Below are 72,089 nucleotides of genomic sequence, written 5' to 3' on the forward strand. Positions count from 1 at the left end.
TTCGCGTGTTCGCGTAATGGAAACACGGCGTTTGATTACAAATGTGCTGACGTTTCCGGATTTTCTTATAAGGTATCGTTATTTTGACTGTCGTATTTGAATACTTATTTGTAGTGGCAGAAGGACTAGGAAGTAGTGTTACTGGTATATCGACGGTCGAAAAGCTATTTGACTCAAGCGACATCTTGTTTTCGAAAAATTTAACTCAGTTAAAAAAATATAGAAGAAAGGGCTGATTTTGAATATGTATGAAACTTAGTTTTGCAAAAAAATGTCGTTTAAGTCAATTAGCCTTTCAACCGCCGATATAATTTTCTTCAATAAAGAGGAATTGTTCTATAGAAGAATTATTTGCTTGGATAGTAAACCTCATTAGAAGAGGGATGAAATTAATAAACTTAAAATAGATAAATTGACTTCGAATTAAGAAGTGGATGTGAAAAATGTTATGAATCTCGTAGGGTACTTGATATTAAGACAGTGTAATCGCAAAAAAGATCAACTTGCAAAAGAGCTTTAGGAATGGAATCCATAAAATTATATTGAAATGACTGAGCGAATTTATATAATAAGTTTCCAGACATTTTTTATTTAACTATAAAAAGAAAATTTCAATTTGCTTTGAGTGGGTATCCAAAGTGATGAACATAAAGAAATTTAAATATTTTTGATTAGCAAATATCTGAATGTTTCGTTTTGGCTCTAAATTTTTGGACTTGGAAAGTAAGTGACCAAAGGCGAATTAAAAAGTTATTATTTTAATAATTATTACGGTAATATATTTTAAATTTAAACGGGAGAGATTAATAAGGCTACACACAACTCAGTATTGAAATCAGTGAGTAAACAATCATTCCCTATATTTCCACTCTTAGGGTTGTTTTCTCAAAATTATTAATATGAGACCAACTACTAGATATGACAGGTGAACACTGTACATAACTCAGTGAAATCTACGAGTGAATACGCAATCATCTCCTATATTTCTACCCTAAGGGTTAGAACTTTGTTAAAAATTTATGGAACCAACTTCGGAGTATACCCTATCCATTAAAAAAATAATTAAAAATAGGTCTTCTCTGTAAAAATTATGCGTGGTCTTACATAAAAATATACGTATCGATTTGACAACCTTCTCCGATTTTTCGTCGATTAATAATAAGATGTTTTTAGTTAAAACTGTTCTACAATGCTAGATAAGTCAAAACTGAATTTTGAACACTAAAATAGATGCGACCGTACCTGCGGACCGTTCGTTCCGTCCCTCCGAGGGATCTGTTATTTACATAAACATACCTCCCTCGTTTTCCCATGAGCGTGTCGGCTGTGATGGCTGTTTAGTGTCAGCGTGTTTTTACATGCTTTTACCGGTTGTTATGAATAACGTCTGGTAGCGGAAACAAGGGAACAAAGACCTTTTTTGATTAAAATTAGTTTCAGTTTAGTCTAGCACACTAGGTCTAGATAAAGACTGTCAATCACACCTAAGAACTACTGGCAACTAATAACCTAGCTAGAGTGGTCATATGGACACGGTAATTGAGTTAAGAACTATAATTGCCAATGTTTTTGGAAAATTACTACGATTACTTATGACAAAACTTAGTTATGGTAAATAACTACAACTCGGATACAGTCTATAATTCCGAAATAGGTTGAAAGAAAAATAAAACTCATATAGTACTAATGAACAACGCAATAAATATGCATGCATTTTAATATCACCAAATGTATGAAAATATGGTTTACAAACGCGCCTTTTATTACGAGCCGCGGAGTTAATTTGGTAGGTATATTTTCTGCCAAAAATTTCCCTGTTGTACGTAATAATTGAGCAATAACTCATGGATTTTTGGTAAAATGTGGAATCATATATATTTAGTACCTTTTACCCAGCACCGTGTTTTTAAACAGGATATTTCGACTTATACTTGAGCCGGTGAAGTTTGGTAAATATAAAAAAATGCTTTTATATTTGCTTTTATATATAATTTGAGGGTAAGTAACATTTATATTTATCTTGAAGATAAAATACGTGAAAAACATGGTAGGTACATTTTTAACTAAAAATATGCAATTTACTCAATACTTAATAATTATTTATAAAAAAAAGGAGAAGCTGTGAGCAAGCAAATCAAAGGCGTTTTTGAAAGCGCAGATCATTAAGATAAAATTTTCATTGTAAGACTTAAAAATGAAAATGGAAAGAACGAAACACAACTAAACGATATAAAAATACATGTATTTATCACAGCATCACTTAGAAGCGGAGACAGGTCAAACCATATCACGCATTAAAATGCACAAAGGGAGGAATCAGAATATCAGACTTCTATCAGCTACGCTTCGCACATGCGTACAACGCGCGTCAGTATCGAGCGTGGGTTCCGCGCAGACTCCGGCCAACCCTCCAATGTAAATAATACAATAAAAATAATACAATCCCTCTCGATTTGAATGTCTTCTACGTTCGGTAGGGTTGGAGTCAGCTTGATGGAGTGTTAGAATTGCTCTCTCGATACAACGCGATTTTGTTTCATTTGTACGATATTTTTACGACGACGGTATAATTGATGAGTTGACCTCATGTTGATATTGACACAACTTTAGATAAAACATGAAATGGATTGACAGGAATTTGAATGTATGCTTTTAAATGGACCTCGTGTTCATTTGCGGCCATTATGTGTTTTTAGCTTAATGGTGTCCATTTTTCAGTTATTATTGACCTGTCAGGAAAGTCCAATTTATATAAAACATACAGGGTTCATTTCATATAGCGTCATTAACTGAAACCATATATGTACCAATCTTCTTCAAAAGAACACTTCATAATTAGTAACTCAAACTGAAGGTATAAAATAACAAAAAGTGTAGTTTGGAACAAAATTACTATTAATGAAAAGTAATTTTAATTTTATACATCCTAATGCCACTACTACTACCTAAGAGAATTCGTCACAGCGGCAACATCACATTTTGATGCAGAAATACACTCAAGCAGACGCCATATTCGCACTAACCAACAAAATTATCAAATAATAGTAAAAATAAAACTTGAATTATTGGTGATAATCGTTTTTCATGGATGATTTTTGGCACAATGTTAGCAGAGGTAAAGACGAGTATGTGTTTTATTTATTAACGGAATCTCAAAATAACCCTGTATAGTATTGAAATGAAGTATTTGATATGTAAACACTTATCTACTGATTTAATGATATCGTATTTCGATGTAAATACAGCGAGAAGCGAAACGATTGAATTGAAAATACATCCCAGTATGGAAAATATTGGCGAACACATCAGCAGTTATACATTACAAAATCAGAATTAGTTACCTATAGAAACGTGGAAAATGAATTGTATTGCCTAATACAAAAATACTTTTAATTAAATCAACTTTGCGTTCCAAATCTTCAGAAAGAAATAAAGGAATTATTGGAAAATTAATAATTTTACTAAAGCATATATTTAGTTAAGATTATTATTCAATATTATTTAAATTGAGTCAAATAATATCATCGTGATGAATAATGAAACTATTATAAGATTATGAACGAACTATCCACGTATTGATTATAAAATGTCTACGAATAAAAGTACCTATAAAAACTTTATACATATATGAAGCATAAAGATTGCAAAATAATTTAAAATGCCAAAATTATTTACGATATACCAGTAAATATACAACAAAATAATATAAAGTAAAGCCGTCAACTAAAAATATATTTAAAATTAAAGTATTTTTTCTTAACTGAACATGAAATAATATAAAGTGTAAAATACAAGCGTTGTTAGTGCAACTCACCGGTTCAGAGGGCGAGGTCGCTCGGGTCTCAGTGGCGGAATGAGACGCGTTCCCTCCCACAACTCGCCGCCCCTCCACCCTCCGAGGGTACGTTTCCACCATAATTTATTTAGACCATCCGATTAATTAACGGTTGCGATTTAATTAGGTGTTAATATTGTATATGAGTTGGAAATAATTCATACAATTTGCACAAAACAGACGTAATTGTAGCAACTGGGTTGGGTTTTCTAATTTGTGTTCATATTTTTTTGAAATTTGAATAGCGAACACTTGAAAATATTGTATTTTCCTTTAAACAGTTCGTTTTAAATATTTAACGGATGAATGATGTAGGTATGTTAATTATAATGCGATTTGGTATAGTTATTATGAATAAAATGTTATCCTGCAATATAATTTTTTGATATAAATATGTACGTACTTACAAAAAAAAAAAAATCTTATGCATATTTTCAGCAGGGGCTAAAATTTAGTTTTATAAGGTTATACTTATCTTTCTACAGAAACGTTATTTTCCATTCTGTAATGAAAGGCTATTAGAGGCTTTAATATAATATAAACAAGGATTAAGGTCAATAACATGATTAGGTTTACTATACAAGTTTTTTGTTGTAAACGCCAAACGGAGTAAAATTCCGGTCTTTGCTTTTAATACAGCTTTGATTTATAAACTAAAAAAGAATAGTTTTTCTATGAAATCTACAAATCGATTTAATAATTGTGTTGAAGGACGCCTAGTCAGATTTAAATGTAAAACATGTTTCCGATGTTTTGATGACGAATTCCTCACCCAAATGCACCCTGCACTAACACAAACAAAAATAAAACAAATAAACTAATGTAAAAAAATATGGACGAGTAAAAGCATGGGAAAATAAACACATGCGTACGGAATTACGCAACAAAGGCGTAGTGCGTATGCGCAATATAAATAAAAGTAAAATACGTGCTCACCTATTGACAGTGAAACCGTTAAGATAGAACTCGCCCGTGGTGACGCAACCGTCTGCCGGTTCCGGGGCGTGTTCACACTGAATGTCAGGATGTATGCGATTTCGAAAACTGACCCTTATGACATGGTTTGCGAAAGTCGTGTAAAAATGTGTATGACACTTGTTTCTACTTAGGTTATATGGGATTTCGAAAAAGACGACTCTTATTTTACGTTGCCTAGGGTGAAAGTTGTACGAAAAATAATGTATCGTACAGCACATGATTCTGCTTAAGTTCAGTGCGGTATTGTAGCTAACTGACTAAACAGAAACTGGTAGATACGATTACTAGTCTACGAATTGATACTTACTTGATATAGTGAAACTTTTGTTTTTAGTTTGTGAACGATATAGCGAAAAAAATGTGAAAAAAAGTAGAAAAATATAGTCTCTAAACGTATTTTCAATGTGTACTTTATAAAATTAAAAAAATAAATAGTTGTAAAATTAGTTTCATTGAAAGATCTTTTTTTAAATATTTTTTTTTATATGTAGTGTATTTATTGAGTTAATGAGGAAAAATAAATTCACCTTTACGGTTAGGATATATAAAGAAAATCACTATAGACCATTGACTGTGTGTAGTTTTACGGATAACCGAAATTTTGATCGCCGTATGGGTTGGACGGATGGAATGTAATCCATTTTTAAGATGATAAAATTCCATATTAATTACATAACGTATGCAGGAATTATATTATGCCATATACCTATTACTTGGCGTTACAATATAAGACAAAAAAGTTATAATTATTCCTTTAAAAACGTATCCACACATTATCAGTTTTACTTATAAACTTAAATAGCTAACAAATACATCACCGGTTCCTAGTTTAAACTTAATTAAGAGGCAAGAAGGCGGATTTTGTCTTACAGCTGATTGAGTAAACTTATGTTTTAACTAAGCATAGCTTTGCGATTTTTTTATAAGTAAGGCTGTATATGTCATAGAACAATTGCTTGATAACTGGCGCTACAATATAGAATTACAAAAAGTCGTAATAAAATCGTGTCTAGTATGATTAGAGCCTTATAAACGAGCACGTCCGTCCGGTGCGTGTGTCCGAATAACAAGACGACATATGGCGGTATATTCACGGACCGGTGACTTAATGTATTCGTTTATTCTTATTGTAGAGTCTAGTAATGCGTAACATATGAACTCGTCTTTAGGAAGTAAGGCTATTTTATATTGTACTAGGTTTTGTTCACGGCTTTTTCCACCTAGATGACTGTTTTCGGGATAAAAATGCCAGTGTATCTTCTACTGCTTTTAGAGTAGATTATGTATTAATCCATATGGTCTTTGTGTCACGGTTGCTATTTTAATTTTTAAGATGTAACATATAATATTAGTTACTTTAGAGAGCATTTTTGCGTAACAAGATTATTTTTTGTTTAAATCATGTATTGAAAATAATGTTTTATACAATTTTACGAATTTCTAGTACCTATAATCTTGATAATTTAAAAATCCCTGCATAAATTGTAACATTTTAGTGTTTTCATTGAAAAACAAGAATATTTCGCTAACCGATTTTAACAAAATAAATGCACTAGAGTTCGACTAGTGGATGCCCCACGTCAATCAGGCGAAGGATTATTTTGCTCGGACGCGCGGAGCCAATCCCGTGTAACCCCTCCGCTTATTGGTGAATTTAAAAAGGAATTTCAATTTAATCCGCTCCCCTCGGATATAGCTGACAGCCGGCTCTTTACCGTGTGCCGTTTTCGAACGAATTGAGTATTTCGTTTTTATAACTTGTTGAAAATACATTTCTACAATGCCAGTATTTCGTTCTAATTGTATTGCAGTGCGAAGTGTAGATCCAATTTTGGTGAAACGTTCGATTTTTGAATTTATATTCCTTACCACAATACTTTTCTAGATATAAATAAACGGCCATCAATGATGTCTCCATGGAAATGTTGCGTAAAAAGCGAAATTTACACCCACAAGATAATTACATGCGCGGAATTACACCAGTAGGCGGAAAAAAACTATGATTGATCGATCGGTAACTGCCGTTAGAAAGATCTAAATATTGACGATGGCGATAGACATTTTTATTTGGAAGATGACTCATCACAGACGGTAGTTTGTCGCGTCTGGATTCTTTGAGAAACATCTGTTCGCTTAATTTGTTTATTGTTAACTGGTTTTAGTTTTTATATCCAGTACATAATGTTATTATGATTTATAGCGTCGGTTGCTATGGTATTACATTCTCACGTATTTTATAATTGGCTTGTTCTTTAATTGGTGCATGTTTTACACCGAAATTGTAGAGTCGGAAGACTTGTGATCTTTCGGGATGTAAATAAAATTTCAAATATATTTTTTGAGTTAGTGTTGTACGAATTAACCTTGTACTTAAATAAAAAAAAAATACTCTCCAATCCTTGTCTTAACTTTGGATTTAATACATTTAAAAAGTATGTAGATAATTTAAAAAGTACCTAGATGTAAATGGGTTTCTATTTGTACAGTATACACGTAACTCTCTTTACGTTTGGATTGAAATTATTTGTGTCTGGTTTAAAAAACTTGTAATCTATAGTAATATTCAATAATATATAAAGTATCTACATTCTACATTTTATCTAGTATTTATACCTATCAATAAACTTTTTGCTCTAAATTCAAAATTTTAATCAAAATAAGGTCTCAGATACGTTGATAACTCGCGTGCCTGTCGGCTGATTTCCATTTTAATAAAAAGTTAAATAATACCTACTTATTAAATAAAATTATTCATGACGAGGTACTGGGGCCGCCATCGCTGCTTCCTTCGCTTGGTGGATACTACTACGAACAAACTCGATTTAAATGGAACGTCGTTCACGTTCGAGTTTAGGATAAAATATCTCTAATAATTGTGTATATAATGTTTCTCCGTTCTGCTTGATTTTACGTAATATTATCTGAATTTTAAAGATTTTGTTCTTAATTAAAATTAGAATGGCTTAATTTTTTCTTGATGTTTTAGTGACCTCAGAAACATAATAAAATAGAAATTATTTCTCTGATCCATATAAAGATTTAAATTATCATATAAAAATTATAAAAATGTAGCAGATGTTGCCACTAGTAAAAATAGTTATCATTTCTAAAAGTGTTAAACGATAAATATGAATATCATGATTTGTACCCCATTATAATTTGTTCCGCTGAACCTAAGCACGGTTTTTACAACAGAGGCGCTTATGCTATTTAAGATTCTTAAAACCGCATGTGGAAATTCGAACTACATTCGAGATTCAGTAGTACGGGAAATATCCCCCGTTCCATTTTGTAAATGCGCAAGCCCACGGCGCAGGCGCAACAGAGGTGCCCTTGCGGCGGCCATATTTTATTGCCCTTTTTTCGGCAGACCTTTAAACAAAAATAACGCCATTCATAGAAGTCAGGTATAAATTTCGCCCTAACAGAGTTTTATTTTTTCAAACGCAACGCGCCGCTACCTTGTTTGTGGGATTACTGATTTAATCCCTTAATTTAATTGCTTACACTGTAAGTAAGCCTTACAGGATTAAAATTTAAGTTGCATTTGCAAATACTACCATTATTGCCATAGTATCAAGACTTTAGTTCGCATGAATCGATAATTATTCATGTTTATTAGGTTGGCGGCAAAACGGGAATAAATAGATAATGTTCTATTGATGTTTTAAATTTGAAAAGATCAATCAATCAAAACTCAAGTTCCGCTACAGTGTCAAATAATAAACAAGTAATAAATTATCAAACCGAAATAAAGCATTTCTAAGCGTAAAACCATAAAAACTATTTACCAACGTTACTGTGTTTTTTCTCATATATTAGTCATATCAGATTGCGATTAAACGTTTAAGTACCTATTAAAATGAACTCACGCAAACAAATTATTTCCCCTCATTACAATGTATTTGAAATATTTTTAAACGTTTTGTACGGAACATATTTTGTAATATATTTCGCTGTTACACGACCTTATATCCGTTCCGCGCGCCTCACGCTCGTAAATTAAATGTATTGACATTACAATACTAATGAAATAAATAACAAACGCAAAATTTATCGCGTTCTCGCGTGTCATAATCTATAAATAATTTATATTCTATACTTTACATGGAAATTAATCAAACCACTTACCTGCATGCTGGTAGCGCCAATCGTGAGCTATAATCGTTACATTAAATTACTGGATATATTACAAAACGCGTCTTCCTCGTTGGGTCGATGTGGGAGCTTTTCGAAAAGCTCTGTGTGGCTTTTAAATTGCTGCTGGGACTGTTTTAACAACATGCATCTTTTTGCAGTACAGCGCCATCTAGCGGGGAATAGTGGCAACAAAATTCTAATTAGCTTATTAGACACAGGCGAATCATTGATTAAATTTTGGCACGCTTATAAGAGTGACTTATACCAAATTACACCATAAGCAAGCAGATACATGCGGTTTTAAGCAAAATAGAGTATACTTACCTGTGACAATGCTGCTTGTACTCGAAGCTGGATCGATTTTGCAGGGCGTAACATTTGGAGTCAGCATATTTTTATTAAAACGGCAATATTAATAGAAAACAACGGATAACGCTCAGAACAGCTTAAGCTGGCCAAAATTGCACAAATATCTATGATTGGATAACTTAAACCGCCTCAAAATAATTTTATTGAACAGCGGAGAAGACACCGCACTCAGCAAATAATATTCTAATCAGATTCCGTAGTGTCAGACCACTATCGACGTCGACGGAAAAATGGTGAAACTAATTGGAAACTTTAAAATCCTTGAAACAACCTCTCTCAGTAATTCGTTAATAGATGGCGGTAGTGTAGTGTTACTTGTTCCAAGGGAGTTATTCAGATGTTTCGACAATATACGACAAGAGGACGCTTTAAATAAAATGTCACAACTCATAAGCAACTTTGTAAACCTATAAAAATAGCTTAACATTTTAATAAAAAAAGCAATGTAAATCGTCCTATCTTACGTTGTCAAACATTAGGAACTATTCCAAGCACTAATGACAAATTGGTTTTAGTGACAGACTTCTCGATGGAAGATTTACTTCTTCACTTTTTATTGTTAGTACTTATGAGGATTTGTTACATTGCTAGACAGATGTTTGTAATATTTTAATTTTATTATATTTGAGTGTTGCATTCTATGTAGATCAAGCATATAATAATATTTGAAATGTAATTTTTTGGGATGAAGCAAATTTTAATATTAATGAGATATTCGATGGTTATTATAAATATAAGCTATATGTAACAATATTATTCGGCTTGAATTCTTTATATTATAACTTTTAATATTGACTCTCCTTTCTTATGTGAATACTGTGGTATGCATGCTCACAGGTTGTGACCTGTGAGCATGAATCATGTGGTTTGCTAAACAGATCATGGTAAATTATATACACTTAAAATGATCATAGTTATTTAGTTCTCCAACAGTATTGAAGATATACACACATCTTAAAATCTGGAGGAATTATGGATGGATTGCTGGCTTTAAAGAAAATAACAGAGGTATTAAGGATAGGATATTATTTCAATCATCACAGCTTCTGGTTTAACATTAAGGATTAGCTTGCTTAATATTTTAGCAGCTTTGGAGACTGCTTGAATAATCTTGACGAACTGCGAGAGATACAACTTCTGTTATGTTGATATTGTAAAGAAGTCTAGTTCAATATACAGACTCATATCGATATTGCGTCAATAAATGAAATCACATACTTATCCTTACTTCTGGTAACAGTGTGCCAAAAATTATCCATGAATAATGAACATTTTCACCAAAATTACCGTTTTTACTTCTCTGAATGACGGATAATTTTGTATTTTAGTGCGAATGTAATATGCGTTAGTATATTTTTAACTAAACCTGCGATGAATTCTCTTGGAGTAGTAGTAGTGGCATTAGGGCGTGTAAAATGAAAATTACTTTTTATTGATTTTTTTTTCCTTTATGTTGTTAGTGGTCGAGTTACTTATTATAAATTGTTATTTTCAAGAAGATAAGAATGTGGTTTAATTGAGAAAGGCAATGTCAAAATGATCCTATATATTCCAGAGTTCAATTTATAGACTTCTGGTCATCTCCTAATGATACCTCCGGATAGATAAAATAAAAACAATTCCACCAATACATCAATTCTCATAATTACCATTTCTTTAGCCAATATTGTCTTTAACTATACATTTACCAAACTTAGTCGTACTTGTATCTACAAGAAAAAACTAGTGTAACAACTATAGTTTTTGAAATTAAGATCGCTAACGTGACCTATACGGGTATAGAGATATGACGCTAGTCCATTTATAACCAAGCTCAATAGTAATGAAGTCGTGTGATTGATGAACGTCCTCGCCAAACGATTGTATTCAATTCACCTTTCATATAATATTTTCTCGGTTGGCGATGGAATTTGTACTGTGGGAAGTTTCGCACATCGACTGTTTTCAATGAGATCGATATGCATAGTTGTAGTGGAAATCTGACTAATATAATAAATCAAGTGTTGGCTTGTTTGCTTCGAACGTGTTCAATATGTTCCAATGTTTGGTGCACTTAGGATTATTTGGGTGTTTTGGAAGGTTTGGTTTAAGTGTTTAGGATTTGCCTCTTGAGTTGGCTGCGTCACTCTTCAATGTTGTTTGTCGAAGTGTCAAAGGTCATGTCTGATGTAGGCTTTTCAAATAATTAGTAAAATTTTAAAACCTATTTTACTATAAATATAAAACTGTATACTCATTTTCAGGTCCGATAGACACTTTGAAATGCATTTTAAGATCTCTACCAACTGGTAGAGTCGAAATAATTTGTGACTTGCAATAGTGAAAGTTACCATTGCTGTCTTAATATAATGAACTTTGATTACGTCATATTAAAGTTATTTCTCACAAATCCAGCTGAACATTCCCATTCCACTATACACAATAACTCAAAAACATACAAAACCTTATCACATCCGTCAAAACGGCGTCATACGGGCATTGGACGTGTCTTGTGAAAAATGATTCGCGACAATGAACACACCTTAATGTAAGGTATCACAAGTCCACAATCGGATGGACAGGTCAACATTAATAACGTACTAGTGCATGTGCGCGCGGATTTACTTGTATCTTTTTCGTTACATAGCTAGATTTGTTTTGTCCTTTATTTATGAAATAGTACTAGGTTATTGTAGATAATTCTGACTCAATATCATAATATATAAAGAAAGCACTCTTTTCTAATTTAATCGTCTCTTATAATAGAGATTTTCCAAAAGTAAATGCTGTGTTTATAGGTATACTATTCATAATTATCTTCGTTAATGTATTAAGCAAAGGCATTATTCATATGGGTTATATTTGCATGTTTTTATTTGCCCACTTGGCCACATTTACTAGTCAAATGAGCGGTAACTTTTTTGATGTAATTTATAATATAGGTGTCATACTCTATTGGCTTAGAGCCATTTCTTGTAAAACAATCGGGTTTTATGATAAGTTCTTTTTTATGAGCGAATCTATACTGATATTACAAAGTTAGTATTTTTTTGTTTGAACGCGCTTATCTCAGGAATTACTAAACCGATTTTTATTTTATTTCATTAATAGGAAGCTATATTATTCCTGAGTGCTATAGGTTAATTTTTTATGACATATTTATCCTGGAAAACTATTTTACGCGGGAGTTTAAGATAATAAAACTGTATTTTGAAAATATTTTATATGAGCTTTTCTAGCCATTTTACCTTTTGTGGATAATTTAAATATGGTATTTTATTTTATACGTGTTTTGCTCGCAGCTTCCCCCGTGTAAAAGAGGTTTACCTCAATTTCACAGAATATCTCTGTACCAAATTTAATTGAAATCCGTTTGATAATTTTTATTTTAACGTGTTTAGACAGATAGACGCGGTGAATGAGTTTGTTTTATAATAGGTATGTAAGGATAAAATATACTACAGCACAAATCAAAATAGGAAATATACATATAATGTTTTTGTATATGTACATAATATTTTATGGTATGTTCACTAATAATACTTAGGATTTTGAAACATAAATGTTACTAACAAACAAACATTAGAATCAACTCTCGATTGTTAGATATATTATTTTATACAGTGAAATACTTATTTCAACTTTGATATTATAAGAATATTGAATAATATATCTACACTCTGTGTTTTAAAATGTTCAATGGAAGGAGCGATTGATTTCATAAAAACAAAACTAATTCTTAACAACAATAACAAATAGTATTTCATTTCTGGCAATATTACCGGTAGTTTAATATAGAGGTTTTTTTTTTATGTCAGATTTTTAAAAACCTATGATTTGGTAACATTTGCAAGTCCTGAGGTCCTAATTATTATTTTCATATTATACTTAAGCAAAAAATACGACCTTATTTTAAACGGATATCAGTAGATTTTAGTAATGTATGTGATAAAATGAAAGTCCGACTTAAAAGTCTACGTGTTAGAAATAAGTTCGGCAAAGATCATCTAGATGCTCTTCTGCCAGGGTTAGATGCAGAGATACTAGCGTAAGCTTATTTGATGCGTCCTATATTTGAAACTATATGTTACAGTTGTTGCGATCTTAGACAGATATATATGAGCTATAATATAATATGAGGTATACACCAGTATAGCTCATATTTTGTGCACAATATATTAACTTTATTATGGTATAATATAATTATTTGTATAATAATACAACAGGCAGTTGCAATGCACGGGATAATCGCCCAAATCTGTACCGAAACTGGATATAAAGCGAAATATTCCGTCAAAATGATTTATAGGCTGATACAGCGACCTACAATCCAAGCAACCTTCGCATTTTTCGACACTCTTTGTTAGGCACGTGGTGCGTTGCTATGGGAGCCAGGTTCGGCTGTCATGTCATCGGAGTTGATCATTTATCATCCTATACCATCAGCCGGGCGTCTCGCTGGCGCTTGCACTGTACGAACTGGATAACTAATAGATATTTTCTTTTATTGACATTGGCTTTGGTTTTGTTTGATAGTGGCGAGGTTTGCTTAAAGTATGAGATTGGAAGCTGAGCGGTGTTAGCGGTAGCTCTTCGTTTGTTTTTGCACTAGTTTAATTATTATACTTTTTTTGTTTATAAATTTATATAACGGCGCATAAATTAAGTTATGTCTGTTACCCTTTCCTCTTGTTTACTGTATTATATGAGCCTAAATTCTGAATGAATAAAATAAAATCGATTATTATCATCATAATTTATTTTATCATCTTCACCAATTTTCCAATTTTAGTACACTTTATTAATACAATACAATAATTTAAAATGATCAAGTAGCATACTTTCCTAGAGTCCTCATTTACATTGGAATGAATGATAAACATTATTTATTAGTTAAAAAGAAATAACATAATTAATCAAGGGGAAACATTGTACATAAAATGAAAGAAAATATTGGAAACAAGTCAGGCCACTTGTATTGCACAGCAAAATTTACAAAAAGAAACGATGACACTTCAAGAAGTTTAGAATTCAATGTATCAAGTTATGTCTAATATTTACAAACAATAAATAAAGCAACAAATGAACCAGCCGACGATATTATTCATTACAAACATACAGAGTGAAAATGTCCGAACATAACAGTTTCACTTAAGAATAAATTTAACAAAATATCACAGTTGACCACGACAAATTTTATAAAATAATGTGACCACAATCTTAAGCGTTGCTTATTAGTAATCGTCATAGTTTCAAAAACATTAGTCGAAATCAATAATACGAATTTCAAGGAAGATAAAGGAAAACTTTTAACCTCTAGTATTATTAAGTACATTTTACAAATATTAAAGATTTAAAGTACGTAATAGTCACATGTAAATCTGAATGGTATCATTTGGGGAAACATTAAAAAAAATTACTATTGATAAAGTAATCGTTAGAGTTAATTAGGTATCTTACTCGTTACGCCTACGTATGATAAATATTTTGTTATTTACAAACTAAGGACAGGAACATAAAACAGTTCATCGGGAAGTTTACTGAAATATATTAGATTTTCCATTGTAACTACTAAACATGTATTTACATCGATAGGAAGAGACATCTACCTATTCACAATAATTCTCTATTATTACTGAGCTTACTCACGTACTCCTAGTTCACAGCTCTTTACAAGCCCTCTCTAATTTATAACATATTTATATTCATACGTGTAGATACGACATGATCTAGATAATTTTGATACATTACATGTTGTTTTCAACATTGCGTCATTTGGATTCGCCAAGTGTTACGCTATCCCTGTACATTTCCGAATTTGTTATATTTGTGACGGCCGTGTTTTTACATAGATGTACGATGCGTCCACAATGGACGCGGCTCGTTTAACACGTCTGTCATTACCCAGCCATCACAACTTACATTATTCGGTTACAACTCAATCGCTTTTCTCATATACTTTTAGAAATAATAGGATAGATCGAATTAAATCTTATGACTAGGTAAAATTGTTACTACATCAAATATTTAACATGATTTTGTCGTAATTTTAGGTTTATGATATACTTTCCTCCGTGAACTTCGACAACGCACTCGAGCAGATGAACCCGATGAGTTTCGTACGATTGATATTTGGGCACAATGAAACGACGAACTTCACTAATAGTCACAACGTTCAGCACTAACACTTCGATGTAAGCGTCACTTTGTAATGTCACCATAACGATTTAACAAAATTAGGCTACACTGGGTAAATTTTTCGAACAGCGAATAACTGATCCAGTCTGGTTGCTGTCGCACCTGAATTGTCTTCGGGTGTCACAACAACCCCGCATTTCGCGGACGACTGTCTAGTTTAGTAAATCAGTTATCCGCTGTTCGAAAAATTCCACTGATCCTATGCGGACAGGTGCGCGAACTGGCTCGGGTGAAGGTCGAACTGGTAGGGGTGGCCATACGGATTCATATGGTACGGGACTATGTTCATGGAAGCCATCTTGTGCTCCTTCTTCCATTTCATGCGGCGGTTCTGGAACCAGATCTTGATCTGTCTCTCGGTGAGGCAGAGCGCGTGCGCGATCTCGATCCGTCTCCTCCGCGTCAGGTACCGGTTGAAGTGGAACTCCTTCTCCAGCTCGAGCGTCTGGTAGCGGGTGTACGACGTCCTTTGGCGCTTCGTCTCTCCGTTGGCATTCACCGTGCCTGAAACGATACAAAATAAAAATTAGAACTACAGAAGATGGATTGACTTAGCGCCATTTAATGTAACACTTTCTTAACCAAATATTATTCTGGTAACAAAATGTGAGGCACGTTAATATTTAGAACTGAATGTCCATTTGAGCGCCAATGAATAGTTGGCTCGATCGACTTCGTGCCTTGCCACGCTTGCTCGATTGTGATGTACAGCTCGCGGCAACATGCTCGCTTCAGAACGAGATTTCTATTCAGAAATACAAACACTATTGTGCAATTAATTTAAATTTATCTCCACGAGCTGTCACATTTTTCTTTATTTATTATATGTTGTCCGAAGCGTAGCGACACCTTTTCAAATGATTGTTTTGGCACATGGCTGTTCCTGTTCGCATGTACAACTGGAAGCCAAGATAAACCGTTGGACGGTCGTCGGTTGCGATTTAATTACGAACGCACGCTTCTGGAAAGTTGTACGCTAGGTCTTTGTTATTTTGTGTATATCGAGCGTGAATGTGGTTTATTTACACAGGCCGGGACGTATGAAGTGCAGTCGCCAGCCCGTCGATATCAAAGGAGAGGAGTGCCTCGCCGGTATGGCGGCGGCGTTCAAGTCATGGGTTGCATGCCGCAGCTGTCATCGCGTGTCCACGGTACGGCCCACCACTTGGCCGCCGTTGGACGGCCGCCAGTGCTCGTGATATATATGAAGCTAGTCTCGTCTGTGTCTACCAAATTAAACTGTTCTATTTATTATATTTCTTTAAGCAGGTCCAGGCCACTAATGAGCTGGCCTCATCATCATTAATTGAAAACCTACTGAACTATATTCGAGAAATGTGTTGAAACTTGAGCTTAAATATCTACGTACCTATAAATGTGGCTCGTTAAATAAGAAAATACAAATGTGACAGAATTTTTAATAACTATTTTATTTAGTTTAACTATGAATGCGTGATTTTATCTTTTTGATATTACTTCGCTGTTTATTTATGTTTGGCTTTTATATAATTGCTTAATTTTTTTAAATTATCTAAACATTTAAAGTAAGTTAAAATGTTAATCCTAATGAAGATACCAAAATCTATCGAACTCCACAAACAAAACAGTTATAAATTCATACCCATTGAAAACTTTCTTTGGCATGATTGAGATGTCAAGCTCGCGTCAATAAAGATGTTTAAGAGGGCATAAATATTCGATTGACTATAAGTGAAGCCGCAACAAAAACCCTTGAAGATTGAAATGCTAGTGACAGGCCGATGCACAAACAACAGACGGGCAGCATTATTTTAACATAATCCTTGTAGAGACGAAACGAATGGATACATTACGAGGACATTTGAATTTCAACACGAATGTACGAATATGTTGGGTATTGATTAAATGTTTACATCAAGTCTTTAATATGTATGGGCTATAATGATAGCAATGCATAATCCAGATAACGTTATGGAACTGCAAAAAGATTGATTCGATGACGTAAATTCATGTAAACTGCATGCTACTTGTATTCATATAAATGAAAGAAATATGTACTTCGATTTCCTGAAGCATTGTTATCCATTTTTACATTTCCTGGTTTCATAAAATATAAATTATAATCGATACGTGGAAGTTGTTTTTTGTCCAGGAAAATCGGTTTCATATTGTACTATAGTCATAATATTTTGGCGTTCAAACGCAGTTTATTGCTCTCTATTCTTCAGGAAAGCGGAATAATGTTTCACTCCAAAAACTTGATTGTCTTAATGATCTGAACTGGGTCTCTGAAGGGTCCCAAATGAAATGAACTGGATATTTTGTGACCATCACCGTCGCATGAGGATTGACCCTGCTTTGTCAGGATATTATAATGACTCTGTTTACTGAAAGAAGAAAAAATGAACTCGACTGTGAGTCTGTGTAGCAACCATAATAGATGAAGTGAAAAATTCATATTTCCCGAGGGTCACGTTTCGAAACTGTATCCAGTTGATTTGCAATCAGTACAGCAATTATTAAGTCTAAGTTTTTATGATTGTGTTCGTTTTATTTATTGCACATTCATGGTAAACGATGAGTTTCATATTATGCTTACGCCAGTTGTTAGTTGGTCTGCAGCAAAAGCTTTGTTTAATTTCATCATAAACCTTAAAGTTAAGTGCAATTCATCTGACATTGTATCTTACAAGGACCTCCATTATTTGATTACTTGGAGCTATTATTTTGTTCAGAATAGTTTTAAATCAAGTAACTGATAATCCGCTAAGACTGTGATCTAAAAATATAAGTATTCGAGTTCTGAACACAGGATTCAAGAATGACTAGAAGATAAAATACAGTTCATAAGCAGTCGTTTCCGTAACTGCTAAAAACATCATAATTACATGTACGAATTCAGAGTTACTAGAAGACCAAAATCAACTCTTTCAAACAACATTGAATATTTCACCAAATTTCAAAAATCAACCTGCGATCAACAGGCTGAGGATAAATCATTCTTATCATCTCAACTAGGAAATTCTAGGTCACAGACCATTGATATTCTGTCTACTGTGTCTAGACATATTGCATGGTCGAATTTTAAATGAATGACATCGCATTACCTATGGATGAGACTTAAAATTTGAAAACTAAAATAGCCAGTGTCTGGAGACTGACTTCAATAGAGTGTGCTGAATTTATTTGATACCTATTTATATTGATTAATTTGGAAATGCGGATAATAAGTTAAAAGCAAGGTAAAATGTAAACCGGTATCACTAATTGATGTTGAATGCAAAATAGTTATGAGAGATTTAAAACAAGTATAATTTGTTAGGAGTTATTTTTAAGTTTTTATGAATTATGGAGATTACATTATATTAATGAATTTATTTTTCATTATAAAGATTATGCTAAATACCATGTATGAAAATTCGAGATTGAATATAATTTAAGACTGCATATTGCATAATATATATTTTATACATATGTACACATATTTCGGTATCTTTTCGTAATTTTGATATTTTTGACGTGGTATTATTTAATACCCTTTTAATTCTCTAATACCCTTTGTTCTTTAAAAATTGGGTCCAATAAAACAAAACTGTAGGTATTCATGGGCCTTGATGATTATTATGTGATCCAACAACTCTCGACTATTTTTCTACATAAAAAAATATAGCGCTCATAAAATTATATTTACAAGATGATAAAGCAACTAAAATTCTAAATTTAAAAACGAAACATGTTCAAATAATCAATGAAAAAACATAGAATAAAACATGTACCAAACATTCAAATCTTTCTATCAGCGTTGATACTTAAATAACGTATGACAGAGATATGCCAGCATAAAAATGTTTAGCGATAAAACATCAAAGAGATCATGACTAATGACATCTAGATGAAAACAGAATACATGCAATAAAAACGTCACATATAGTTTTTATTTGTGGCTCATATAGGCCGTGTAATTGTTGATTTTTATCGTTTTGTGAATGGTCCTCAAAATTATAATCATCGGACTAAATGGGATAATTTTGTGCGAGGAAGGTTTAATAAACGGAAATTTAACTGGAAGTTTGTGACTAGCCCTATATAAAGCAGTAGGTATATAGTAAAAATGTGTATTCATTCAATATGGGTAATTTTTAAATCTGTTATGTAGACTTATGATCTAGTGGATTAAAAGTTCCTTATGTAGCGAATTCAATGTACCAAGTACAATGTGTTAAAACCCACCATAGTGACCCACGTAAGTGTTTCGCGTTCCGGGACCAGCCATTTATATACAGTTCTAACAGGCCGTCATAATTATGTCGAATGCTGAGGGGTAATCATCTCTCGTCAGTCGACTTTATATTGGACACTCTACTTACCATTAGCTGCAGTGCACTAAAAACAAAAAAATATATCTGAATCTTCCTTTGAAATTAAAATATTGCTTTTTTAAATATAAAGTTTTTGAATTAGGTTTAGAACACACACGCTCCAGCATTGGCAGACCAATGACATATTATATGAACAGTGACTGACAATTCAATGACACCACAGAAGCCCCGACGACATACGTGTGTCGTCGCGTTCCTTTAAATGTATGCACCGATATTTTAGTTCCTGTCAGTGCAAGGTCTTGCTATCACTCGGAATCTGGTTTGTGGTCAAAATAAAATGAAATATTGATTCTAGTTGGCGTAATGTACTTAAAGTTTATATGTCAAAAGTATGTTCATTAACCGTTGTTAATTCTGCTAACTATCAACATTAAAAAGGATTGACATTAATGTCTAATGCAAACTACCTTCAATTGCTTAGCATAAATCCATAATGCTATTTAAAGCATGTAGTGAGTAAAAAAGGTCGAGTCCCACATGGTAGGTATTTTTGGACGATATGAGTTATTTGATTACCTCACCATGTCTATTTCTCGTCTTCAAACAATAGGTTACTAAAAGAATTCAGTTAGTGATTAATACATAAATTTTTAAAATGCTTGTTACTATTCGCGTAGAAACGAAATCAATAGAAATCAATAGAAAGTAAATCTAATTAGATAACACGTCCCATAAACTTTTCCGCACGTTCTCAATCAGTTTGTATTTGAATGTTATTTATATTAAAATGTTTGTATTATTCTACGTCTGGGCTATAAATTACACTTAATTATTTTTTATTTTCAGGTGTAATTTGGTATTGGATCCGCCATTTGCTCAACACTGCGTAAATTAATTTTGTGTGGTTGAGATTCAAGATTCTTGAGTCTCATCATTTTTTTTAAAGATAAATCACTTTTATTGACGGTTGTGTTAAATTTAATTGTAATTTTTATGAAAAGTCTAAAGTTGAACTGAATTTATTCAGTGGTGCTGATGCTGCTGCCCCAAACGTATTTAACAAGTATCATTGGTTGGAAAAATAATTAAATGTGAAATAAATGTAGCAGGGGACGCTGATCGTGCAAATGAAACAATACGTTTTGATAGATAGCTCTAAAAAATTGGTTGTGATATATGCAACGTTGTAACTATAGAATAAATTCAAGAGAATGACGAATATGACGATAAATCACTTTAATATATTTCATTTTGTACAGGTACTAGCTAACATGGTTGAAACTGTTTCAAGAACAGGATCACCATTACTTCTATGAACATCCATATTTATATTTCATAATCTCATATTAATGCAATTATCAATTACCTCAAATAGCTTAGCAAAATGAATCAATTATCGAAACCTTTCAATCAACGCCCTCTCGATAACATCTAATATCAAAATTATGATTTCATAGCAAAGTGAAACACCCTATTAAATCAGTTGCCATGCCGTCTATCCTGGATGAATGAATAACATCTGCCCATTACATGTAGTCGGTGCATCGTCAAACAGGTCATCCTATAATATTCAATACAGTAACAGACGCATTAATCATGACTAGCGGGTGAATTTTTAAAATTCGACACCCGGATGGGTTTTTGAGCTAGAATCTTTGTTTGAAGACTGTTTTACAGTTTGTTTAATAAGCGTTAGTGTCTAGTGATGTGCATCGGTCTCCTCAGTCAACACTAGGAGAAACCTGCAAGTGGGATACTGGAATCCCCCGGCTTAATTGCAGGGACCTGGAGGAAAGTTGGGAATGGATTTCTGGGAAAGGAAGCGTGGGGGAAGGAGAAGGAATCCTCTGAAGATAAGAGGAGGGGAAAAGGCCAGGAAATGTTCGCGAGACCTCATAGGACTCCATTGGCAACTATGAGGTATATACACTGAATTTTGTGCCTAAGGCCGCGAAAAATGTTCGCCCGTTCATTGGTGTGCATTCGGTGTGAAATCTAGTGTCTAGTGTAGGTAACTTTAAACATAAATGCGTCTGTTTATTTGATGTGGTAATTATTATACTTTCAATTGACGTGGAAAGCTAGTTTGATTTTCATGATTATTGATATCGTAATTCCCCAATCCTCATTTATCTTCGTATGAATTAGGAGCGCAGTAACAATTACTGAATTCATGTAGGTAGTTGTTATTAGTTTAAAACATTTTTTTTTATTAAAAACCATTATTTCAATTCGGAAACATTATTATTATGTCTTTAAGGCCATAAGTTATTTACTAAATTGTCCCTCTATTTTAAAGATTAAATATATTTTGGATGCTGTTTTTTTATTTCCTATATTCATGACATAATAACCTTTGTGAGTTATTAATATGATGGTCATTGTCGTTTAAGTACTAGAAATGTTGAAAATGTTGAAAATAGCAACTACGAAATGGATGCTCCGCTATAAGTTATAGTGTAGAGCCGATTTGAGCTAAAACATTGTGAAGTGGGTGGCATATTCTACAAAACTATATTACTATATACAACCAGTATACGAGTACTTAGGTCCAGTTCATTCCCTTCAAGAGATGAATTTCCAAAATCATTACTATACGGAACATGTGTCTAAAAATTCATACTTCTAGACCCACTGGTTTAAGTAAAGCGTCGTTTAACTGTCAGTCTTAAGAAGGTTATTAATTATATTAATACTAATATTTTAGCTAAACAGCCTTGAGTGTTAAATATTCTTAAGTAGTGGGTAGTTATAATGATACTGGTGAATCAATCAATTAAAAAAAGTATTCGGAAGCAAGACAATGTTCGTCAAAATATATATGTGTCGTAAAGTACAATAATGGGCAGTAAACATGATATACAGCCAAATAATAATATGCTTAAATATATTTCACTATCATTGTCAACATTAATCTCTTTTATTCATAGGAAAATTGGCAAACGTAATAATTATGTCGTTAAAGTATGTATTTGCTACCTCTGATTGTATTATGTTATTGCTATTTATTTCAGTGTTAAAATTATGATTTGGTGACAGTTGTTATGATTGTTGTAACAATATTTCTAGGTAATTTTGGTTACTAAACTATTTAAATTGTAACAAAAAAAATTACAAATTAACATGCTCTTTGAGGTACAGCAGTACGATCATTATAAAGCTAGAAAATATTTCCATATCCTTATTCTTTACCGACTTAAGCGTCTTTTTCTAAAACTGAGACTAGATTCATAAACGCAGAAAAATGTGCCGATTTTAAATATATATAAAACTGAATATTACAAATAAATGTCCCTTAAGTCAATAAGCTTGGCAACCGTATATAATTTCTTTGTCCTAAAACATGATTTCCATAATATCCAGAGCAAAAGCTGTTGTCTTCTGGTGCCGTTCACCTGTCTCCAGGAACAATACAGTGTTACGTATGTTTGACTGTCTAGTTACGACGTGTGACTGACATTCGCAAGGTGGCTTTCGACATGGGAATTCGTAACTTGTTCCTGACAAATCTATTTACCGCTGTCAAAATTGGCAGTGCTTATTTCGAACACTCATTTCTATGTATCTATAGTTTTGTACCTGCAGATATAATTTTGTTTAATAGTTGATGAATTATAAGTGTCTTTGTTTATGAATGAAAACATTGATTTGCAAATATCTTTGTAATATAGATTTCTACTAATGAAAAGTCTATATTAAACCGAAATGCCAATATTAATACTAAATGTAAAGATACATTGATCATTACAGAAATATTCACGGATATGATGGATGACAAAAGTAGCATAGTGCATGCATCAAATAGACAAATTGCATTGTCATAGATAAAGTCTTGTCTACAAACAAATTTGTGTTGGATTCACTTCCTGTTTTATGAATAATGTACCTATATATTTAGAAAATTATCACCTTTAACTTATTTATTTCATCTTGACTAACTCCGTTAATCAAGGTAGTGTAAATTAATGCAAAAATAATTCTTTTAGAATGAACGAGTGCATTTAAAGAGGTATATCTTTTAACTGTCCGACTACAAGGACTGCCTCTAAAGACTATTTCAAGTTCCGAGCTAACCCGAAGGTATGTAATTATTTGTACGCGTCTACGTATCAGGAGTTCGCTTTAAAGCGCTACCCGCGCATCGTGCACCACAGTTTTATTTCCAGATATGTGTTTTGGGGTTCCGTGCCGAGAATGAAGTAGAAAAACCCAACGCCAAATTGTTATATTATGCGGATGTATTATAGCGGGTCATAGATGTACTGTAATATAAATGTATAACACTTTAATCCTACCTGTGTACCACAATAAATATAATTTGATTTTAGATTTTTTTAATTTTGGCACGTCGTAGGTTTTTTCTTTGTTTTTCTTTCCAAATGATTCTAATACAATAAATATATTCTTACGCTATGTGAATGCAGTGTTTACCAATATGGTGGAAGAGGCAGTGCGAGTTTCCGCTGAAGCACTTTGCAGGTTTACTGAGATTGATCAATCATCACATCAACTGTAATTGATCAAACAAAATCTATAAAAACCGTGGGTTAGGTAAAATATTGTTTGTACTAACTGACTAAGTTCCATTAAACTATAATTATTAAATCAAATAATTAACATCATAATTAAAAGACAAACGCTAAGAAGACACAATAAAAATGCATTGTAAATAATGAAACCAAAATCAGCTAAAAATCTCTAAAGGATTTACTATGCCATAGAGTCCATCATACGTAAAACTCTTTCTTTCCAAGCCCAAATCATTTTGACTAAATCACTCCGGTATTCTCCCCGATGAGCCCGACTCGTACTTGGCCATTTTTTATTTCCTTCGGCCGGTATCATCGGCGAGCTATCGCCGCAATGTGTCAGCCTGTCCCGCGGTGCCACTTTACGAAACTTTTGATTTACTTAACCAGTGAGTTCACTTTTTTTCGTTTAATGGAATCCCAGCGGCATTGAGTTTCTTTATAGTCCGTAAATATAACATTTCAATGTTAATGTGTGTTTATAATGTATGATTAAGTGATGTTTGTAAAGTTCGACTCGTTTCTGTTTTATGACTAGGCCGCTGTTTCATAGGGTGAGCGAATTTGTGCTAAAATCTAATAAGCACAAAGTATATTTTTCATGTCCCTAATTGTACTCAAAAGAGAATGTTCTGCTTTTGTATACTAACTTGTAAAAATATTAATCAGTAAAACAAATAGTAAAGTATGAAACAGACGACGATCTATAGTCCATGAGGAGGCCCAACATCAGAAAGGCGTTCGGTTACAAAACCAATAAGCCAAAGTATACGGAAGCTTATTGGACCAATTCCACTACATAGCAGATACATGACCGCCTGTATACTAGCTATAATGATGATATATTTCAGGACTACTATTATTTTAGCTCTAATAAACCGCACTAATTTATTTTCCTTTGTTTGTTTAATCACACCAAGATTTTACCCTGTCGACAGGTAACAATAAAATGTCCTGTCACATTTCATTGGATCTCATCTCGGGCAAAACAAGTTTATAATTTAATAAAGATGATTTCTAATTGACATTGCGCGATGGCCATTAGTCGTCGTACTTTGCTGCCAACACCACACACTTCATGGTAGAATTTCAAACGTAATGAATTACAGCGATGAAGTGTGCGCGCACGCATGTTTCAAATTATGTCATCAGCCAGCCCACCAGATCGTGTTGCGTTACACCAAATGTCACTGGCTCTTCGTAACTAGTTATTATTTGGCTCGTTGCCTTGTTTATTAACTTTAACATAGAGGAAATTAGCTGAGATACGTATCGAGGGTAAAAATTGCTGGACGCGGTGCATCCGATCGGCCGATACGAACCGAGCACGAAGCCGATGTTTAAAAGCCGAGGTATTCGTACACTAATCACGACTGGGAAATATTAAGAAGATTAATATCCCGTACACAAATACATAACACGCAATAAATCTGGCGAGTGCACGCGTTCCGGCTGATACCATTGATAAATACTTATTGCAGCTTTTTTGATGATCTATTTTAACGACGTGATGGTTGATTAAAATGAATTTTATACGTTTTGCATTTCCAGATCGTTTAATTAGTTTTAGTGCGGTCGTTATGTCTTCGTGTTGTGTAGGTAGTGGACTGTGTCCGGATTAAATGCTGTTTTTTGTCAGTCATAGTGTGTTATAATCTATTAATTGCTTTTTTTTAGCTGAAATGAAAGAATATACAGTTTATCTATTTATTTTAGAGTAATTAATGACTTCTCCAAATTACGATCGTGTCTGTGTTCTAGATTCGAAATTATCTTTCGTAACTCTAATCTCTAATGTATTTCAGTTTCCAATCTTTAGAATATGTTACAATCCTCGTCTTATTGTTTCCTATCGTTTTAGTTCGGCATCAAATTTACATTTATTGTTACGTAGGTTTCAAATCGTTTAGCCCACGCTGTTGATAATGTTGATACAAATCTCACTTGACAATATGTCATCCGAATAAACAAGATCCCATTAGTTTAGTGATAAAACCCACTTGATTATATTACTTGTAGTTTAGTTCAGATCACTTATCTGGAAGACTAATCGTCCATCTATCTGCGTTTACTTTAGTAGCATTACTAACCGGTATCCTGCGGTACTGGTTACTTATAGGAAGTAAGAATAAAACCTTTGTACGCTATGTGTGATTATACGTGATTTATTGTTTCGTGTCCTTGCACACATTTATAATTGTGATACGTAGATAAAATGCTCTTTTGTGATTAGAGTTAATGATTTTTACAAACAATGTGTACAATTATGAAGTGCGTATCGGATTAGGCGAAATATTCTAATAAAAATTCTGGTAAGTTTGTTAAACTAAAATGGTGACAGGTAATGGCGAAAGGCATATCAAACGCGTTTATATTATCTACAAAACAACTGTATTAGCAAAAGTAGATTCCAAAAAACAATATATAAAGTGGAATCAACGTGCTGTTTTTACAATATCCTTGCATCATTGGAGTATTAGTAAATAAGTTACTTTCAATAGTCAGTATTTCTTGATCAGCTCTTACGGTTGACCGTAGTGAGTTAAAACTTGCTGCATTACACAACATTTTAAATGTTCCTCATAAATTATAGCAAACGTCGTGTAAAATTCTTTCTTTACAAATAATTTTCACATGTGTTAAGTCTGATTTATTTACCAGTTCAATGCGGTAAATATTTACCAATCAGTTACGCAACACTTACGTGCTTGGATATAATGTTTGGTACAAAGTCACATATCAATTGGAAGTCGTATGCCTCAATACTCAAACTCTACTATGGAATTTACAGCTTTATTTTTCTATAAAATCAGCTATTCACTAAAGTATCCGATCGCAATTAAAACGTTTACATTATCTAAGACGTAACAGGTCGACATCAAACAGATGGGCAATGAAACAAAAAAGTTTATAGTTTCGTTTGAATCGCTCCCTAAAATTGATTGCGGCACAATTACCGCGGACGCCGTGGGACCAGTAATAATTTTAAAAATATCGCCGAGTAAATGATGCCATAAATTAAATTTAATAATACGTACGCCCAACGCAACGGCATCATGTGCGGAAAGCTAATTGAATATTAATTTCATAATAAATCTGGTCGAACGACTCTCCGCCGTGTATCGCCTTTATTTATAACTTAACTAGAAACGTTTGGCAATTCAAAAGCATTAATTGACGATTTATTGTCTCCGAAGGCGCCGACCGCCGAGATGGTAACTTTAATTATTTTTTATTGTGTTTTTTCGTGTAGTATTTGTACATAACGTCCGTCTGCTAATGTTGCGCGCCACACCTCTGGCGGCCATTACAAACACCTTCCGTTTCGCTTAATTTATTACTTTTATCTCGAGCACAGTCGCGGTCAGTGCACACAAACACACGACATCTCCGACAATAAGACAAATCGACCGATTACAAAACACTACCTGCCCGCGGTGGGTCCGACCCATGCAAATTCACCAGCTTATTCTTTTAAAACACTGTCATTATCGAGAGTAAAAGTATAATGCGAACATTTGAAAAACCACATTAGTAAATTAATTGCAGCGACATTTAGAAGAAAGTCTTTTGAAACTTTCGTTAAATGAACAATGGAGACTTGAGCAAAAAATTGTTCAAAAGTAGAGTGAATTTGAATGCAACTGACCTTGTCTATTACACGCCTAAGGTTTTGCAACATTTGGTTAAATTCGCACAGACACGTGATTTATTGTCCTGCAAAATCGTGCTTTGTTGTAATGGTAAAGCTTAAAACCCATGTTGTCTCGCAAAGACCACTTGCGGTGAATCAATAACGTTTGAAAACTAAAGAATTGCGAACATTAGTGAACTATAGAATGTATAATGAACGTAATAAGTACGAGACGTCCGCTTTGTGTCTACAAACAAAGCTTACGTATATATAGACTAGCCCTCGCCGCGCTGGTAGGTATGTACGCCACGCCAGAAATAGATCGTGATATCATATCTTGATATCTTGTAGGCAATTTGGCTGCGATCCTATGTAAGATCATGAGAGTAGCTGTTCTATGAGTGAGTACACATGACAAAAATCACATTATTATTTTGTTTAGTAATTCCTGAACTTGACTTTATTTTCTGGCGAGGCTCTAAGTGTTTAAATGAGCTTGATTATAAAAAGAAGCCGAGTTTAATTCGATCATTAATCCAAGACTAGATAAAGGCCACCACACGGCAAACGGGCTATTGCCGAAAGAAATCTCCATACAAAACATTACTCGCCCGTGTTGAGCGATTTATGCGACGGCTTGCGCCTGCGCACCACTGTGCACTCTTTATTGTATATTATTCTAGTGACACCGATTAATTTGTTGGCCGACTGATGAACCAACTGCGGGGAAAGAGATTGTTTATGTTGTAGATACTGTTTTACATTATTAACTCTATACATGCAGTTAGTTTTATTTATCACCTACTGATGTGTAAATGGACGTAACATTTTGCTCGATGTATTATGTATTAGCGTTGGTAAACATCAATCTCTGGTGAGTTTACGAATTTCTTTTCTGACTGATAAGTAATAACAAAATTTCTAATTTTAATTGTTTGGCTATTAATAACTCTAGACTGTTATTAAAGGAACATTACTCGTTCTTTGGTGATGTGTATTAACTACTAAAATTGTAGACGTTATGTTAACTTATTATATAAAAGTTTTTTCAATAAATCCCGTTGATCTGATTCAAACTTCAATCTAGTAAATGCGTGGTCGAAATTTATAGAATTGTTTGCTCGAACGTGTCCATAAGCGTGGTTATTAATAGAGATATAACTGAAAGTGGTTCCTCTTCACGTGGGCTTTTAATCTTAGCAGTGGATGTATTTAATCCGCCACGTCGCTGGAACAAAACGTCGGCGCAGGTCGGCGAGTGACGGCGATGCGCACGCGCGCCTCTCTTCACCGAGACGGGAATTTAAAGCGAATTGGACTTTATTTAATAATATGAATTTAGGGATTATTTTCCAATTTTAAGAGGAAATTTATCCATAAGATAAGTTTAATGAATAGTGTAGGCATACAATTAACTCATATTTTTATTATAAAATTGCGTTATTTAATTGGTTAGTGTCATATAACGTTTATCTGACTAAAATCAGCATAAAATTTATTGAAATATTTTGAAAGTTAAACTTGTTTGAAAGTGTAAGAAACGTTATAATTATGGTATTTTAAAAGTCTATGGCGTGACCTTCGACGAGTTCGTGAAAAATTTGGAGATTTTGATCTCAAATCATCATGTAAAATGAATTTAACAAATTTGCTTATACACGTTATTTATGTTGCAAGTAGGCGTAGAATGCCACTTTTATTAATTACTAATGGACCTATAAATTTTGCTGTTAAGTGCGGTGATGGGTCGCAAATATTTTTAAATTGTTTTTGTGGCAAATAAATTTAATTAATGTCAATCCAAAAGCTTTGAGTTTTAGCGAGCTCATACAGGAATATAATCCGTGGCGTAATGAGAAGTAAAAAAATAAAGTTGCGATTTATAGCAGCTTACCTTACTAGTATAAATTCAACTGTTAAATCAGTAATTATATACACGAGTTATAACTCGGTATATATTCTATCTCAATATTATCACAAAATTCATAATTTCACAACCGAAACTAAAACATCCACGAAAAACACATCCATGGCGTCAAATTCTGACGTTCGCATTAATTGCACGCGTAACAGTGGTATAATTTCGTATTTAACTTGTATCCATCAGATACGAAACGAGTGGCTCGGCAGAACTCACGACATTTCAAAACAAACGGATCCGTTCGCAGCAACGTCAGCCGAATGTTCCTCGCGGCATCTTGATACTGTTTGTACATATTTTGACTCGCCGGATAGATGTGTATACAAACGATTATAAAAACTAAATGTAAATTGTTTCTTTTATGGTATGACTGACGTATGTTATATTTGGCATAAATGCTATTATTATGTAATATTTACAGTAGTACTTATAATATATTTTACTATATGAATAAGGATAGAATCATGTCCCATTTTTAAAGGTTTTGATATACTTAATAGTAATTATAAACATGTTTTTTTTATAAAAACATTTTATGAATTAATTTAATATCTATAAATAATTCAAACCACAACGAAGCATAGTCGTAATTAGTCTCATGCCATGCATCCTAGGCTAATTTAATTACCAATATGGGGTCATTTATAATAAAAAATGACGCATTTGTAACCGTATAATTGAACATTAACATCGCCACGTAGCGGACACCCTGAAGGGGCTAGACAAATTAATCATAGTCTAATGACGTAAAGCTACAGTTGTGGAAGTCTACTGGGACGATTACTCAATTGTATTACTATTACTTTTTAATTCAAGCGAGGTCGATGCGATGCTTGTGAAAGATATCGAAATGTAGAGTTTACAAACAAATGTAAGAAAGGCTATTTTAAGATTTCGAAAACGCGGATCCAATTAGGTCTTTCACAGAAGATTTGACGAAAACACAGAGTAATAATTGGGGTAAATATAATCGTGCCTGGTAAAAAAAGTACATAAGTTCCCTATGAACAGTTATTTTATTCCAAAAAGGACTCAAAGTCTAACTGAATAAAATCACAAGTCGTTACAAGATATGTCAATGATCATATTATTTTATGTGGACTTTGTATCATAATCATTTTCCATGGGCTAAGAATATTCATTTAAATGTACTTGTATCGGAGTTCCTTTATGATCATTGCATATGCTCTTATTTTAATGCGATAAATTAATATCAAGCCTCAGTACTTAGCAAGCAAGGCTCTATTAGTCACGATTATTGCGATGTTCTAATCGCTCACGCACTGAACCTCCTTTAAATATTCTAATTTAATTCTACATATTCCTCGGTAAAGGTTAGATGAACAGGAAACTAAAATTGAGAAGTACAAAGGAGTAGTTAGTCAGTCAAATACATTTGCTATAGGTACAAAAGAAGAATCATAATTATGTCTTTTTACTTACGATAATACTTCGTTCATTATAAATTAAAATCAATATTCTAATACTTTATTTTGCACTAAAAATTGTATCGATTAATTCGAATTAGATATAATATTCAAACAATTCCTCGAAGCTTTCTAAGATTTCAAATAAATGCCTTCCATATTTGAATTCACGATATCGAATGAAATATTTGCCTATAAGGCTACTATCTCTATTACCTATAGGGCACATGGTTAACAGCCTACCGAGATTCCACGCCTAGTTGAGTGCACGTGCACCGACCACGCCCAGTCGTGTCAATAATAATTAACCAATTACAGAATGACAACCCATCGCGGCCATTTTAATTGCATTCCTATTTGCGCGTTTGTTTTTGTTGATAGAGTTTTTAGTATTACAATTATTGGTATGGAAGGGACGTGTTGCCTTTCCGTATTTCCAAGACTTTATTACTACGATTAGTAGGATAATAAAAAATATATATTTGGCGTTAGAAAAATTAGTTATCGATAGCTGAGAACATATTTGTGCATTATTAGGTATTTATATTGAAATGTTACGATTAACTGGACAATAATTAATTACAGTATTCAAATTGTACAAAACTATACGATGAGTTTATTTTTCATACAACATACAAAATTTCATACGTAAACGTAGACTGCATAGATGACTAATGTTTAAAGATAAAGTGCCAAAAAAATCAGACACGAGGAAATTCGTTTTTCTTCAATCAATCAAGCCATCAATCTGGTATTGGCGTTTTAATTGCGCTGTGTTTATTGCGCTTTAAAAGCTGGGGAAACGAAAACGCAACAATATTTTTTCCATATAACCATTAATAACTGTCGGTTTATTTCCTTGGCCGACACAGCTCGCCCCACTGTGCGGTTGGGGTAGTAGGCGCGCCGCGGCTCACTACTGCGAACCTATGAATCGTTTTTGTTTATCATAAGTCTAGATGTTTATAAATTGCGATTAAATTCCTATTACTAATTCCGGATGAAAATACAAAAAAGTATAAGTAAGAATTATAGCGTGGAATTTATTGACCCAACTACTAAATGATTACACCTTTGATGTACTGTATAATATTTTAAACATAATTTGTCTTCAAATAATGCAAATAAAAACTGCATAAAAACGTTCGATTTGCAAACGATAAAAAATAGATCTATTTAAAAAGGTTTCTTAATATGGTCCCGATGTACTTTTAATACATCGGCATACCATACATAGTATTGATCAACGTTGTTCAAGAATTAATGAAGTGGCCACGTCGACCCCTGTCACGTTGACATGTCTTCGAACTCCTGACTCCGCGTCTCAACGTTCTGTCGGAATGTCTATACATTACGTGATGAATTCACATAGCGACATTTTGTCCACGCATTTTCTATAGATGCCCACTGCGCGTGAGTTAATCTTATTATTTTATGTGGAATTTGGGTATAAAAATGGGAAATTTATAATCTTTTTTGAAATCTATTAAACAATGAAACATCTTATTTAAAATGCGATTCTACATCTTCTATCTAATCTCGTCTATATTACTACTGCCAGTTATCATAATCTATTATATTTGCCAAATATGAAAATGCATAGTGGTATAAGAAATAGCATATAAAAATTGTTATTAAAATTATCTACTGTTTTGAAAATAAGACTACTAACTCTATTGTAACATTTAAATTATAATAAAAGGTACTACAATAAAATGTAACTAACTTAAATAGTTTCTAACATTATCCAATAGAAAATTAATATTTAATCTTTATTCCTGCTTAAAGTTTGTTACAGATAGTTTTATAGAAAGTCAAACTATAGGAAACCTATTAAACGAGTTACAGAGGTCGTAGAACCGACGTTGAGGCGAGACTAACCGAGAGGTTAATTTTTAATCCCTCCCTACAAACGGCTCACGTTTGTTTCCAATCTAGTTGCAATGTGGCACGACTTCTGAGAACTGAACGCATTTTCATTTTATTGGAAAATATCGCTTGTTAATTTAATAAACAAGGAGCAGTTGTTTTAAAATTGATGTTGGTTTCTGATTTTGAATTTGTGGAGCAGTATTGAATAAATTACCTTACATTTTATATTACTTTAGTTAAGAACGTATTATTTTAAATAGTATTTACTTTATTGTTTATAGGGTTAAAAAACACATTATAATATAGAGTCTGTATAGAGTATATGTACAGTTAAGACTATTTTTTCACATTAAAATGGCTACATTGCATCAGATAGTAACAATTGTCAGTACTAATACAATTTCGGACAGAGATAGACATATACATGTTAGACGTATGCCTTGGTGGCGTAGTTGTATAACGGTATGACTACTGTGCTAAGGTCTCGGGTTCGATCCCCGGGTGGGGCAAAGTGATATTGGGTTTTTCTACTCAATATCAGCCTTGTATGGCGATAGGCTCGCCCCTATCACATAATGGGACGGAATACGCACGGTGGAAAGTGGGTATAATAGTTGCGTGTCTGCCAACCCTTTGCGAATAAAAGGCGTGAATATAGTGTGTATAGACGAATAATTTGATGGAGACGAAAATTATGACGAATGGCTTGACTACTACTTGTGGTTTTTTATACTATTTTTATGGTGGGCGTTAACCAACTGGGTAAAAATTATATTTAATATACTCTCATTAATATATCGAAACATAGAACCCAAAAAAGACTACAAGTATGTCCACAGAGGAACTTCACTGAACTTCTAATGATGGACTATACGAAAATTCATCATTATACGCTAACATATTAAATGAGCTGTAATTATATTAGAATAAAGAGCATTTTACACTGTAATTTGGGGGACATAGATCATTCTATGCATTGATAGGTACTGAGTGCTCGCGGTTGCTACACTGAAGGCGTCTTTGGACTATTTAAATTCCTTTTCGGTTCGTTGCTTCGCTGGTTTATACGGTGCTGTTAATTTTATACAAAATTGAACTGGGTATTGATTTTCCTTTAGAAACAGTAGTTTCTTGTAGTTTAAAAAAAATATTGGTAATTGAGTACCTGTTGATGTGGATACCTGTGGTTTTATAATTGCTATCTATGATGGCATAGAAGTGGGTTGTGCTGTATTTGTAACATCTCTGCTTACCCTTCTTGGTCAAAAATATGTGAATTTATTTATGTGATTTTATTAAAATTTAATAAAATTCATCAATTGGCCCCGAAAAAAAATTGTGATTATCAACTGCGTCTAAATAGCCATTATTATTTTCAAGGCGTTACAATCTGACCTAGCGCTTCCAAACATGTAATGTTGGGTATAAGTCCATACGAAAACAATACAAACACTATAATAATAGCCTTTAATACTTGACAGTATAATTATGTTACATTTATTTATTTTATAATATCTCTTATGAATTAATAAAGTTTTACTGTTTTATTTAGCATTCTCTCTACTTTCAGTACTCTACGTCAAAATATATCTGACACATTTTTTTTACATTTTATGTACTTATAAATATCATAACATTCAGCCTGTCAAGCCGAAATGTCAAGCATAGAACATAACGCGGAAACAAAAAAGACTGACATATTTTGTCTACGACAAATGACACGCGTATTTAAATTGTCAAAACATTTTATTACCAAGAAATTAAACAGACATCCTTGGCAACGTATGTAATTGAAAATATATTGTAGTTACAAAGAACGCCTGAGGGTCTCAGAGGGATCGCTGGATAACAATAACGAAGAATTTGCAGTAACAGCTGATTGTGTAGACATTTTCGTCGTGCAAGTACGAAAAATAGAGTGCGCCATAACAAAGTCGATTCAGGTTTTTAAGATATTCGATTTCTGGTTAAATTATAGAGATTTTAATTAGATTAAGAAAAGCTAGAAAATTTAGCGAATAACTTTAATAATTCATTTGTTGGCTTTAAATATTTTTAATGTGTATTTATCGTTATTCATTACAAAAACTATGACAACGAAGGCAATCACTTTACTATGATTTCAATCTACGTAATTTAGTAAATAAAACTTTTTTATAAATATATTATTATACGCACTTCTCCGATTACGGAAAAATATCTCATAATTAACACATTTTAAGTATTTAATAATTCCAAAGGGTGTTCAACCAAAGTTCGTGCAAGAGTGTAGTAAATTACGTGGTTAGATGGCGTCTCACAACTATTGTTACGAAAATAGGACACTAACAAACCATTTAGTAATAGTGCGAGATGCATGCTATAATATTTTATTAATAAATCTAAAGACGTCACGAATGGACGGCAGACGAAGCGCGCCCGCTGACAGATGTTTTGACAGCTAGAATATTATTAATTGTGACATTATTCTGTCGTTAGAATATCGCCCAGAACTCTCTTCCGCTTCCACGTCATTAATAAAATGAGCAATAGTCGAAATATTTATCAATGGCATAATCGATACAGAAACAATTATAACCACATCCATCAAAATTCTAAACTTCGCTTCGCATCGAATATTTTTATCTAGTTACTCAATAGTGAACTTTATGTTCATCATGCAAAGTTGAAAACAAATTGAGTAGTTCGATATTCTTCTTATGAAAAATTTGAACCATATCACGGCATCATAGATGCTATTTTTCTATAACAACCGATCGAATGAAGCACGGTGGTATCGAGTAACATTAAAATTCTTATCTCTGGTCTGTCACACAGCGAGAACGTCAAAGTTCGAAGTGAAGAACGCATTATAATTAATAGTCGATGATACGCGAGGATCGTAAACAAAAGCTGTGATAAATGGATTAAAGTATTTGATACTAGATAATAAGAGCTATGGGTTGTAAATCGTGCTTTCGTAAGCGGTGGTCAGTTTTTAAAGTCACAATGGACGCGAGTCAAACAGCCGCGTACAGATAGTCTAGAAATTATTCGATTAAACAATATATTCAATTAATACATAAAAAAATAAATTTATAGGACGTTAATATAATATTAGCAAAAAGCTATTTGAACATTAGTGGCAGAGCACCTATTTCGCAAATTTAATTTATTGTTTGCAGCACTCAGACGATTTGATAATAAAATATATTCGCGTCCAGATCATTGTAAATCTTAGAGACAATAACCAACGTCATCGATAATAATAAACTATAAAATATCTTTATCGTATTTTATAGCGTGTTGATTTTGCATGTTGAATTGTAGCCCAAAGTCTCAGAATGATTTATCGCGAAAACAAAGTCGCAAATCGCATTAAAATCTGAAGTAAATAAAAAACGAATCAAACAAACATTGTCCCATATCATTAACTCGTGTGAAGTACGTCTCCGAACAATGGTTCGCGATATTGATGACTTTACAAGCGTAACATGAAGCATTATCGATCAGCGAATTTTAAGTGGATTACATATCGGTGTTAAAGTCAGCCAAGCTCTTATATCATGGCTCGGCTAAAATGACATATTACCTGTCAGATATACTATGATACGTTTAGAGGCGTGACGCGTTTTGTTAAAAACCTATCATTATAATACGATTCAGGTTTTCGCCGCTATTGAATATTGACAATAATTTGTTATGTTTTCGATTTCATGTGAGAAGTGGGTCGGTGATGCATAAGGAAAGTAACGCGAGTGAATTAAAAGGTTTATAGATTGATCGAATTAAGGAATCGATAGATCTATCTATCGATTGTTGAACTGTAATTTCGATCATCGGATGACGGTGTGTCTGAGAACGAATACGGATGATGCTTTGTCCCAGAATATGGACAAAGATAAATCTCATGCATATCGACGTTGGCCGCGATCTCTTGATGTTATCTGTGATAAGCGGAGGTATTTAAATAAGAATTACTTACTAGGCGTTTCGAAGTACTCAGTCTGATTTGCCTAACTGATTGAAACTGCAGACTGTAAAGTCTAGAGTTTAAAATACTTAAATAAATCATAAATACTTACATGTGGATATTTGATGTAAATTTAAATATGGTTGTAGTAATATTAAAAAAAAGAGATATAGTAATATACATTTCATTTGGCAAATATATTTTGGAACTTTTAAAAGCTTTTACGAAGACAATATTTTTTAGTTACTACATTTATTTTAGCGTAAATTGAGTCAATATTGATATGTAATGAATCTTAAATTAGGAAGAGTTTTGTTAGTCATCGGCAAAATATTTTCTACCAAACACATACAACTAAAATTATCGGCAAATATCTTCAACAGATCATAATTTAGTGACGTAAAATATCCAGTAGGTGTTTGAATATACCTACGTTCATAACTCGCGATAAACGGGCCACAGCACGTGTGGTTCCGAAATCAAATTAAAATCATGTTTGATAACATCGAATGGCGGTTATGGAAATTTATGACTATATTACCTGCGCTCGCGCATCCACGGGGACCAGGCACGGACTCGGCAATTATTTCTCGTGTCTACATATGATTATAGTTTATGAGCATTCGTACGCCAGAGGCGCAACCAGTCAAACGGTCATTTGCAATTTTTGTGCCGCTAATGCATTATAAATGCGGCTTAAAGTACATAATAATAACATTTTGAAAAATTAATAGAAATGACCTTTCTGCTGGTGTTTAAGAGGCTTAAGTGCACATTATAAATTAATAGTAATTTTTAAGGGAACATGTGTAGGGTTTATTGTAGCCGCGGTTGGAGTTCAAAGTTAATGGATTGAAATTGAAAAAAATATATAAAAAAAATTATCGTTTTCTTGCCATTTAAATTTGAATATTGTGGAATACAATTAATATGAGCAAATAGTACTTTGATGCTTCAAAAACTTCTTTTTTAATTTTCATTAAAGAAATCCCAACGATTATGAAACGCAAACGGAAACAAAATGTTAAAATAGACATAAATTTATCGTGTTGAGAAAACCCGTAGATTACGCCGAGACAAAAATGTGTTGAGCGCAAAAGATACAGAAATAAATCAGTTAGATGACAATTTAAAGTGGTTAACCCAATAACTGTGACCATTTTAGATACTTTGATCAAATCTTGTCGAAACCGAACGAGTTCTGCCACGAGTTTCGTGTATGTAATTTCAATTTTATTTTTTGTAATGAAGAGTCGAGATTCCCTCACTCCGTCCGGGGCTTGTGGGTGTTTGTTAAACAGTTTAAAGTCAGTGTAGAGATTTATGTTTTTATTTAAAAAATTAATGTGAGTTCGTAATCGCCGTTATTTTAATTTTACGCATTTTCTGATTAAAGATATATATATTTTATACATAATTTGTAGGCAATTCATATAATTAATTTTCGTAAACATGTCCAGTTCACACGTTTTCGTTTTTATTTAAGCATATATAACCGACAGTTTAGCAGATGATATACTAACTGCTAGTATTTTAGATTAACACGCAAACAATGATGTGCTCTCACGTAAAATATTAATGTAAGAGTGTATACAATACAGATTTAGTACCGTTGTAGAAAAAATATTACTCGTAAAAATTATACGAAATCGCCCGAAACAGTGAATGCACCTGGCGCCACGAAGCGCTCCTCGCCCCATTTTATATACTTTACGATCTGTTAAAAGACCGAATTCGCTGTCCAAATTAACACGAAATAAAAACTGAATCGATGCCACAAAAAATAAGCAAAGGTACAAGATAAAAGCTTAAAAAAGGCCCACGTCAAAACATTTGATTGTATTAATATTTATAGGCAGTGTATCGCCGCAGGAAAGTCGGGCCGCGATGAGCCAGAAAAAAAATGTTTATCAGCCCGCTTAACTTTTAAGGAAACCGCACATCTTTTGTGAAAAGTTATTTATGAGCATGAAAACAATTGCAATGTTACCATTATATCACATTTGACAGTACAGTAACTGAATTAAGATTACTTTTTGCCGATGGCCGATGAAGATGTTCTCATTTTTTAATGTAACAATAGTTTGGGAACGCGCGTTAAGGAAATTCATTGATTTTTATGAAGTGTCGAGCTTTGATCGAGTTTTTTGTTCCGGATAAATGTCTTTGTTATATGAACATTTAGATGTCTGCTTTTTATAGTTTCTTGTTTGCCATGGTGGGTTGTTGCAGTAACTTATTTAAATGGAAATGAATAACATTTTCTTGGTTTGCATGAGATATGATGTTAGTTAATAAGCCATAAATCAGTGTTAATTAAAGTTGTAGGTTTGAAAATATACCACAATTATCGCTTAGGTATTATCATCACCTGTAAGCAGTTTTGTTTAAACATTATTCGTGATTTATTGACTTCGAGGTTTCATTTTTTTAATATAAATTCCTTTTTTTCATTAAACATAATTTGTATATTTACCAACAAATTGGCAAAGAAGATAGAGGAATGCGTTAATTTTTTATAGACTAGTAATTATCGTTTTGGATACAGGAAAAGAATAATTAACTGGTGGGATCCATTGATGTATCGTTTCATTGTCCTAGCGGTAAAGTGCAACGGTTCTAGACTGGGATCTTAGATAGATGTCCAGATCATATAATCCCTTATATGATTTTGAAATGAATGATGGCCTTGCAATTGGAATTGTGCCCGATATGGTTGTACGCCACTTATGACGTCACACGTAGGAAATATCATTGGCAAAACCTAGATGTACTAGTTTTTCATCCTTTACACGAGTGAAATATATATACAGTTGTGTCAATATCATATCGATCTTGTCACAGTTCCAGTGCAGTTGACAAGATGGCGATATGTATTAATTGTGCCGCCACATAACAATACCTTCATAAAATACCATATAAAAATTGATTCTCTATTCCGTCTTAAGATTTATAGTCTTCATAATCCAACTCACGATAAGCCATTAAAAGTCATTTAATTTTTAAAATATGTATGCAGTAATTACCTTTGCTGTCGGTACTTACGTATGTTCACACCGAGTTGACTAACGGCCCAGGATTCCTATGCTAATGTAGAATATGCAATGCATATGCGAACATCAGCGGTGCCCTTACGCGAAGCTTAATCAGTGTCATGCGCGGATTATTGAAACGAAATTAAAACATTTTTTTTTAATTCCCACCAACGAGTCTTTGTCTGCCAGTATGATCGTGTTATTTTTTTTTATATAACGTATGTAAAGCGACTTATTGACGCCATTTACAGTAGTAAAGAGATAAAACAAAGGATGGTTGTTTAAAATTATGGTTATATTAAATATACTTTGAAATTTTCGACGTTGAAATTATGAATCAATATAACAACAACGGGTGTCAAAAATAAAACAGCCAGCGCCGGGAAATATTAGTAAGAAGCTAAAAGAGTTGGATATTAACTTCTTAAAGATGTCACAAGGTTGATTCTGTTTCGTTGCATGGACATAAGCCTTTTGATCCCATCTGAAGCACGTGAAATCTTAGGATTATTTTGGATGCATCGATAAATTACAATCACGAGTATAAATAGTTAAATGTCGTTGGATATTTATTGCATGATCATATCTCGACTCGCGGGACTGATTGGATCAGTCTGTACTGAGTCAGTTCAAAATCGTGTCACCAACGCCTAGGAGCTGTTTAGTGGATAAATACGGATTATTGTCCTTTGGCGCTAAAGGCAATGTTTGTTTTATTTGGATAATAATGCAGTACACCAGATAGCCGGATTCTTTTTGTACTCTACAAGCGATGAAAAAATCACTCGTCTTATGGATGTGACTCAAAATAGTGTATAAAGGGTAGTTAGTAGTACTAAAAGTTCGAATTTCTAAGCCCTGTATGGGCCATCGTGTTCATAATTTTCATCTATACATACCTATAATGAACAGTTCTGAACACTCTATAGTTATAGATATTGAAGGAAAACTAACCTTTATTAGAGTAATAGAAGCCGAAAAAGTTTTTTAAATATTTTGTCTGATTATGATTACGCGTCATGCAAAAACTACTGTATGGAATTGAATACAATTTTCACTGATATATCGCTAGAGATCTAGTTTAAAATATAGGCTCCATATTTCACTAAAAGTATTATAGTGGAACTTTTATCAGAGCGGACGAACGGAGCCGCGAGCCAAAGCTAGATGTTATAATATTGTCAAGTTTTACAATGACAAAGTCCTTCAGTGGAATAATGGCACACTGTGTCGAATTAATAACTACAATGGCAAAGTTTGAACCTAGAATACAAGAGAGCTTGCATTCTGTTACTTAGCGACAGCAATCGACGAAACCATGGTTCCTAGATGGACTTCGCATACGAGAACTAGAATCATCATTAACAGTAGTACTAACTAGATAATTTCGATTTGGTTAAGGCAATATCAATTGTTGCACCAACAGCGAGCGTAGACTGCATTAGTAACAAATAAATCAAGCCAAAGTTGGTAATTACTGACCAGTGTTATCTGTATGCAGATTTTAGAAATACAAATCAAATTAATGCAAATGAATTTAGATTATAAATTAGTATTTAAATCAATTAATCGATGTACTAATTTATGTAGCATGACTAATTATAATATAGGACTAATTTATATACTGTTGATTATTGAATTTATGGAAGACTGTGTTTTTAAATATCAGTGAATTAGTATTGGATGTTGAGATTTGATTTATAGAACGATAAAGAATAACATTAATTCATATGAATACAAACTATAAAACAAAGTAAATTCAACTGTATAATTGGTATTAATTAACAAGTATTTAATTAATATAACATAACTAGATAAAATGCAATGTAAATTCCAGTAATTGTTTAAAAAATCAGTTGAGGCGGATAATAACAACTAATTGCTATAACCACTATAATAAGCATCATGGCGAAGGGCATCAGAGTATGATCTAGAAAAACAAAACGTTCTTACATTAATAGTTTCTACAGTATTGCTGCAAAATGTACATAGATATAATACCTACTCAACATCATTTTAAGTTTCCTAAATAAAGGTCAATTACAATAATATTAGGAAGAGTTTTATGGTTTTAGGTACCGGTAAAACCATTTTAGCAGTAGTCTGTGATAGATTTTTTGGTACCACACGTATTTAAACAATAATCAGAACTTAAACTATCTTGTTAATATTATATATGCGAAAGTATGTGTAAATGTTTGGATGTTTGTAAGAAGTAAACGTAGAAACTCCTGAATGGACTTGGATAAAATTTGGCATACAGATAGTCCATGTCCTTGATTGACATATAATCCGGTAATTTAAAATAATATAATAATATCAGCCCTGTATTATATACTTGCCCACTGCTGAGCACGGGCCTCTTCTACTACTGAGAGGGATTAGGCCTTAGTCCACCATGCTGGCCTAGTGCGGATTGGTAAACTTCACACACCTTCGAAATTCCTATAGAGAACTTCTCAGATGTGCAGGTTTCCTCACGATGTTTCCCTTCACCCGGTAATTTGCTACCATAAAAATAATGGGTTTTCTCAATCGAATTTTGAATGGAAGGTGCTGGCGGTGCACATATGGCTCTATTAATTGTTACAGTATTTTAGGGACTCTTGTAGCGGGAAAAGCTTTTCATGTGGGCAAAGCCGTGAGCAACACCTAGTTAACTACAACAAAATAAGGCTAGAGCATTGCTTGCATATTATACAAACAGGTACTCCGTCAATAGTAATACTTATCACTTACAAGGTACCTGCTCTGAGCGTCAGTTTTTTTATACGAGTTTTCAAAGTGAACCTACTGCATCTGATGGTAAGTGGAGTGGTCTCCAATAGAATGTCGACTGACGAGAGATGATTACCCCTGGGCAGTCGACATAATTATGTCGGCCTGTTGGAACTGGATATACACTAGTATCTCGAAATATGACACACTTACGAGAGCCGCTATGGCGGATTTTAGCACCTTGTGTACGGTGGTCGCTAAACGGGCGGATATAAAATATACCCTACCACCAGCAGTTTTAATGCATTTTGAACTCTATTAAATGATAAAAAAATACCGTTTTGGGGGCATTGTTTATACATATTAACACTAATCATAACGATGCGTAAGCAGTGACTAATTTGAATAAAATAATTAAAGAGTTCAATCATTGTTGACAGCGAACAACATCTGTCGGAATCGAAACTCCGATGTTCGCAGTAGAAGATACTATCAGTGCGTATTAATCAACAATACGCATAGGTTATAAAGATTATCAACTTGCGCACCTGCTTTGATGACATATATAAAGTGTTATTCTAGAACTACTATAGTCTAGATATTTTTCAGAATACATATATTTTTGAAAATAGTACTTATGCTGTGTTCCAGTTTGAAAGACTTTGCTAGTTGTCTAGGTTGGTAGACTGGCCATGACGCCTTATTGTGACGAGCTCATTTCAGTGCAACCCGAAGGTTTACAATTCAGGATCTGGTTCTTCATACTGTTCTAATCCTTTTACCATTAGGCGAGTATCTTCGCTTCTACATTATAATAGATAAAAGTATATGTTAGAGTAAGACGACTTATAATACACATCTACTACTATCTACTTGCTATTTATTTTGTTAGTGATACAGCTGTATTCCAGAGTTTGCAACAGAGTGGTGCAACCGGGATGATGTCTCTTAATGATCTCATGTGTAAATAAGGTCAGAAATATGGTGGCAGACTTAATCTTCATAACTCTTTACAATATTTATTGTTCTACCTCAAAGCAAATGAACGTACAGTAAAGATGTCTTTAGAGCGTTGGTTATTAATTATCAAGTAACTGACTACCTTCTTAGCGTCCTTACTTCTTAGCGCTCTCAAGAGGTGATGGAGGTACCTCTCATATACTCTTGGCGAGGTAAATGCTCTCAAACGATTATTGTTCATATCAGCTTTACACATGACGCCAACCCGTGACTCGTTTTCATCCTCGCGTGTTGTTGCCTGTCATAGGAGTGATATTGTTTCGGTAATCTTCGTTGTTGTACTAAATCATTTCATTGTTATAGCTGTTTATCGCTACATTCTTATATGTCTTTGTAGTTTTTGTACTGCATCAAATATGCTAGTATGTAGTTGGTGTGATACCACTGTGAAATCTTTATATTATTTTGTCTGTATATTTAATTAGTTATACTAATTCAATCGAGAGCTAAATTAGTTTCGAAACACCCAAACATGAACTTTATTTGCAGATAATAAAGATCAATTTAATAAGGTATGAATATTGTTTCATCTAGTAGAACTTATGCGTCAAATGACATTTACTATGGAAATTGAATTAAACGCTGTAGGCGACATACTCTTAGTAATTTGCACATATTAAAAATGTTATTAATTTTAATTTTAAATAATTTATGTCTTAGTTAAACTTAAAATACAGCCTTTGAAACGCTGCATCTCAATTAACATGTAGGCTAGACTAGATAGTAATTATGTGATAAAATATATGGAATAATAATTTAAAGGCCTATAGTTGAAGGTTTTTGGCACCAAAAAGCCATTTTTGTTAACGGTAACTGATAAGCTTGTGTTTAGTTTTGTTGTAAATTATTTTACGTTTTTTTTTATTGCTTTGAATGACGAGATGTGCTTGTAAAGCCCATCTAACACTTTGAATTACAAAGTATCGCTTTATTAGCGCTTGGCATCTTAATACTTAAGATGTTAAGTCTTATTATTTCCAGTAGTTACACTGGGTACAATGTCCTTCAAACCAGAACACAACAGTGACTGCACACACTTAAAAAGAAAGTAACTGAATTGTGACTTACGTTTATTCTTTACGAATAACAAAAGACTCAGGATTTCTAATTAAACTACGGGTACCTTGAACACAAAAATAATATACCACTGAACATCAAACTTTGCCTAACGGACCATGCTGGAAGTCATTTAAAGTTAAACCTGGTGAAAAATAGTGGACTCTCACCCTAATATTTTATAGAGGCTAAAAGTTGGCGTCAATAATTGAAGTTAGTATGTCTCAAGGGATTGGGGTTTACCTTATACCCCTCCGGCGGGATACAATTTGTTTACATTCGCGTATGTATTAAATACACCTTATTTTAAATGGCAAAAGGGGAGAAATTAAATGACAGCTTATTAACAATGTTGATTATTTAGAGGATAATATTGTCCAACAATCAATTTTGTTGTTTATGTATAACGAAATTTTTTACATAAATTTAATTGATTTATTTAATTGCAATTATATTTGATGACAAGACATTGAATTAAATAGAAACAGTCGCGACTAATAGCAGCAGTTGTTTAATTTTTTAATTATAATTATTTTGTTTAAATAAAATACATAAAAATCTTTGTCAATCACGTATCATAGTAGCACTAACAAGTCGGTAACATAATTATAATTAAAAGTTATTTATATAACTCTGGTCAGCTAGATGGTCCGACGAGATCATAGAGACGGTAGGCAGAGATTGGTTAAACGTCGCGAAGGATAGAAATAAGTGGTTCTTTGAAGGAAGAATCCGAAGGGGGTACGTACAAAAATAACTTTAAAATAATTAAGTCACTTATTGCATGTTTATTTACCTAAGTATGGAATAAATAAAGCTTTATTATTATTTTATTATATTATGTAACTCTGGACATTCTATATTGACCTTAAATATTTATGTTGTTTACCATTATTTTCGGTTTTAATTACACAAAACCCTTACTGCAAACGAAACCTTAAATCTTAACAACATTAATGAGAAACAAATGACTTGAAATGCGCAAACGCACACGGCCCCATATGGTAGTTACACATTGCAAAGTAACTATATAGCTAAGTATAGGCTATATAAGTCACGGTCGTGTGATTTTGCAAAATCATCGCGGCCATTACTCGAGCGAGCCAACCGCGTTTGCTTCTCACTAATCCTTTTTAAAACTTTATTTTTCGAGCCACTCGTGGTTCAGTGGTTTATTTTTGTGAACCCTTTGCATATTTAAAGGTATTGGTCGGACGGGTGCTAGGCGGGGTTTGTAACGATTTTTTAAACGATTGCCGTTTTATCGTATGATATTTGTATGTGTTTTCAGTCTACTATTTTTTATGAAATGAATTTGTTATTTTTGTTTGTGAAAAAGTTTAAATAAAATACTTCTTTGTTTGAGATAAGTCCTGCTTATTCTATGTGAATATAGTTTATTGTCTAGGATAATTGTAAAATGCATTTAATTAATAAGTACTTAGATGACCGAACATAATTGGTTAAAGTAAAATATAATTTGCGCACAAAATTTGTTGTAACTAAATTTACACATATCCATGACTCATGCTAAAGTTATTTCCATACCAAATTATAATATTTTATATATAGATTAATACTAAATAATGCTTCAATATTCTGTCTTAAATACCCAAATATACTTCCTAAACATAGATTGAAATTAGTTTTACCTAAAAAGATAATTACTGGCGAAAAAACGCAAGCAGTTTTAAGGCGGCGGCCACACTGCGGGCATACCTTTAGCATAATATTATTTGAGTCATAATTTACCGTAGTCGGTCGGAGACCGAACCACTTGATTTATTTATGAACTAACGCTCACTCGGCCACTAATCTTTACTGGAATTTAATTTGTTATTTATTTAGTAATCGCTGTTCGGGATTTCAAACAGGTACGTTTGATGTCAATGTTGGCATAAAATTAGTAATCTAAATGGGTTACTGCTTTGTTCATATAACCAACACATAGTCAATTTGTCATATTATACTGAGATTCAAGTATTGTGTTATATGAGGTTGTATGAGGAGTTTACGATTCAATAACAATCATGCTTGTAATACGTATTTTTATATCAGTAGGAATCGAACTCAAGACCTATTGGTTACAAAGATGTCATACTATATTGATAGTGTTTTTCCATAAAATCTTGTAGATTAAATTTGTATAGATAATCCCAGGTAATTATACAATTTGTTCTAATGTAAAAAAAAAAATGCATTTTTTTTACTTTGGGGTAGGATGTACCCTATATGTTAAAACTACATATTCTGGGGTGTACAAATCCCACGCGGGTTGAGTTGTGGGCAAAACAAAGTGATTAAAAATTTGTACAATAAATCCGCAAAATCTTCATATTCCTTTTATAAAACGCTTGCCAGAAATTAATCTGCTTGGAGATTATAAAATTTGCCAAAACATTTGTTTAGTGCGATATGAATCTATAGAGATTAATATCAGAAACGATTTATTATTATATACCTAACTTAAATGAGTTTCCTACTTAGGGCTTAAGTACTGAGGTTAATTAAGTAAGTACTTTAACATAAACTTAAGTTTAAATTATATCTTATGCATTTTGCTTTATTATATTGAATATCATATTCAAAATTACGGAGTACGTTTGAATGCACTTAAACGCAATAAGTCAGTTTCTCCTTATTTAGTATATAACAAACAAATTCCATACAATTGCACGAAGGTATTATCCGTCTAATGGTGTCGTTGTTTTTGGAATCAGCTGCCTTATATGAACTGCTAAAATAAACCGTATGTTAATAAATACTAGGTGTTTAATAAGTGGCATCTGTTTATATACAACCAATAGGTAAAACTGTAGGTGTGACATTAAGTAAAGGTAGTAAAGGTATTAGTTTTGTATGTCGTAAGGCAGAGACTTCACTACACCTAATAATGCGAAGTCCAAGAAAAATGTCGGCCAGCAAAATGAGACTATCCCTTAATGGCCGGTATAATTATGCCCTGCCTAATAGCATCCTAATATTCCACTTATAGGACCCGATATTAAAATTTTCAATAAACCGATGAAACCAAAACATTATAACGGTTTCAAAGTTAAGGCCGGAGATGGTCAATTACAGCCAAACTATGGATTAATTTATAAGCATCCGCATTCCGTGTGGACTTAGCTTTACATCTAACCTGTTTTATATGGAGTCGCATAGATTAGCATCTTGGGAAACTCAAAACTTTACACATACAAACGGATATTCAATTAAATAAGTTAATGTAAATTAATTTAATATACATGTAATTTATTTAATTTGTCAGCAATGTGATTAATTATCTATAAAATACTGATGTATGGCTGGAAGCGTTGTTTTGTCCGTTTGCGTGTTACCTTATCTATTAGGAAGTGGGTTTTTAACAGTCTGAACTAACGTGCCCTATTTATTTGGCCCGCAGTATCTGTGATAGTCCAAAAAGATTATAGCTGCAGTTTGATGTATGGAACAACTTAAATAAAAAATTGTAAATATCTTTTATTATTACAATTACAGCACTAAAGCTTTTGATATAACCTGGCATCAAAATGGTTTTATCAAATTTTGCTTTTGATAAAACCTTATTAGCATGTTATGATGAAACATAATATTTGAATGGTTTGAATTTTTTTTTAATATTTTTTCAGAATTAAGCGTTTCTGAATTGTTAAAACACAGCACTAAAGTCGCACAAAAGCTTATAAATTAGACATGATTAACATTTATCATAACAAACCAGTAGAAACAACGTAATAGCAATAATTTAACCAAGATATTGAATTTTAAAGATTTGTATCTCTTAACCGCTATAAACTCAGTTTAACCGTAATTTCCGATAATTCAACTAAGTGATTTAAATTGCACGAATTACACAATGGCGAGTGTAAAACTACTAAAATATCCGTCATATTTAACTAATAATTGTTTCCCTTCACTCTAATAACAAGTTAATTTAACTACATATTATAGTAACTATACTTTGAGTAAGGAAGAGAAATAAATTGTTAACAAGGAGTCCTTCTCAAATAAATCCTTTAGATTATACTTACATCAAAAAGAGTTAAATTACACCAAAAACAACACAGATAATGAAAAACTATAAAACGAACTATGAAACGTAAAACTGATGTGTTATTTTTAAGTTTTATATGAGTTTTGAGATATATGTGCGGGTATAATTAAAATTATAATCCAAGTATAAATTAATTAAAGCAGTTAATGCAATACAAAAGCTGCTTGATACATATTCAGTGAAATTATTGTATAAATTTTAAACAAATACACTAAAAATTATATATTACTAGATGACCCGGTGAACTTCGTATCACCTACATACATTTATTATTATTATTCATCGTGGAACGCAATTTTGCCATACCAATACGTACGTTATCATTATCTGTCTCTCGCTAGTCGAGAGTACGGTTTACGCGTGCGGTAGCTTGTCGCACATTTGATTAACTTCGACGATCTAAGTCATCTTCTCGGTGCCATTTTGCGACAATAACAATAAATAAAGTTCTCACGCACTGACAAATTGATGATAGATTTTAATAATAGTCTTGAAATTTATTTATTTATTTTCTATTTTTAAGAACCCACTGACACTTTTACACTTTATTTATTTCTGAAATGTTTTGTATTTGAACAAAATAAACCAAAGAAATCGGACCTCATATTACAACTATGAAACAGACTTATTTCTGAATACATCTATATATATGTTACAGTTCTTTATTTCTAAAAGAGAAAAGACATGAAATGTTTGACAGGTAGGAACATTTTGTATTGAAAACTTATATTGTCGTTTTAGTATTTTCCGTTATTTATTATTTATGTTCGTCACCGTTTAATCCATCCCTGGACTTCCACAAATAATTCAAAACCAAAATTAGCCAAATCGGTTCAGCCGTTCTCGAGTTTAAGCGAGACTAACGAACAGCAATTGATTTTTATATATATAGACTAGATGACCCGGTGAACTTCGTATCACCTACATACATTTATCATTATTATTCATTGTGGAACGCAATTTTGCCATACCAATACGTATGTTATCATTATCTGTCTCCCGTTAGTCAACAGTAAGGTTTGCACGTGAGGTAGCTCGTCGCACATTTCATTAACTTCGACGATCTAAGTCATCTTCTCCGTGGCAATTTCCGACAATAACATTAAATAAAGTTCTCGTGCACTGAACAATTAATGATAAATTTTTATTATAGTCTTGAAATTTCTTTATTTGTTTTCTATTTTTGAGAACCAACTGACACTTTTACAATTTATTTATTTCTGAAATGTTTTGTATTTGAACAAAATAAACCAAAGAAATCGGACCTCATATTACAACTATGAAACAGACAAATTTCTTAACGCACCTACATACTTAGTCTGGCCATAAATACTGTTACACTTAATTATAAAAAAATATTACATTTGAATTTCGAATCTGTCATTTTTATACGATTGTTCATTGTGTTTTCTCATTTTGGCGCCAATACATTGTAAAATATTTTGCGATATTAAAATGGTGTGGGGTGATAAAGAGAACCGAATCGCTGTGATAGCATTACACAAAGTAGGTATGGAGCCAAATGCAATTTTTAAAACTCTCCATACACTTGGTATTAGTAAAATGTTTGTGTACCGGGCTATTAATAGGTACAATGAGACCTCCTCTGTTTGTGACAGAAAAGATCTGGCCGTCCACGTAGTGTTCGTACGAAAAAGGTGGTCAAAGCAGTAAGGGAAAGAATTCGAAGAAATCCTGTCCGAAAGCAAAAGATTTTATCTCGGGAAATGAAGATAGCACCTAGAACCATGTCGCGTATTTTAAAAGATGACTTAGGACTTGCAGCCTATAAGAGACGCACTGGCCATTTCTTAACTGATAATTTAAAGAAGAATAGGGTGGTAAAATCGAAACAACTACTGAAGCGGTACGCAAAGGGAGGTCACAGAAAAATTTTGTTTACGGATGAGAAAATTTTTACAATTGAGCAACATTTTAACAAACAAAATGACCGTATTTATGCTCAAAGCTCTAAGGAAGCTTCCCAATTAGTCGACAGAGTGCAACGTGGACATTATCCGACTTCAGTGATGGTTTGGTGGGGTGTTAGCTATGAAGGAGTGACTGAGCCATATTTTTTGTGAAAAAGGTATCAAAACATCGGCACAAGTGTATCAAGATACCATTCTTGAGAAGGTAGTTAAGCCCCTTAACATCACCATGTTCAATAACCAAGTATGGTCCTTCCAGCAAGACTCGGCGCCGGGTCATAAAGCTCGGTCCACGCAGTCTTGGTTGGAATCGAACGTTTCGGACTTCATCAGGAGCTGAAGACTGGCCGTCGTCTAGTCCCGATCTTAATCCGCTGGATTATGATTTGTGGTCAGTTTTAGAGAGTACAGCTTGCTCTAAACGCCATGATAATTTGGAGTCCCTAAAACAATCTATACGATAGGCAGTGAAGAATTTTCCCATGGAAAGAGTGCGTGCTTCTATTGATAACTGGCCTCATCGTTTAAAGGACTGTATTGCAGCCAATGGAGACCACTTCGAATAAGCTTTTTATATTTTTAATTGTTTTATATTTATGTATTAAACTGACACACTGTAAAAGTAATAAATGTTATTTGCAGTTAACAATTTTCTTTTTTCTTTATTACAATATTTATGGCAAGACTAGGTATATGTGACAGCCAGGCCAATTATTTATTTCTAAAAAGACAAAAGACATCAAATGTGTCATGGCTAGGAACATTTTGTATTGAAAACTTAGATTAACGTTTTTAGGATTTTCCGTTATCTATTATTTATGTTTGTCACCGTTTAACCCATCCCTGGACTTCCACAAATAATTCAAAACCAAAATTACCCAAATCTATCCAGCCGTTCTTGAGTTTTAGCGAGACTAACGAACAGCAATTGATTTTTATATATATAGATAAGTTAACATTTTGTGTTTTTTTGAAAACAACACTTTACCATATGTTATTATAATTGTAGGTGTAAAATAAATTACTATATTTTAAAGTAACGAAATATTAATAGAAAATAATATTATATTCATATGGCCTAAGGCATTTAATCTCATTAAACTACAAAATTATCGAAATATCAGAAAACATAAACCCGGATTTTGGAGAAAATATTTGTTATTGATATTTGGCACAATCTTACCAGAGGTAAAGATGAACATGTGGTTTCATCTAGTAAAACTATGTAAAAATAACCCTGTAAGTATTGAATTATTATAAGTCCCCGGTCACGCACTTGGGGCGGTATTCGCGTGACTTTTTACCACCAAACAAGTAAGGGTCGTGACCCCAGACTAAGTTTATTTGCATACCGTTTGCAACTATTGCGATAGTTACTATATAGATAGATAGTTACTTTACTATGTATATTACTGGTTTTGACATGTTAAGTAGATAATGTCATATATGCAAGTTTAGGAGCGGTTGAATTTAATTAGTAGTGACGGTAGATCAAGCAAACATACATTAAGTATTATTTATTGTGTGGGTAATTGTTTTTAGCCGTTCTAATGTTAAATGTGATTTAGTTATATTGGACTTGCGACATAAGATATTTAAATTAAATAATATTCATTGATTATTTTGTATGTACAGTTAAATTTAGTTCATTCGAAATATTCTTTTTTCTGTCTAAAACAAAGTTAACCGTTTAAAGATCATTTTAGTAAAAAAAAAAAATTGTTGACTGCATAGCAGTTTAAAAGCGATTTGAAATTTTGAATGTGTTCAGCAACTTTTGCGGGTGACTGTGCGTCTTCACATATCAAACTTTTATTTTGTTTAAGGTATTATTGGAATTTTAGTACGTACCTAATATTTGTTCAACTAAATGTATACTAGTATGTACCTACTGGTATTGCCATAATCAAGTCGGCTTATTTATGCTACTAACCAATGTCCAGTATTACCACTTACATAAAGTTCAATGTTGTAACTATGATAATATTACTTTAAATTCTGTCGCAGCTGTATCTCGTTCCATATTTATGATATAATATAGCCATAATAATACAATATCATGTTCATGACATTTTATATAATATGCGGTAAAATTAAAGAGTTATTATTTATTGGTTTTCATATTACAGGACAGAATACAGAAACAGATACCCTTCAATTTTGATCTGGTTTTGTTGTTCACTCAAGTACAATCTTGTGTAATGAATAAAAACATTATTATAACTTAATAAAAGAGCATCCCCTGGTATTTCAGCATATATTTTAGGCATTAATCAGTGGTACGAGGAAATTATGAAATTAACGCAACTTATAAACATTCAGTTAGGTAATCGATATTATCCACTACGTATAGGTATATAAGTTGTATATCATATGTAGTAAAATAATAATACTTATCCCTGTATTATATAATGTCCCATTGCTAGGGTATCCTCTACTACTGAGAGGGATTAGGCCTTAGTCCACGCTAGCCTAGTGCGGATTGGGTACTTAATATATTCTTAAAATTCTTTTACAGAACTTTTTAGGTATGTAAGTTTCTTCACACTGTTTTCTGCCACCGCTAAAGCAAGCGATAATTCACAAAGGATATACACATAAATTTAGACAAGTCAGAGGTGTATGCCCTTGGGTATTGAACCTGCGGACATTCGTCTCAACAGTCCGTTCCACTCATGTCATACTTGGAACGATAGAGAATTATTTCACTGAAACTTGCCAATACAAAATGCAAAAATCCCAGAAAAAAGTTAAGATGCTGATGACATTATGGTAGCATTCATTTCAACGCTTTCTCGCGAAACTTGAAAAGATACTGAGTTTTTTGAATCACTTGAAACTACTGCATTGCTTTCAGCATATTATTGGGGTCGAGACCACCTACGTAGGCATGGTGTTAGGTTTTTTTAAAGTACCCTTTAAATTTAAAATTGTACCCATAATAAATGCCAGTTATGTTGCAATTAAGTAATTTAGCTTTTACAATGAGTATGTCATAAAAGTATAATTAGTTGTTACGAAGTGTTATTACTATTTTATGAAGTGTTATCAAAAGGTAACCTTTGCAGAATTTCTTATGACATGTAATTTTGTAAGTTGCTATAGAAATTATAATTTTAAGTTGTACAAAACAGTTTTAGTCGCTGTCACTTTATGAAGGCTTATGCCTGAACAAACTTTGCATTTTATTCATTGTCAGTTATGGATAGTAGCTTTGTAATTATTATCAACATTAGCCCTTTGCAGTCCACTGCTGGACATAGGCCTCTCCCAAAGTACGCCACATAGCCCAGTCTGTTGCTTTTCGTAAAGATATAAAATATAATACAATGTTTAGTGCATATACGAGCCGTAAATTATAACTCTTATTATGAATGTATATTCTTTTGCCTAAATACTAATATATTGAGCAAAATACAATTTGTTATTATCTGTTATAAAGCACAAAAAAATTTTTAAATGTGTTAAGCTGTACGTTGAATACACATACTGACTTAATCACATTCATTCAACTCCACATCTCATTGTTTATGTCTTCGAAAATTGTGTCGCAATTAAAAATAATGCTCTTACATTCTTGCGAAAACTGTCGCACGATGCATTAGAAATTAGAAAACAAATATACGAGCCAATTAAAATTGCCTTCTCAAGGTCACGTCGCGGCGGTTTTGTGTATTACTAGAAACAATAAAATCACAGAGATTTCCCGGAACAGTGGGTTGGCGACATCTGCGCCTGTCTTTATCTTGGGACATCTACAACTGACAGTCCGTGTTAAAACATTGTTTCGCATTTTCAAACCACTCTACATTTAATTCAAACGCTAATAATAGTTCTAATTCTGTTTGGTTTTAACCTCCCAACCCATTATTTCTTTAAGGTTTAACAAATAAAATTCGATACGGTAAAGAAAAAACGCCTCCGTGATTGTTCCCAAATATCAATTTAAAACAGATTAAGTATAAAATAACCAGTGCCCGTTCAACACCAGAAGGTTAGGATCCGTCAAATCAATTGTCACTGTGACTACGCACTTTCCTCATCATTAGGATCCGAGAAGAAAAAAGGCTTCGGTGGTTCTGGCGTACGCGCTCGCCAACAAAACCATTATGCCCTATTATGAACACCATCCATCAGCCGAGCATATCGAACCAGCATTAATGCATGCTAATGCTTTATAAATAGATATATAATTTGTTTTGTCTCCACCTCGACATCCAATTGATGGATTGTTTTATTTATATTACATCAAACTGTTGATTTTTACCAAAGGCGTGGCCGCGGTTGCTACTATTAGTGTAGAGGATGCCGAGTTTATGATTTCACGCCGCCAGTAAAAAAGTGTGAATCGAGCCATTTATAACATTGATTATTCTCGCAGTTGAGTAATCATTTGCGCCGGAACGCACACCGTTATATTCCTACGCACAAATTATAATGATACAAAGGATCACTTACTTTGTCCAAGATGTACTCGTTTCATCCAAGGATATATCTGCGGAGGGTTCGCCTGGGCGTTGCCGGAGGTTTTGGAGTTCTTCGTGTTGGAACTGGAATTGTTGGCGTCGTTGCTGTCATTGCTGGATGTGCTCGAAGCAGGACTCGAGATGTTCTGATTCACACTAGCTTTGTGTTCCACTGGAGACGCTATCGGAGTCGTCAATCCCAATTTTGTGCTCGTACCACTAGAATTCTGTCCGACGGTGCCAAAACCAGGCGAAGTTCTTCCCGGGCCGGAAGACGTAGACAGGTCCTGTGGTGACGCAACGCCCGTGGTTGATGTGGAATCTGCAAATTTACAACTGGCTCCAGTCGCTTGAGTGGGCGGAGTCGACATCAAGTTGGGTGATAGCGCTCCGGGGCTCGCGTTCGAATGTTGATGCATATGACTCGCCGTGCTGCCGAGCCGTTGTGGATGTAATTGTGTGTAATCTATCATCGTTTGCGGCTGCATGTGAGCCCCTGTTGCGGGCGTTGCATACGGATGTTGTGGGTAATGATGGCCCACTTGCGGCGGTGAGTAGCAAGCATTAGGATAAGCTGACGCCGCCGCGTTTGGATTGTAATAGTCGGCTCCCGGCGTCGGTAGACCGGGATGGCCTGTTTGTTCCACAGGCGTGCCTGTACGTCCAGGCGCCTGGTTCCCGTAACACGAGGCCAGGGAATTGACGAACTGGTAGGAGCTCATCCCGGCGTTGTAATTTAGGTCGTTCATCGATAACAGATTGTTTGGCTGTCGTTGTGAAGATCACTATATAGTTTTCATGGTACAGACAAGCGGTGAATGGTCTAGTCGGACATGTTAAGTGCTACTGATGTCCGCAGGCCGGTTCAATTGTCCCCGCCGAGTGGAGCTTGATTGATGGACCTGTGATAAAATGAGACACATTAGTTGGTCAAGTGTGTCGCCTCGTTACTCGTGATGAATGTTGTATCGCGTTGTATCTTAAGTGTTTGATTTCAAAATTATGCGGATATGTTAAGAGCAGTTCACATGTTCCTACTTAAAGAATATTTTAAAGTTCGTCGGTAACTGTCTTTGGTATAAACTTTTTATTGCTTTTTGTAAATGTTGGACATGAACATAGTACATTTTTTTGTTAAATGAATCGACATTAGATATTATGACATTATCCCATATTCCTGAAATGCTATTCATCATTGAGCAACAAAATATAATTAACCAATCACCTAATAATGTACCTATATTTGCAAAATAAATTGATTGACTGAATCCGCATTTAAGTAAAATTATAGATTCGTTTGCAGTTAAATTGTATATTTAGTACTGTGGTGTACAATTATTTAAACATACACATACATGAAGAATTACTTCTATATTAATATAATTTCTCCATATTTTTTTGATCCGAACACTTAAACTAAACTAAAACAACGCACTTTGAACTTTGCCTCTCACATTTAAAGGTAGGGGGTCTATTCTAAAACAATAAATTAATATGGGGATGGTGACTTCCTAAAGCGCAGTACACATGTCAAGTCAAGTGCTGAAAAAATTCCGACTGCGCCACGTGGTAGGGCTATAAAAGTGTCCGCTGAGGTTTATGAGTGTAAGCGGTAGGCCGAATGTGACTTCGTCGGATTTATGTACGCCGCTCGGTGCATACATCTTTATGAGCAAATTAGCAGTCATTGTGCACTCGATTTATTTCTCGCGTTTGCAGTGAGTGATAAATGTGTGAATTTTTGTAGTATGTCTAATTGTTGGTTTGATTATCGAACGTAATTTTTCTTTTCGGAAATATTTATGAAGGTTAAATGCTTTTGTTGTGTTTTATCTTGCGGAAAAATTATATAAAGCAAAGTCGATCGGATGATCTTATAAATATAATGTAATATAGTTATTGTACGATGAATAAGTAAATGTATGTAATAAAATAATCTTTAGGAAGCTTCGTGATGAGCTTCTACAATTATAGGCTTATATAATAGTCTGTTCTTTTACATCTCAGTAATAGTTCACAATACATTATAATACGAGATAAATTTTACTTTTTATTGAAATACAAGCAAACAATAATTCAAAAAATATTTTATATTGCATAAAAATAACAGAATTCGTACATAATACGCATAGAATTCTTCCATAGCATTATTTACTTTACTCTATACAGTGACCAAACATATTTATTATATTACAGAGCATACTCCTAAGAAAATAAAGATGCGAGCAATAAATAACGTAAACTGCAGTTTCCACCGATAGACAAAATAAACTCGACAAAGTGTTTAAATAAAGATACCACGGCAGATCGAATTTACAGTACATTTTATCTATGATCTACTTTTTTGAACCGTGAACAAAATTTTGCGAATAAAAATTTGTTTGAAAGCGATTTCATCACGAAATAATATATTAGGCCTAAATATGATCAAAGAATGTTATATCCAACACATCGTTAAATAGTATCAAGTTACGTTTAACTAAAGCAATCTTTTCAAAACTTTTATAACAAAACTCAAAGAAAAGTAGAAAGAAACTGTTCATTGTTTATTAAAACACAAAAGGGTAGTCTTTCAAAAATGTCAATAACACTTCATTAATCTCAAGTGGCAAAAGCTATTTATTATACTAGTCAGTGGAAAACGATCGAAGAAAAACTTTCACCTCTGAGCTTTACAAGCGAGGCTTTCACCGCTTTCAGCTTCAAAAGCGAAGAGATTTGATTTGAACTTTTTAAAGTAAATATTTAATGAACTTTTAATGATTGGAAGTACTACTTTTAGTTTTTCCTTCGAGATTTTTTTAAACTTGTTAATAGGAAATTTATTAAAGATTACTTATATTTTAACATTATCCTTTATGTACCTAGTGTTTCATGTATGTACCTAGTAAAAAAATATATAAATTTCACAGAGAGAAAAGGTGGTATACCTTGTGATGCAGAAAATTTTTGACTCTATATGATATAACATAATGAAATCTAGAGAATCATCTATATTTTATACACTTAAATATAATACATGGCATAAATATAATATATAAGCTAAATAAGCCTTACATTAAAAGTTTAAATTTACCAATTAAAAACACTTTAGGCAAAGATTTAAAGAATGACATTCTAAGTTGTATATTTTTACAAACCGAAATTGTAAACTAAAACAGTCAGTATATTTTAATTATTCGTCCTCTACAAAATGACATCTAAACACATGTGCACAGTTTATTTCGGTTTTAGAATTTTTGTCGCAGCCGTCCGGTCCGCATTAAATGGGCCGAACGATTTCATTGCGTTTTTTTATTCTTGTTTTCTCAAGTTTTATTCCCAGACGTCCTTTGATGAGGGAACATGTTTTGGACGACTGTTTTAATTTTACTTCGTATCTTACAATGCTTTTGTTGTGTCGTGTTCGATTTTGTTCTAGCTCAGTTTGAGCGCGCGTCAGTTGCAATTGCTTTTTAATCAAGGTCGGGAAGGATTTATTTTGGAACATTGGATGTATGAAGTTTTCTAAAAACTGATTCTCGTGTAAAATACTGTTGAAAATGTAATTAATATCTGTTTTGAAAATTTTCTTGCTTTAGAGTCTTAGTGTAATTGTTTAACGACTTGCAATCTCTGATTTATGGCTTGCAATGCAATTTGTCATGAGCCACAAATCAATTGAAACATTTAATTATTTCCAATCAACATCGGCTATCGACGTGGAAATATGAATCTTGTTCGCACTGCATTCTTGTTTGTTAATAGACCACTAAACCTAGTTTAATAACTGGTAATGCGGAAAGCTTGCGGGATATAATAACTTTTAATGTCCCGCGTCAAGTGGACATTTGAAATCCACCGCGCTCCAAGAGATTTACTGCGATACGCTTTGATTTTACGACATCGCGCCTTTTCAAACAATATCAATTGGATATAATTTTCTATAGACAGATTGAGCCGTATACATGATGTTAGAGTTAGCAAATATATTTTTAATACTAGTATTGATGCATAGATACTCACTCCAATATAAACTTTTAGAGTGATCGAACAGCAACCGATAACTGTACAGTATCACAAAAGTCGAAACACAAACATCCCACAATTTAAAGTTTTCCAAACACTTTTCACAAAATGAGCAATAAAAAAAATAACAATGAAACAATACGAAGAATGCTGGCCGTAATAAAAAATAAAACTTTCGAAAATCGTGTGCGTACGAATTCCGTAAACTTCGGGTGCGTATCGTCGCGGCGGAAAACGGCTCGTGTTTTCCCGGCGTTCGAGCGTCGAGTGCAGTGCGCGTCTGACGATGAGGTGAGCGGTTGAGTTGACGCGGCGTCAAGCGAGCGGGCAGGGCAGGGCGCGGCGCGGCGGGGCGAGCCAGCCGCACCTGAGTCTCGCGCCACGTGTGCGCGCCCGCTCCCGCGCTCCCGCTCCCGCTAGGCTCGTTCGATTAGTGTAATTAGGGTATACCGTCTCTTCACGTATCCGATTTCAATGGTGCGATTGATGATTATGGATGGTGAACGATCTGACGTGATTGTGTTGTGCGATTTTTATTTTTCTGTGTTACTATTGTGATAGTGTGCTGTTTTGATTTGTTTGAATTTTTTTTAAAAGTTAACTTTTATTTTATAATACTTTATGTGTTAGGTATTTAAGTATACACGTGAGAACTATTTTTAAATTTTATTTTAAGAACGTTTAATATTTACGCAGCTGTAATTATTTGTGTCGTAAATATATTTCTACTGTAAACTACAGTAAATATATGCCAGCATGAAGATGCTTATCGAAAATTCTATGAAAAATACCTTTTACAAAAAGGGGTCTCAAACAATTCGAAGTTTTAAACCGACTTACCGACCATAACTTATTCGGAGTGTACAAACAGTCAATAATTAACATAGAAATACAAAAATAAGTAGTTACAAATGTCTTAAACGGTACTATAAGTCATCATACGCGGTCGGCAGTTAATACAAGTCTAGATGGACGGACAACCGCCATGCATCACGCGTGACGCGTTCTGACGTACCAGCGCGGAATAAATATTGCCGACTGTACTTTAATGCATAACTAGAACTTTTTTCATAATTACATGCAATCTTATACTAATGTTTGTAATGAGAGAATATGTGTTATTAAAGTTCATGTAAGTGCGTGATTAATATTAGTAATTGATAGCTTCTTTGTTATCAGACATGCGGAGTGTAAGAGTGTTTAATGTGTTACAGTTAGGGGTGCAATAATTGAGGTTGTGTTGTTAGTTTCTATTGAAAATAACAAAGGAATGAAGGTTTCCAAATACTCATAATAATTCAATCTGAATTTAAGTCTGAGATTTTAATACTTCTACGTAAAATATCGTTCTGAATTATCGAAAGGTCTACTGGATCAGGTATAATATTTGTTATTCATAATATATCAGGTCGGAAACTACAGACTGCCTTTTCGATAACCACGTAATTTAATAAAACGTAATTTTATTCCATTTGATTTATTTATATAATTGTGACGACCCTTCAGCATTTTTTTAAGAAGTCTAAAAATATTGATAATTAAAACTCTTTAAGAGTAAATGAAACTATTCCTTAAATAAATGAAACTTCAGGGGATACGAATGAATAAAGTCTATGTAAACATGGGAGCCATCGTTAAATATGTTTCATTTATTTCATTATTTTTAGTTTATAATTTAATGAGGCAGGCTGAATCGCGATCTTTATAGTGAGATTTAATCTTGATGCTATTAAGTAGATGCACTTAAGCGCGTTTAATTATAATTAAGTGTTGATGATACTGACTCTTGCATATTATGTGGCCACTTGTTATTTCGTACTCGCGTTATGTAATTAAATACAAATATATCAACAGCTGTAATTTTAGTTTAATGATACGAAGCTGGCTTTTTGAATTTTTTGGGAAGGTTGTATGTAATTATATTGCTGGATAAAGACCTTTCTTCAATACTTAGACTCATTGTTCTGTGTTGCATTGCCGTTAGTTTGTTAGGAGTCCTAGTTTTAAGTTCTCTATGAGTTCTTCAATAGACTGCAGTTATGAAATGTTTTATATTGAGTGCAAATATAATAAAATATAAAGTGTATTCTCATAAATATACTTACAATTTATTGTTATCAATAGAATAATTTCAGTTTATTTTTACATAAGCTTTAATTCTACTAGAAGAATAGCAAATAAAGTATATATCACGAAGTCAGAAACATCCAATCCCTAACATAAACACTTGCTTATATATCGGTGCCTATTATTACATTCCATAAGTTATAGTGAAAGCCACAATCATAAGATCTATATTACAATTAAAACGACATTTTTTTTGACAAAAGCTAAATATGTATATACCTTATTCCTTTGTTACATATGTCAATATACCGCTAAAAGCAACATATATCTCACAGAACACACAAACATCAGTTTATCATCCATTTCGAAGCTACCTCCAACACAAACACCGATGCATCATAACGTTTCATTCTAATACGGCAATGATAACGCCCCTTCGCGTAATAGCCGCCACTTTACACTGAAGGCAGTAGTTTGCGCTGCTTTGAGATGCAATCGAACTTCTATGCTAACATATTCATGTATTCGACCCACGGTAGAAATGCGATGTACTGGGATGTGTATAGAAGAATTGTACTTTCGGAATTCTGATTGAATTTCAGTAATCTTTATTTTGTATTTGGTGTTGCTTCGTTGATGATTTTAGGCAGTAATAGTACGGTTAATATTCAGGTAGTTTAATGAATTAAGTTGCGGTTAATATAAAGCGTGATATATTAAACATTGTCGTAATTATAAAATAAAAACAATTTCGAATGTTTTGTAATTTGTTGCCACTGATCATTTGTGAGAGCACGTGCATTGTCCGAACTATATATATTTACTATACAGAAAGGATAATACGCGAAAACGAATGACCAACAATGAAATTAGTTCGACGTCGTTTTGTACGTTGTCTGAACTTTTAAACAATGACACGCAGTGAAATAAAGTAAATTAATTTGCCGCTATGACCAAGACACGCTGTTTCCGCGCTAGCCACACGTTCTATTTAAAAACTGTGGATATTTATCTCCCAAAAGACACCTTCCCTATGTCCCGCGGGTTACAAAATTTATTACAACTTAATAATCAGCCGGTTACGCGACAACACGCACATGTTGCAAGACATAACTCAGGCAACTCAACTCACTGAGTCAGTGTAATTTACGACTTTAGGGGTACGTTGTACCTGTTTATTTTACGAGATGTGAATAAATATATGGTTTTTTAAACATTTTTATAAAGCCATATTTTTTGGTGACCATTTGTTGTATAATTTATGGGTATTTTATAGAGTATTGAAAACTTAATTCGAGTTTGCGGAGGAAGTTTGGAATATTGTTTATTTCTAATGTGGCAATAATTCTTGTATGCAATGTGTTTGAATATATAGTCCCGCCTTTGCTATTGTATTTTTTTCAACAAATATCAAAGATATTGTCTCATGTGTGATATGACGAGTTACATTCGAAAAAATACTCTTAAAATATCTGTGTATCGTCTATTTAAAGCAATTCTTCGAAGGCGGTTTCTTTGCTATGAATAGTGAAACCTATGACTTTGTGATAAATTAAAACCAATGAATTTTATATACATAAGTAATATATACTTTTATATAATTTTCTTAATGTGAATACTTTAGGAGGCAAAATAATAGTCGCCATTCTGTCAGGTTTGAAATGAGTTTGATAGTACCTAAGTCAATTGCGTCCAAATTTAAAGACGAACGTTAAATGAATTTATTTAAGTGTCTATTGACGTATGTTTGTAAGTTACTATAGTAAGACTCTAAAATATGACTCATAACAAACAGGTAATTGATGTAAAAGCGTGTTCCTATATGCTCTACATCTTTCTTTCGGGTGTAAATATTCTGACGGCATTGCCTAGCTGAATCTACTGTTGCACTCTATAGCTTCCAATATTTTGTAGATCAAAACTAATTACCCTGCTGGATTCCTCGAAAGAGGTTAACATGCCAGGCAATAAAAGGCAAGTCAAATCCTTTCCACAGCGTGCTTGAAAAAGTGTGTTGTTGAAGTAGTATTATAAGAGTTTACGTAAGTTTTTTGCTAATTACGCACATACTGACGTTTTTTATTCCTGAAAGGGTAGGCAATTCCGTCCCATGATAGGGGGGTAAACCTATTGCCATATCGGTGATAAAATCTCTATAATTATAATGCATAGGGACTTGTCTATCCCTTGTTGAAAAGGATGTGGTTTTGAAAAATATAGTTTATTTAGATTTTTAATTAAATCAAACATCAATTGTAGCGACAGGTATTCGAATGTCAGATAATCGTATCATTTTTGCATCGTTGATTTAAAATGACTATTTTTTTTCGTATGTATTTCTAACTCTATTTTGAAAAATGTATTTGAATTCTAATAAAATTACACTATAATATTATTTAAATTATCTGATAGTCCTATAAGATTTTATTTCGGACATATTTTTCTTTTATTTTGATAAGTCTATTATAATTGATTAATGAATGAATTACTTCATTCATTCCTTGCATATTAAAATTTTAATACTTGCAATGAAGCGTAAACAAATTCAATTTTAAATAAATAAAAATGCATGTTTCGGAGCTCCGGTAAATATAATTCTGGCGAGTTGCGACATATGCGCAGCCATCCATGTCTATACATAAAGGATTACCCAAACAAAATATTCAAGCAATTTATATTTCTATGAAATCGCGTTACAGATAATTGTTGACCGCTAGTTATTATTATTTAACTCCCAGCCTAACGTCGATGTCACGCACGCTTTTCTCGTTTAAACGTCGATTTTAAATCGCAATACCGCATAATAATACATAATTACTTAATGCACTGCTTAATTTGCAAATGAATAAAAAATTTGCATGTTTTAATGGTAAACGTGTCGCTGTCTCTATCATACGAATGTATTGTACATGTGAGTGAGTGAGACGGAGATCAGAGGGTTATTTCGCCGGATCAAAGCATGCGTAGTGCAGTGGCGATGGGCGCGGCTTATTGAGCTCTGGTGGAGCCGACGATTGGCCGACGTGCGTCGAAGTGGGGTGTTGGGAAGAAGAAACTTCAGAGTTTTATAGTTGAAAACTTTTTGAAATTATACACAAATTTTCTTTTTTCGAACCACCCTCTTTTGGCGACGTGATTGGAATATGTCCGAGATTTAGGCACGGATTATGTAATGTGGGTGAGTAGGTATTTTCGCGCTGTGTTCTCTGGGGTTAAATAGTATTTTCATAGAATCTGTTTGTGATTTCGGTTGTATTAAATTAAATAATAATATTTATAATCACAGTTAATAATATGTAAATTTGTGACCGTTATTGGGTTATAATCTTTTATTTTTATTTTATTTTGTAAAATTTTGGATTTTACCATCTAAGTGTTAGACGTGATGGAGAATTTCATCTCTCTATAGTTTATTTACATTAAGAAAATACTACAACATTGTGTCCATCATTATTATGTTTATAAAAAATATATCTCAAAAGAGTGCTTCAAAATAAATGTTCTTAGTTGAGAAAAAAAAAAATATTTTACCATTATATTGTCTAACCAACAAAAGTCTTTTGTTACCTATTTAATAAAATATTTGATATAATATAATTCAACGAAATTAATCGTGTACTGTGAGACAATAATTTATATCACAAATCATTTTAATTATGCTGTTTTAATGAATAAAATATGGATAAAAATGTGACATACCTATAAATATGTAGGAATGTTAAGTTTAATTAATAAGAGCTCAGAGCTCTATATAGTTTGTCTTTACCTACATGGATTTCTATGAGAATTTTACTCTCCTTAAAAAAATTATAGCGTGGTCATCCCTGTTAAAGACTCAAATCTTTAAATTATCGACCTGTCTTAGAAACTTCGATACACTTAGAAATCATAGCAGTTTTTGCTCTTTTATCTATACAAAATGTTTTTAGATAAGTCAACTTCGCCTGCAACTGGTTGGAGTTCTATAATAAACACAAACACACACACACCATGCCTGCATTCCCAGAAGATAGGCAGAAATGCAACTAGGGTGCCCACTTTTCGCTATAAGTATGTTCCGTCCCATGACGTCAATTGACTCTATCAATCAGTCTCATACATGTACCTGAAGTCCATCCCCATACAGCATAATTACAAGTAGTGAGAACGAACATTTTTTAAAAGGTTTCCAGTCGAAGTAGGTATTACGTAGCACTTTATAATAAGTATCTTTTACTATATAGTAATAGTCTTGACTCGAAGTCTGTGTAGGTAAGTTAGTAGGATTCGTACTCTATGCGGCCTTCGCTAGTGGAATTACTACACATCTTGAGACTGAACATCAGATGGCTCAGGGAATCGAGCGCAGCACCTTCATTACTTCATAGTTAAGAGTTCTTTGGCGCTAATTACTTATATTTACTCGAAAGAAAGCAAAATGCTCATTTCGTGATTGATTTCTTGTTTATAAAACTATTGCTCTATTTATGAATGAATAAAATATTTTTGTTCCTATTAAAGCATGAATAGCATCTTACTTAGTTGGAAGTAAACTGTTTGTAGGAGATTTAATAAGAATTCTTATTAAATCTATGTGTGTAATCTATACATATTATGAATTCTTACTCTTATTTGAATTTGTTTTTTTAATCTTATTAGAATTGTTATAGTCTGGATTCTCGAGTAAGAATGCATAAGCTGATTATAATACCTACTCGATCGCTCGGTGATTGGATTCTGTATTAAAATACTTAATAACAATAAGCTGATTTCAACAACCTTCAAACCAAAACACGGCAGCGCTTGAATACAGCTTTTTGCCATTTTACCCTGTCTTCGGCCTGTTGCATCCATTTTTTACCAGCGTCATTTCGCAGATCGTCACTCCATCTAGCTGGGGGGCCATATACTTTATAATTGCAAACGCTTCCGGGGTTTCTCAATTCTGACGTCACTACTAGATCATAATTCGCTAACGAAAAATAGTCTCTAATGTCTGAGTCAAAAGACTCTTTGAGTTTTAATGTTACTTATGGTTATCTATTGTTTATACTTTATGCAATTAACTTAATTTTTTTATTTCTTTTTTGCAATTAGTAGTATTACAAGAATTGGAAAGCTGTTTCTATAATAAGAAACTGTTTCGGCCTTCGGTCGTTATTTATCTTAATTTTTCTCCACATACTGGTGTTAATACGTAAGATAACAAAGTCGATTTTTTATAAGAAACGTCCACTGGCTTGTTTACTTATGAAAGGCTTGAAAAAACTCGTTATGCATGATAAATTTCAATTTTAAGGACTACTTTTGCAACTTATTCTGTATTCTTATTATAATTTTGATGAACCTATACGTTGCTTATTAGATTTATTTGCATTCACATTCAGCTCCCTTTACATAATATTTTTATTTATACCTACCTGAATATAAGTCCATAGTTGTATACTATATATCTATTATTTGAAAACCTTTACAAATAACCTAATAATGTAGTATCACTACCCATTTATATGTCCATTCTTAGGTCCAAAGCATCCATATTATTATGCTAGCAATGCAAACAAATACTCAAATATGTATATGAATTAACAGGCTACGAAAGTGAGAAAATAATTCAAACTAATCTTGGTTTTATCAAGTTTAAAATAATTGCTATTAAACTTATAATCTGGCTTAAAATTCTAAATTGATTAGCTCTCTATCAAGTAAATGTTATTTTAGATTCCACGTCATACTTAGAACTATGTAAAATAGACAAATCATCAAATCATGATAAGCGAATATTTATGCCTACTCCTGATTATTTAATATTTATAATATTACAAGAAATAATTTGTTTCTGCAAGTAAAAGTATGGACTATTTTTTGTAAACCAAAGTCTGTACTCACGTAATATTATATAGTTCCACTTCAAACTGCCTTTATTAAAAATCGCCAAAAGTTTGCAAAACGGCAACCTTAAGTAGTGGCGCTACTGTATTTTCAGCGCTGAAACTTTAGACTAACATTCTCATAGATGGCGCTCAAGGTAATGCAGTGAGTTGATATTTAAATTCGTATTTTTTTTATTAATAAGAGTAAAATAGGGAAGTTACGGTATTATTATAAGAGTTACTATAATTAGGTTTCAATTTAAATATTGAAACAATTTCATTAATAATTTTTGAGAACATCGAGTCAAAAAAAAAATGTAGAGCTAACATAAAATAAACAAAGTTACAAAACGATATTATGTAATTTTACATAAACGATGTTTAAATATTTTACATTTTGTAACTATTTAAAATATTTATGCAAATAGTAATAGATTAACGGAAAGTAAAGTCAAAAGACTCGAGACAATGTCCAAACATTGTACCGCGAAATTCTCTACATTATTTAAGTTAAAGACAGTAAAATGCATTACCATTCATATGGAATGTAACAATGTCTATTGTTTTAACTTTTCCTTAACATGTTCCCATACATGCCTAAAGAAGTTCTAATCGCGTTCATTCACGTTCCGAGCCATCCAATAAACGTGTACTTGCTACTATGGAAGAAGTCAACAGTCTGCAATATGACTGGATACGCTTTGGACTTGGGAACATTTTTAAAAAATACCTAGAATTACCTAATTAGTATCTTTTACTTGGAGAGCGGCGATATCCTATTTGGTATATCTGCAGGTTTAAATCCCAAGGGCACTCCTTTGATTTCTCTCAAATTATGTGTGTATTCTTTGTGAATTATCTCATGTTTTGACGGTGATATCATATCATTTACAGATACCTGAGAAGTTTTCTATAAGAACTTTGAGAGTATTTGAGGTCTACTGATTAGGGCGGCGTAGTGGACTAATGCCCAATCCCCTCTCAGTAGTAGAGGAGGCACGTGCCCAGAACTGGGACAGTATACATATAATACAGGGCTGATATTATTATTCTTATATTTGGTCTTTCTGCTATGCTGCTACGTGTACGTGTATGCTTGATTCCTTATATTTTTTTTAATATTATTATTATCATGCAAAATTACATACGCAAATAAAAATTTAGGTCCTTGCACTGGGCTTATGATACTTAAAACGATTTCTGTATCAATAATAATAATAGATAATTTAGCATAATTATTTATAATTAAAGAATATAATTATTTCAGCATTAAAAAAATATTTTGATGGAGGTAGCAAAACTACAATAGGCCGTAATTTTTGTCATGCTTTATGCTGTATAGTTAGCAGAAGTGATACTAAAGCGATATGCTATGTATTATAACTCCCTGATGCCTTCTGAAGAGACAGGACAAAATAGGATGGTAAAGACAAAACAAGAAAGAAATACTGAAGTAATGAAGAAGTTTTTATTTATCGTCAAATACTGTTCGAAAAATAGTTTACCAACGCCTATAGTCAATGCATTATTTTTTATCCAGAAAACCTAGCTCTATAAACTCCTAAAATTATTTTCAGTTTGTTTATCATTATATCTTCCTTACATTTCCCACTTACCCAACTCCACAGTCTTCGTAGTCGTCCGTGCCGGCGAAAGTAAGAGAGTGACGTCGAGCGCCATTAGTCAAACTGTCGCCCCTTGTCAAATGGTCTGAACTCGCCCTTTCGACGGCCGACCTTCCAATACTGCTAAACACTCACGGCTGACAGCGTGTGACGTTATTAAACGTACTCGCTAACGTTCTTAGACGTCCGACAGCTTTTTCAGTTAATTTTTTAACAAGGAACAATATAAAAAACGCTTGTAATTCTTGAAATGGTTTATTGAGATTAATAAGTGTTATTGGTTTATTCTATGTCATGTACAGATGCCTTTTAAAATGAAGGTAATATTATCTTTTCATTAAAACGTAATTAAAGGACGCAATATTTATTACAAATTTATGTTACCATCAATGTTAGAGTCTCTATAGTTATACATCAACGATTTCAATACATCCATTTATAAAACGCACATATTTTTAAAAATCTACTTTTTTATCTATATTATGACGTGATAAACATTTATTCCTCAAAATTTCATGAAAACAAGCTAAAATTACTATTACTACTCCTCATTTATAATAACTTGGTTATTTTCGACAAAGACAACAGATCGTTGACGAAAGTCAACGATCTGTTGTCTTTGACGAAAAGGAGCACAGGATTGAGAAATCAATCCTGTGCTCCTTTTCGTTACAAGTGCTGGCTTGTATTTTGCGGGTGCCGCACTCTATTATCAACTTGTTTTATAATATGACGGGTCCCAGAAACTTTATAGAAGTTAGAAATTCTATTTATATTTAAATTAAAAATTATTTTGAAATTGGAATTCTTTATTGAAATAATATACTTACAGAGACTAAATACTCCTTAATTAATTAACATATGACACTTTTAAAGCAAGTATTTCCAAAGTAATTTGTAAGGAATATTTAAAGATTGAAAAGTAATCAGCGTCTTCGAAACCGGAGTAATAACTTTTTGTTCATAAGTCCGAAGCTTTCTTCCAGCATTAGACACGCCGCCATAATATCTGCATCATAGCCATTGTTGTACCTGAAAATAACAAATAATCTATTATTTATAAATAGTCCAAAAATATTATTATCATAATACTTAAAGTATAATATATAAACTTTTTTAAAATAAGCTGTTTTTTTTACACGACTCTACAAAATTTAAAAGTAGAGCACCAACGCGCTAGTTTTAAAGAAAAAGTTAAATTAGCCTTTGGTTTAATGAGATTTCTTTGGTGTATAAAAACTTCGTGAAAGTTAAAGGAAATTTCTAGACCAAGTTTTTGTTTTCTTTGTCCCCACTACTGTCCACTTTAATAGAAGAATTAACAGACACTAACATACTCACGCCTTTTATCCCCGAAAGGGTAGGCAAGGGCGGAATTACTTTTCGCCTTACGTATTTCTTCCAATGTAAAAGGGATTGAGCCTATCGCTATATAAGGCGCAAAAAACCAGACTTTAAGTTGATACAGAGTAGAAAACCCCAATATCATGATACTCGGAGCTCGGATCTGAGATTTCAGCACTACAATCGTATTCTTGTTACATAATTGTCATTATACTATCTTGATTACATATATGCTTATGATAATATTTAAGGTAAAATCTTTGATTAATTAATTTAAATAAAGTATCGTTTCTGTTAACTTAGTTATTATCTTAAGCATGATTAATGTAAACTTTGCAATTTAAAATTACAAAGAAATATAAAAAGTCGTTGAAAGTCAACATTTAAAAGTATTTTCTGGATTCAATTATTTATAGAATTAATAATTTTATCGAGTTTATACTTTGTAATCAGAATATGTTAAGGTGTTAGGTAATATGTCAACGGTTTTAATAAATAAACTAGAAATTTTATTTCAAAGTACGAGCTGTGGCTATGGACTATTTATACTATTCGATAAGCGACATTTACTTAAATTGTTATCGTCTCGGTCATCTCAAGTGATATGCAAACAAATTAACATTATTCAAACTTTCAGTGTATTTTTATCCTTTTTTGTATTGCTTTGAATGACGAGACGAGCTTGCCGTTCGCCTGATGCTAGCTAAGCGATACGACCACTCAGAAACAGCAGAAATACCATTCAACACCTTCAATTTCAAAGCAGTGTTTGATATTCCTCTGCACTCGTCATTCTAAGACATGACATGTTAAGTCTTAGTATGTCCAATAGTTACACTGGCTACAATGTCTTTTGTTAATAAAGCAAAACTTAACTTAATAAAAAGAACCTAAAATGAGAAATGAAACGCCAATCATGAAGGCATGTTTACTGGAGAAATAATTATAGAAAGAGCTGGGTAACTGGAGGCTGCGGTGCGTCTCTCAAACAATGCTAACTTACATTTAGCTGTCAGTCAAAAACAATTTGGAATTTGGTGCGCGCGGAGGGTCGGCTTGGTACGTCGGGAAATGGACATTTATAGAGCTGAGAATTGATCGGATTGTGGGAATTGAATTTGATATCATTTCGTCGTTCATATTTTAGGTACGTTATTAATTAATTTATTAAATTTTTCGAGAAATCCTTTTGCTGTGGATTCATTAACATTAAATAACGTGTTAATAAATTAGATTCAGAAAAAAGGAGGCTAGTTGGTTCGAAATTAGTTTTACATGAAGTATGAATACGCTAAAAATAGTTTCAAAATTAAAGTATGGTTATGGGGCTATAATAATATAATTTAATATCATACTACATGTTTTAAAGTGAATTGAACCGACAATAAAAAAAAATCCTACAATTCCCTATTGATACAAAATTTTGGTAAAAATGATTTTATGAAGGCATATTTAAAAATTTAAGTTCTAACAAATTATGCATAAAGATACAATTATTATTTATAGTAAAATCGTATTAACAGCTCTATAGAGATCCAGGCTATTCCTTCCCGTTACAGGAATGGCCCGGTTGCTGCTCCATCCATCATTTCCTCCATCCACTCGCCGGGTTAAGCACATAAGTGACATTGACGCCGACCCCGGCCAGCCTTAACAGATCCCTCCATTGTAACACCACAAACTGAACGCTATCATTGTTTAAATAACATAGGGGGTCAAAATAAATTGGCTAGTCCTTCTCAGGGCCCGTCACGTTCTGTTACGTTCAGGTAAAT

At 33.1% G+C, this 72,089-nt stretch overlaps 1 protein-coding gene and 1 long non-coding RNA gene across 2 annotated transcripts in view; both read right to left on the minus strand.

Annotated features, from left to right (window-relative positions):
• Positions 1-14,045: 14,045 nt before the first annotated feature.
• LOC115445592 (homeotic protein Sex combs reduced) lies at positions 14,046-59,703 on the minus strand. Its single transcript, XM_030171912.2, has 3 exons — positions 59,424-59,703; positions 55,411-56,320; positions 14,046-16,003 (listed from the first exon to the last, which is right to left on the minus strand). The coding sequence occupies exons 2-3, from the start codon at positions 56,165-56,167 to the stop codon at positions 15,699-15,701; spliced, it is 1,062 nt and encodes a 353-aa protein (XP_030027772.1). The 5' UTR covers positions 56,168-56,320; positions 59,424-59,703; the 3' UTR covers positions 14,046-15,698.
• Positions 59,704-69,635: 9,932 nt separating this feature from the next.
• The window catches only part of LOC115445587, a 7,600-nt gene continuing 5,146 nt past the window's right edge, over positions 69,636-72,089 (minus strand). Inside the window, exon 3 of the long non-coding RNA XR_003938835.2 lies at positions 69,636-70,002. This is a non-coding gene — a long non-coding RNA (uncharacterized LOC115445587). The remainder of the gene's footprint in view (positions 70,003-72,089) is intronic.

The sequence above is a fragment of the Manduca sexta genome, chromosome 21, assembly GCF_014839805.1.
Source record: "Manduca sexta isolate Smith_Timp_Sample1 chromosome 21, JHU_Msex_v1.0, whole genome shotgun sequence".
Taxonomy (NCBI): Eukaryota; Metazoa; Arthropoda; class Insecta; order Lepidoptera; family Sphingidae; genus Manduca; species Manduca sexta.

Excerpts from the sequence above, each read along its gene's own strand:
- LOC115445592 (XM_030171912.2), bottom strand. The coding sequence starts at position 56,167 with ATGAACGACCTAAATTACAACGCCGGGATGAGCTCCTACCAGTTCGTC. Across the intron at positions 16,004-55,410 it reads ACGAGTACATCTTGGACAAA|GCACGGTGAATGCCAACGGA; the intron begins GTAAGTGATCCT and ends GTATCGTTTCAG.